At 33.9% G+C, this 56,877-nt stretch overlaps 6 protein-coding genes across 6 annotated transcripts; 4 read left to right on the forward strand and 2 right to left on the reverse strand.

Moving 5' to 3' along the window:
- Positions 1 to 6,352: 6,352 nt before the first annotated feature.
- LOC112037146 (bifunctional riboflavin kinase/FMN phosphatase) lies at positions 6,353 to 14,646 on the forward strand. The gene is made up of 7 exons (XM_065781312.1): positions 6,353 to 6,532; positions 6,645 to 6,834; positions 12,086 to 12,243; positions 12,326 to 12,403; positions 12,783 to 12,919; positions 13,910 to 14,002; positions 14,300 to 14,646. Exons 1-7 carry the CDS (start codon positions 6,451 to 6,453, stop codon positions 14,429 to 14,431), a joined length of 870 nt encoding a protein of 289 aa, XP_065637384.1. The 5' UTR covers positions 6,353 to 6,450; the 3' UTR covers positions 14,432 to 14,646.
- A 5,667-nt stretch (positions 14,647 to 20,313) lies between these two features.
- On the forward strand, positions 20,314 to 26,366 carry LOC112037141 (ubiquitin-conjugating enzyme E2 36). The gene is made up of 7 exons (XM_065780887.1): positions 20,314 to 20,403; positions 22,815 to 22,901; positions 23,207 to 23,265; positions 25,241 to 25,282; positions 25,371 to 25,444; positions 25,748 to 25,845; positions 26,106 to 26,366. Exons 2-7 carry the CDS (start codon positions 22,850 to 22,852, stop codon positions 26,141 to 26,143), a joined length of 363 nt encoding a protein of 120 aa, XP_065636959.1. The 5' UTR covers positions 20,314 to 20,403; positions 22,815 to 22,849; the 3' UTR covers positions 26,144 to 26,366.
- A 1,379-nt stretch (positions 26,367 to 27,745) lies between these two features.
- LOC112037130 (uncharacterized) lies at positions 27,746 to 29,517 on the reverse strand. The gene is made up of 3 exons (XM_024069940.2): positions 29,331 to 29,517; positions 29,194 to 29,238; positions 27,746 to 28,441 (listed from the first exon to the last, which is right to left on the reverse strand). The coding sequence occupies exons 1-3, from the start codon at positions 29,460 to 29,462 to the stop codon at positions 28,013 to 28,015; spliced, it is 606 nt and encodes a 201-aa protein (XP_023925708.1). The 5' UTR covers positions 29,463 to 29,517; the 3' UTR covers positions 27,746 to 28,012.
- Positions 29,518 to 30,570: 1,053 nt separating this feature from the next.
- On the forward strand, positions 30,571 to 31,526 carry LOC136070743 (uncharacterized). Its single transcript, XM_065781108.1, has one exon. The coding sequence runs from the start codon at positions 30,938 to 30,940 to the stop codon at positions 31,346 to 31,348; it is 411 nt and encodes a 136-aa protein (XP_065637180.1). The 5' UTR covers positions 30,571 to 30,937; the 3' UTR covers positions 31,349 to 31,526.
- Positions 31,527 to 37,872: 6,346 nt separating this feature from the next.
- LOC112037135 (uncharacterized) lies at positions 37,873 to 38,283 on the forward strand. The gene has a single exon (XM_024069944.1). The coding sequence runs from the start codon at positions 37,873 to 37,875 to the stop codon at positions 38,281 to 38,283; it is 411 nt and encodes a 136-aa protein (XP_023925712.1).
- Positions 38,284 to 49,053: 10,770 nt separating this feature from the next.
- LOC112037144 (inactive TPR repeat-containing thioredoxin TTL3) lies at positions 49,054 to 53,322 on the reverse strand. Its single transcript, XM_024069952.2, has 7 exons — positions 51,857 to 53,322; positions 51,086 to 51,281; positions 50,812 to 50,996; positions 50,396 to 50,729; positions 50,077 to 50,281; positions 49,865 to 49,971; positions 49,054 to 49,544 (listed from the first exon to the last, which is right to left on the reverse strand). Exons 1-7 carry the CDS (start codon positions 52,795 to 52,797, stop codon positions 49,392 to 49,394), a joined length of 2,121 nt encoding a protein of 706 aa, XP_023925720.1. The 5' UTR covers positions 52,798 to 53,322; the 3' UTR covers positions 49,054 to 49,391.
- Positions 53,323 to 56,877: the final 3,555 nt, after the last annotated feature.

Genomic DNA, 56,877 nt, shown 5'->3' on the forward strand with positions numbered 1-56,877 from the left:
AGATACATTGCATGATCACAGCTACCCAAGATTCTTGAAATCCCATTTTCAAAAGAATTTTCTCCAAGAACTTCCATTCCACCCTATCGTAAGCCTTTTTCATGTCTAGTTTAAGAGCCATAAAACCTTCCTTTCCTGCGCATTGTGTTTTCATGTGATGTAGGGACTTAAAGGTAATCAAAATATTATCTGTGATCAATCTATCTGCAATGAAAGCACTCTGAGCTTCTGAAATTATGGAACTAAGGATAGGTTTTATTTTATTAGCAATGACTTTACTAATGATCTTATAAAGAACATTACATAAATTAATGGGTCGAAACTCTGAGACATTTTCAAGATTATTCACTTTTGGAATCAAGGATATAAAAGTATGATTAATATATTTGAGAAGTGTACCAAAGGTCAAACAAGAAAGAACTGCTTCTGATACATTCAAACCAATGCTAGACCAAAAGTCTAATAAGAGAGGGGAGACATCCTGTTTAGACCTAGAGCCTATAGAGGTGCCATTTGTTTGACTGTTGCATCTACCTCTTCCTAGGTGTAAGGCTTCATCAACTTCACATTCATCTCTGAATTAACCACGGTTTTGACATACTCTAGAACTCTGTCCAGCTCTTGGGTGTTGGTTGAAGTAAATAATTCAGTGTAAAAATCCACAAAAATATTCGACACTACACTTTCATCATACTGCCAAACTCCATCCCAGTCTCTAATCCCTTTGATAAATTTCCTTCTTTTTCTCTGAGTTGCCACTCCATGAAAGAATTTCATATTCCAATCACCCTTGGCCACCCAATGTGCTCTAGACCATTGCCGCCACATCTAGTTCTCCTTATCAAGCAAGACGTTTAGTTCTCTTCTCAGCTATATGACATCTTCATAACTGCCTTTTTTCACTGTTGCTTCTTCCACCTTCTACAGCAATTCTTTTTTCTTGTTGATCTAACTCTTGACATTCCCAAAACTATTCCCCACAACTTCAACATTTTCTTACACTTCTTGAGTTTTTTGGCCACTTTAAACATCGGGGTTTCTTCATGCTGGATTTTCCAAGCGCGTAGCACCGTATCTCCACATCCACTATCCGACAACCACATCTCCTTGAATCGAAAAGGTTTTCTAAACCAACGTTAGGATTCACCATTTGGGTTGAGCATCAAACTAGTTGGGCGGTGATCTGATGAGTAATAGTGGAGGTGTTGAATTGTTGCCGTTGGAAATTTTGGCAACTAGTCATAGTTAGCCACTCTTCTATCCAAACGTTCCTATACTAAATGTCCATGCCTTCTGCTGTGCCATGTAAACTATGGGCCCGTAAAACCTAAATCCACAAAACCACAATAATCTAAGGCATCACGGAAAGCTTGCATTTGATTATGTGGCATTATTCTCCCACCCTTCTTCTCCTCCGTGTGTAGAAGCTCATTGAAATCGTGCATACAACACCAAGGCAGATGTTGCCCATGCAACACCAAGGCAGATGCGGCTTTGCATGTAACATATGGAGCATACACCAAGCTTCTTCCCTCTCATTCGTATCAAGTTCACCATAAAAACCCGTGAAATGCCACACCTTAGTTGAACCACCATTAACTATTGCATCAATATGGTATTTCGAGAAACTATCCACCCACATCGAGATATTTGACTTCCAAAAAAGAGCCAATCCACCACCCTTGCTTTGCCTGGGAACAGTAAACAAACCCACGTATTTAACATTACATTGTATCTTTTCCAATTGTTTCTTCTCAAACCAAGTCTCTGACAAAAAAACAATCAAGGGATCTTGTGCTTGAATAAGTTCTTCAAGCTCTTCTTTTGCACGTAGGTTCTTAAGCCCATAGTAGTTCCAAGCTAGACAACTTACTGGTCTCGGTAGGGCTGAACCTCAGCCTCCATCGTTATCTTAGAGCTTTTGACACTAGCAGATAGTTTCTTCATTAGGGCAGAGTTATCACTATCCCCCTCTTCCTCTCTGGTCATTCTTTTTTTTTCTGAGTAGGCAAGTGCTGCTCTTCTCCAATTTCCCTATCCTGAACAAATCTTTTCCATCCTCGGGTCTTATATTGTATAACTTCTAGGCTGTGGCCTATTTTATGACTACCATTATCCTTTGAATTGGGGCCCAACTCACTTGTGGATCCTGAAGGCCCTACAATTTGGGCTTGTATGGCTACTAGAATGGGTCCATTTGTAATGGACAAGTTTGCTGGATTATCAAATTTTGAAATCTCCGAATCAATTACATTAAAAATCTCCTGAAAATTCGAGTTCCTTCTAAAATAATTCTCCTTAGCTTTTGAATATCCTGAAATCACGAAAACTGATTCCGTAGGTTTATCGCTTTCCAAAAACTCCACCATTGCCCAACCTTGCCGGCCTGAGCTTTGTTACTGATTTCTGGTGCAGCAACCGGCGTCCTTTCCAACCTATGGTCCTCTGTCTCCATCTCCTCTCCATCTTCCTCTGGATCATCGTGAGCCCTATCGCAAAACGTATCTCTTCCATCCTTTCCACCCTTATTACTGAGCATTTTTTCATATTCGAGGGTTGGAGTGCACAACCATGCTCCAAACTATTGATCTTCCTCTATCAAGGTACCTTTGCTTCACACCCATAGCTCACAGTCCTTATCGCTATGCGAAAGCCGGCCACACCAATAGCAAATGCTCGGCAACCTTTCATATTTGAATCAAATCCATCCCACCTCATCATCTTCTCAACAGACTTTATGAACCCGACATAGCAGTTTCAACGTATTCATAAAATTGATGTTGTCTTGATTACCCCACTCCTTTATCCCTTTTTGGACTTCCCCAATAACATTCCCAATCTTTGCTGTTGCTTTGGGATTCATATCACACACTGGTAAGTCATGGATTTGAACCCAAAAAGAAGTTCTATCAAAAGCAAGATCTCGCACAGAAACATTTTTCTCTAGCCTTTGCATAGAAACAAGGTGTTTATCATAACTCCACGGCTCTCCTAATAAAACCCTATCTGCGTTAGACCCCTCGGAGAACAAAAATAGGACAACTTGATTTCCCATATACTTGACATCAAAACGTTTCTTCGTTTGCCAAAGGGGTTTAAATGTCCGAGCAATGGCTTCCATATTCAGCACTCTACGTGTAAAGAATTTTGCAGCAATAACCTTGCCCCCAATCGTCTCTATTGCTCTGATGTTATACTCGTTTCCCCCCTCCTTTGAAAGTGAGAGCTTTTCCCACATCACTGATAGGTTTTCCATGAAGGAAATAGAATCTCAAAACCTGAACTGGAGAAAACTCTCACTTCTTGTTGTACAACAAGGGGAGCTAAACTGGCCTAAACCCGTAGTTAGGCACAACCTTCTACTAAAGCAGCTAGGGTTTGGAGTGGCTTCCTCCTTGCGTCAGAGAAACTCCTAAGATTCGGGGTGCATTAATGGTTAGGTATTAAAAGTATCACAATTAAGAAATAATGCTTAAAGTATTTTTTTCCCCTTTTCAACATTATATACAGAGAGAGAGAGAGAGAGAGAGAGAGAGAGAAATATATTTAATGCGTGGCAATAAACATGGCAAAAAGAGGCTATCAAATTTAATTCGCCTATTTTTATTTATTTATTTGGGTTTATAATTTATAAGTTATAACCATGTTTTTTACTTTTCAATCCTCTGAACTTGCCTTTGCTTTTCAATGTATCATATGAAATTAAATACTTATTGTGGAGGGTAAAAGCCCAACTTTATATATTGGGCCTAAGGCCTTACTTGAAGACTACTGTGTGTCCGAAAAGAAGAAAGTGGTTGAGAAGGAATCCGTGTGGAAGAGGTAAACCTGGAAATAAACGAGGAATATAGTCCGAAGAAAGCACCAGTGGTCCGAAGAGTTCATTCTCCTCAGATACAAGAAGTCTCGATCAAGCAAGTATCTGGAAAGTTCGAGTGATCTTCCTAACGACTTCAATGAGAAGGATAAGCTTTAAGCATGCCTGAAGATGATAAGAACGGAGAAATATCTATAAAAAAAAAAGCTGCTACCACCGTGTTTAATGCGTTACAGCAACTTTCCTAGCCGCATTTATGTGGAGAAGACCCCTGAACAGTGTAATCTCAGCTACCACCACTCACGAAAAGCTAAAGAAGATACTTGACATGACATATACTCAAGTGGATACGTAGATGAAGAACAAGTGGACGATGGAGATGATGGAGAAAGATGCTATATAAAGGGAAGAGGCCTTTAATAATAGGGGGATCGGAAAAAAGTGAAGGAAAGAGGGAGAAAGATTTTACTGTAGCTCTAAGAACTGTTTTCACTGTTCAATCAATAATATTTCTCTTCGGACATCATTTTGTTTAGCTTTTAAGTGCATTTTTACGTTGGTTCATTCTCGGTGACTATAGTTAACAGTTGCTAAATTCACAAATAACCCAGCTCTTTCACCCACTCTTTACAAATTCATTGTTTTGGGTTTGGGTTACAAATCCTGACCCTACACTTATATAAAAACTTAAGTTATGTTTGGTAACAATTTTTTTTTTCTATTTTCAAAAACTTGTTTTTGGAAATATACAGAAAAAACAATTTTTTTGTATTTTTTAAACCAAAAACGCGTTTTGGTTAGTTGAAATAAAAAAAAAAAAAAAAAGTTTTTTGAATAAAACAACTAGAAAATACTAAATTATGTTGTTATTAAAATTTGAACTCTAATGCTAACTTATTAAATGTGATAGATTCGTTAAATTAAATGGTTGTTTTCATTGACTTTTGAAAATTAGAAATTGAAAACATCATTTGGCACGTTTTCGGTTTCCTTCACAAATTGAGTTTTGAGAGCAACTTTTGTTTTCTGTCCATTTTGAGTTGCCAAACAAGTTTTTTAGTCTTAAAAATAGAAAATTGTTTTTGGAATCAGAAAATAAGAAGAAAAAACAATTACCAAACATAAATATTGTTTTCAAAGCAACATTTTACTTGAAAATATACTGAAAGTGTTTATTCTTTTAAAAAAAATTAAATATTGAAATCATGGTATCAATGTACTATTTAAAAATTTAAAAAAAAAAAAACCATAGACAATATCTCTAAACAACTTTAGAAAAATGTTAATTTAAATAAGGACAAAACTTAGGTACAGTACCTTAGGTTCTCCTTTTAAGATTCAGCCATATGACTATTTAACTAAAAAATACACTTCCATTCTATGTGAAAAAATCCACATGACAGAATTTTAAGAAATGAATCTAAGGAACAGCACCTAAGTACTGTACATAATTCTTGCCCTTTAAATAATTAATATTAAAAATATATATTTTTAAATTTTGCCCATACTCCTTCCTCCACTGTCAAGAATCAAGATGCAGCTACATATTTAAAGTCGCATATGTGTGCAGTGTGGTCCGGCCTCCAATTCCAATAATGATGAATAGGGTATATCCTTCACCAAATAAAAAGGAATAGGGTATATCCTTTCAACATTTAAGGGACATATTCTGCCAATTCGGGCCTGCTAAATGACTCAAGAGTCTTCAGTATCAAATATCTTTATGAGAAGGGACACCATTGGTATATAATAAGCATGATCCGTTATTAGAAGAACATTTCCTAAAGGCTAAAGTTGCTGGTAATGCCTCCCACCATGTGACTATATGTCCTCTTCTTTCCCAAAAAGTATACAAATAGGAATAATACATTTTTTTTTTAAAGGATTTTTTTTTTTTTTTTGGCAGAGAAAAGGAAAAAATTATTAGGGCCCGTTAATTTTAATTATTTCTTTCATGATCTTTGTGATAGGGGAACATGTTTGATGTTGTATTGGATTCAAGGTTCAGCACAAAAGAAAAAACAAATTTTGGGCCGGTTAATGTTAGTTATTTCCATCATTTCTCTCTTTGAGATTGGGGAACATGTTAGATTAGATATTTTTTTTTTTTTTTTTTTTTTTGATAAGTAGATTAGATATTCTATTGGGTTTATGATTCAGAAGTTGATTTTTATATAATACTAATTTTTTAAGTCTCACTTCTAACAGCCATCTCTCTTTCTCTCTCTCTCTCTCGGAAAGTAAATAATGAAAACTATCAACAACTTTTGGTACTAACAACTTAATTATAACAAAATTCGAATATTTTAATTACAACTCTCATTCGCGAGTGGCTCAACTGAATTGAGATTGAATCGACCTCTCAATCTAAAACTCACATTCCAATCACAATTTGCATGAGTTTTCCTACGCTACAGAGGACCCAGGGGCCAGCACAATGGCTTTAGGCATGCCTTTCATTCCTCTTTATGGGTATTTATTCCTCCCTTCGCCTCCTTTAATGCATAAATTCTTATTAATGCTTTATATACATACCTTCCTCATTTCACTTCCCACACACATTTTGACCCTCTCTCTCTCTCTCTCTCTCTCTCTCTCTCACGTACACACAGACACACTTCTTTAGCTTAAGGATGAGTTGCTGTGAGTCTTGCAAACCAAAAACCAAAATTTTGGCTGTAATATTTGACTTGGATGGGACCATTTTGGACACAGGTCTGTAACTACAATTTCATGTTAAAAACCACACCTCTTTCAGTTCTCTCAAATAACGGGTTTCTCTGATATATATCTCTCTCTCTGTGTCGTTTGTTATTTGTATGTATAGAGAGACTTACAAAGGGATTGTTGAAAGAATACTTAGCAAAATTTGGGAAAGAAGTGGACATGGAAAGGGAAGAAAAGAAGCGAATGGGAATGATACAAAAGGAGTCAGCTGCTGCAATTGTTAAGGACTATGCCCTCCCATTGACACCTGATCAACATATCAAAGAAATCACTCCCATGTATCGCGAAAAGTAAGCCTTTTTTTTATTTTATTTTATTTTTTTTGGAGATTATTATTTTTTTATTATATATCAATCACAAAAGAATATAGCAGCCCGTAAAAACGAAAAAGTGAAAAATGTTAATTATATTCCTACCCAATTTTTTTATCCTTAGTAATTGATGAGTTATTAAGTTATAAATTATATATGTACGGTTAATAGCCTTTAAACAAAGAATCTCAGAGTTCATCCGCTCTATTTTTAAGAACGGAATTTGACTCTAAACATATTTGAAACTCAATACTCCAACCACCAATAAAAAGATGAAATTTATTTATCATGTGCAATGCACATAACTTATTTACTCAACTTGTGCATGACTTAACACATATTATCTTTCCATTAGTGGTCGGAGGTTTTAAACATGTTTTGAGTAGACCCTTGCTTATTCTAAAATCATTTTTATCTATTGTTTTATTTATCCTTAACACCGTGATGTAAGATAAGCTTCTTTTAATCTGTGTGGTTGATATAATATTTTTTTATTTCACGAGTGAAATATGCTAGATATATAGGAATTATTTTTTTCACTTAGCTATCATAAATTATACTAGGATCGAAGCTACTCCTTGACCCCGCGGGGGGTGGCAGGATTTTGGGGAAAAAAATTTCTATAGGTATAGGTATATTTAATGTTAATGTTCAATTAGCCCAAAAAAAATTAATCTCGAAGCTATGTTATGACTAGGGCCCTCACAACACCCCATATATATGTTGTTTGCTATCTCATCTTAGAAGATAAACTCAGAGATAAAGATGAGAGAGAGAAATTTCTTATTGAATGAATAAGGAAAGTGCTACTCTACTATATATACAAGGAACAGAGCACTTGGATGAAACAAAATAAAAAGCAATTAAAAACAAGCGCTTTAATTTTAACACAAACCAAGTTCTGGTACTGCACTTTTTGGATTCTCAATATCAAAACTAGCCTAAATTCTCTCTCTTAATGACCAAAATATTGCGATTTTTTATTGTAAATTTTTTTTTTAAAGTCCAAACTTTGCCCTCCAAACTTTCGGCTCTGGCTCCGTCCCTGAATTATACCTATACAATTAATGGAATTTGAACCAAGAATCTAACACTTCATCCACTCTATCTCATTTTCATCTGTCTTTTTCCATAACACTGTTGTAAGATAAGCTTTTTTTCATCAGTGTGGTTGATAACTTAACATACTATTTTTTTATTTCACGCGTGAAATATGCTATCATAATCATCCAAGTATATATCCCATCTCCTTCTCAAAAAAAAAGTATATATCCCATCTACTAAAACACAACGGCTCTGAGAGGAAATATAGTCTTGCAACATTTTTTTTTTTTTTATAAATAATAAATGTTAATAGTAAGTGTTGTTTTAATAATAAATGTTGTTTTTATCTTGCAACATTTATTATTTATATACTTTATTCATTGATTCTGTTTAGGATCTCATATTTTCGTCAATCTTCATTAATGCTTTTACTAGTATTTTATAGTCTTAAGTCTTAACCATCCATATTTGTTATCATGGGTTTTATAGTCTCCCTTGTTTGCATCTTTGTTTCTAAAATAAAATAAAAAACAAAACAAAAACCATCCTTATTTGTTCTTTGAAAGAAAATTCCGTGAACCTTTTTCTATGTGGATGAGTGCATGTCACGATAATATTACCACACAAACATGTCATGCATAGTCTCTAGAACTGAAAACTAATATAGCATAATTTTGCTTAATAGGGATAAATGTAATGTTATAGCTACAAACTATTTTATAACATTTTTATAAAATGTTGATGTGACCAATTTTTATTGGTTTTCATCTAGACCAATCATTAATATCACTTTTTCATTTACTAATAATTACTCACTACATCAACAGTTTATAAAAAAATTTGTAAAATAGTTTGTATCTCTAACATTATTCACAAAATAAAGAAAAGTAAAATATTCATAATAAATAGCTTTAAATAAGGGAATAAAATCCAATAACATAAGTCCCAGAAATAAAATAAAATAAAACATCAACTAGCAATAATTTTCATCATCCAACCGTGATGGAAATCCCACCATTAAGTGTAGCTCCTAGCAGCTCTTGAAGTACTCTATCAAGTCAAATTCAAGTTGTAGTAGCTTGATTTCGGTGTTCCAATTACAATCTGAGTTTGGTCTTCCTTTCCAACGAACTAAGAAAAGTGTTGAACTCCTTTGTCCCTAATGAAAACAAATTTGCTCATCCAAAATAACATCAATATATTCTTTACGTGCTGGTGAATAAGCTCAGATTTATAGGGTCATCATCTCATCTGTGATGAGTATTGTTGGTTCTTGCAAGCTCAGATTTATTGGCTCATTCATAGTTTCGAACTCTAGCATATGCTTGGGCTAAGGTGGTGAACTGACTTAGAATAAGCTCCCTCTTGAGCTCCCTATTAAGTCCATTCCTAAACCTACTCAAGGTTATTCTCTCATCTTCAACTACTTCGCATATCAACATGTAATCATCAAATTGGTCCATGTACTTAGTAACAGGTCTATTCCCTTGTGTTAGACTGTTCTACTCATCCAAAAGCATAGCTTTATACCAACTTGGTAGATATTCCTCTCTGAGTTTTTCCTTCATTTCTACCCAATCGATTATGGGAGATTGGTTTCTATTAGCTCTTAGTTGTTGGGAACACATCCAGAAAGTTTGAGCTCTACCAATGAGTTTCATTGTGGCAAACATGACCTTTCTTTTGTTGTTTGGAAAGTCGTACCAATCAAAAAAGTTGTCCATAGTAAATAACCAAGTAACGAGCTCCTTTGGGTCTTGGGCAAGGAAGTCGATACCGTACCGGTACCGGCCGTACCGGCAGGTACGTACCGTACCGGTTGCATACCGGTATCGAAACATTAACGTTTCGTACTGGTTTAAATACCGGCCGTACCGGCCATACCGGCCAATTTCGGGCAATACCGGCCGGTACAGAAAAAAATTTTTTTTTTTTTTAAAGTTTTGTAATTTTTGAATTTTTGTTAGGGTAGAATGATAACTTATTTGCATTAACTTATTAGTATTATTTGTTTTCTTAGTATGCAATGGTAACTTTTAAACTTTTTATTTTTTATATTGTGTGTGTGTGTGTGTGTTTTTTTTCCTTTTAATTGATACTAAAGTCTAAAATTATGAATAATTAGTTTTGAATTGAGAAAATATTTTATGGTAAACTTTTATATTTATTATAATATATACACACACACATACATATATATATATATTTAAAAATATAAAAAATAGCGGTAAACCCGAAACGGTATAGAAAATATTTTATGGTAAACTTTTATATTTATTATAATATATACACACACACATACATATATATATATATTTAAAAATATAAAAAATAGCGGTAAACCCGAAACGGTATACCGGTATTGACCGGTATCCGAAATATACCGTACCGCTGGGCAAATCGGTACAGCCTCCAGTACGGTATTGACTCCCTTGGTCTTGGCCATCAAATGTGGGTGCTTCAATATTAATATGTGCAAGTATTCTTTCATCTAGGTCTCTAGATTCCCTAGAGTCGACAACATCATGGTTCTGATGATGATGGCCTTGATTCCTATTATTATTCAAATTGCCTTTGTTTAAATCTAATCCGGCAAAATGTTCCATCACAGATTATTGGGAGCCAAAATTGGGCTTTGTAAATCTGACCAAACCAAGCACGTAGAGAAAAATATTGATGGAATATTTTCAATGGCAAATTGAGACCAATGATCCTGACCTGGGCTGGCCCAGGTCTTAAATAATTTAGTTGAGGAATAATAAATAATAAATAATAATAATAATAAAGTCGTACGAATTAGAAATTTAGAATTAGAATCAGAACAAGGAAAAGGACCAAGTGGACTAACCAGAACTGACCAGACCAGATCCTTCTTGGTGGCTTGAAGATTGAACAGTTGAAGGAAAGTGCGATTTGGTGGGTTTGTTGTGATGGGTGGAATAATTAATATTGTATTTCTGTGGAGGCAATTCAATGAGAGTATTTTCTTTGACTCAAGAATGTTAAATAGGGCGGAGTCCAATGTTCTTCTATACGAATAGGGAGAGGAAATATTACTATTTTCGTGACCTATAAAGAAACGAAAACAACTTCTATTTAAATTTCATCAAACACGGAAATAAAATCAATCTAGCCTCATGCATTTGAATTTTGAAAAAAAAAAACAACAACAACTATTGAAAAGCAAAATTTGAATTTTGTAAAGTACTAGGTCTATAACATTTTCACAACACTTTCATAACAAATACTATGTGGTAAATTATTATTTGTTTTAACTTTAACCGACTACTAAAATTATTTTTTGCTTAGTAATAACAATTTATAACAATTTTTCACTTAAAATTTATTGTAAAAATGTCATATACATAACCTTTCTCTTAAGATTATTTTCTTTTTAGAAAAGTATAAATGTAATATGTTTAAGAAGTTGTGAATTGTGATTGCTTATAATCAAATTTTGATTAGATAGTCCCATAAAAAAAAAAAATATATATATATATATATATTAGATAGATAATCCAAAAATAATAATAATAATAATAATAATAATTAGATAGAGAAAGGGGTTCAAATTATGGTTATCATCTTGTCAGAGAGATAAACATAGTCACTGTTAGGAATATTTTGTCTGTAATTTTTTGGTGAGCACATGTCGACTCGGGGAGGCATTATTATGACTTAATTTGACAAGCTGAATTGAATTCTAGTGTTACTCACAAAGCCATGAACTACTTGCTCACTTACAATTTTGGAGGAATGACCATTATAAGGCTTTTAACTGTTACTAGCTTGCAGAACAAGTTAAATCAGTAAAGGAAGAAAATGAGGAAACACTGTAATGATTCTGTCAAGGCTCTTGAAACCATATTCCAGCAGTCAATTATTCTATTGAGGTGGTTTTTGAAGCACTACCATCACAAAATCACTGTAACTAGCATGAGATGTACATTAACAATAAAATTTTGCTGGTTTCTTGTTAGACACACTAGTTGCATCATAATTTTTCATGGAGCATATGCTGACAAATTTATCACGTCTTTGTTTACCAATAAAAAAAAAGGAGGAGGAATTATAACGTTTTTTGCAGCTGCCACATTTTTTTTCTTTTTCTTTATCCCTACTATATTAATTGTTACTGTGGTTGTTATATTTGTTACATACAAAATCAATATTGATCAATACAATTCTATAGGGTTGGTGTTCAAGCAGCTAATGCAGCAAAAATGAAGGTAGTTGCTGTTCCATCCCATTGTGAAACTGATTGTTATGCCCTAGCAGATTCTGTGCTTCATTCGCTTCTCGAATTTCAACCCGAGCAATGGGGTCTTCCACCATTTGACGACTGTAAATATTTCATCTTATTTAAATTTATAGCCCTATGCACTTCATTTCCCTATTGAATGATTTGGTTTAAATAATGGTTTCAGGGTAGATAATGCATTACCTATTGAACCAATTCATGTGAGCATTGTATCTGTCAACGGCTCTGTGTGTGAAGTCATAGGTTTGTTAAATTTAACTTCTTCACCTTGATATTATTTGAATAGCAGTTTGAAAACATTAGTATCATAGACAACTTACTTTCAACTCTGGGTTTTACTTTATGTCTCAAGTTCCATACATAATTTTCTACTTCATTGAACATATCAGAGGCCAATCTGACCTTTTAATTGTCAAATATTCCATAACCAAAGTCACTGCTTTTTCCCCTATGGTTGGGAATTAAGAAACCTGAGGATTAAAAACAAGATTTAACATATTTTTCATCATTTTTCTTGTTTGACTATGAGATTCATTAATTTTCAGGCTCCTATGGTTTTCTGGTTTTGATATTGTAATAGTATGTATTCTGTCTTCTTAATAACATTGAAACATATATCCAGAGAATGGAGTATCTGCTCTTCCAGACCAAATTTTTGGAGTTTACTTTGGTTGGGCCAAAGTTGATACGCATAAAAGGTTCAAAGTTGTGGTTAGCATTGGATGGGATCAGTGTTCCTGTATTTCTAAGAGAAAATTTGTGAGTACTCAACTCTTGACCATCCTTTTAGCTTTTGCTCTCATGTCCTTGTATGTGGACAGAATTTGAAATGGGTCTATATTATTATTAAAAAATTCAATGCAAGTTTTTTTTTTCCTTGGCACTTTCAGAATAAGCCCTTTCCATTATTGAGTTTAAAGATGTGGTTAAGCTATTAGCTATGTCTTACTTTCATGTGATCTAGTTGGGGTCAACATCCTGAGTTTGAATCCTCGAGAGCATGAAGTTGGTTTCAAGATGTGTATTGGCTGTTACTACTGAGACATCAGTGAAGATGATTTTAAGCTTTTGTAGCTGAACTCACCTGATTAACTGCCTGTAATCCCCATTCCTGTTTAGACCCCCACAGGCAATGGTAATTCACTAGGCAGGTATTGTTATTGTCATGTCTAGGCTTGGTCTTCAACATATTGATCACTCCCTAGGGAAAAAATGTATTGTCATCAATTCCCATGGATAACTAATTCTCATTTGGTTTCTCAGATGTCCCATGTATGTTATACTGACATCACCAACAATGGTGAGCAATTTAATGATGGTCTCACTGTACTCTTAGAGTTGGGTGTAATACCCTTCAAATGAAGAAGTGTGAATATTTAGTAACAACTAACAAGTTGAAGTTGGTTGATGAGCCTGATAAATCCTCACACTATAGTTTTCTAGACTGACCCTCCAATTATAGTGTAGTGTAACTAGCTGCGGAGAAAAAAAATGTATAGTGAACAATTTTTTGGGCTGACCCTCAAATTATATAATTTATATTTAAAGAAAGAAATATAATCAAATGGGATGACTATTTTTTCTGATTATCTGGTTTTTCTTTACTTGAAAATAGGTGGTCTTGAGGGCCCTTCAGCAATGATTCTACTAATTTTTATGTGATCTTAAAATTTTTTCTAAAAATGCACCCAGGCTGCTTATTGTAAGTCGACACAAAATTAATCATGTAGGTTTTGGTTCTTTTTGCAGCATATTTGCATAATTGATGGAAACATTGACTGCATATCTGGCCAGCAGACCCAGCTCACACTTGTTGGCTACATCCGTGGATTGAACAGCAAGGTAAAAAATTAATGACATAGTCAGGAACAAAAATTCAAACCAACTTATAAAATATTCAAATAAAGCATAATATTTCCTTTATGTACCAGTTTGTCTGGAGGCTTCTGGTGTTATTTGCTCTAAAACCTTTAAAATGAAACAATGAGCACATCATACTTATGTGAACTGATAAAAAGCTCTGCAACCCATGAGATCTCATATATTGAGGCTGAAGAGACATTGTTACAATAGAATTTAAGTTGGTTGCTTGCTTGTACTTTGATCCTCTTATATCTGAAGATATGCAATTATGTACAGGATATTACATCAATGACTGTGGAAGTACTAGAAGAATATAAGTCCGTTGCAAATGCTTCAATGGATCTGCCTATGTTTGTCCACCATTCCTGTGAACCTCTCCTTTTGGAAGCTTGTGCTCTGGAGGACTAATTTGGCCCTGATGAGAAAGAATAATGCTGTAACCTATAATTCCTTGGATAGTACTTCAACAATTTCACACCAATAGAAATGGTGAACTGAAAATAATTTTTTCTCTTTTTGTTGACAATTTAGGGAACACGATCCCTTGCACGAACGCACATTATATGCACTTCTATATCAATCTATTCTTAATCGCAGAAAAATCCCTCTTTTCCCAGAGAAAATGTTGCAATATTTGCCTTTTCAATTCAAACCATTTGTTACCATCCCATGCAGCTGTTGAAATATCCCNGGTTCAAATTATGGTTATCATCTTCATCCTAAACGAGAGCCGGCAGTAACAGTGCGATCATCTACTAAAGTGGATGATATCAATCTCAATTCTATGTATATATTTTTTGAAGGAAATCTTAATTCTATATTGAGATAACCTTAAGTCCTAAAAATCACATCTTTAAAAATTTAATATCAATAGTTATTATTTAGTCACATAAAAAATAAAAAATAAAAATAATTATTATTTGGCACGTGATCCGAAATCTGCATCTGTGTCTAAGGTACACCAAACCAGAAACGATTAGCATTCTTCCAACCCAGAACAGGCCCTTTTTGGCACTCTCAAAAGTCAAAACCCTGACCAGGCCCTTTCTACAAACAGAATTTTATAGTATTTTTTACCAGCCTAGGTGCTAGAATGTGGAAACAATAAATTATGGTAACAAAAGAATATTTCTTGTTTGGCCATTCAATAAATTATGCCATTACAAAATTAACTAAATCATGAATGGAATGTTTCAACGATTTAATATGGTCCATTTTAATATGATGAAGTTTCAGAGTTTACTGAAGAAAGAGTTACTGATTTTGCTAATTGGCATGAAATGAGACAGTGGATGAGAGACATAATTTTGATTACAACAGTCTACCGCCAAAACTTTGTTGAGCCATTAGCTGATTTGCTTTGGATTTTAATGATTTTCCTCAGAAGAAACCTTCCATTGTGTTCATTGTTTCTTTGACGTAACAGTTTTGGTTAATGAAACTAGACTAGTTTACTTATAAATAACTAATTTAAGTACTACACCAGTATATGGCAAGATTATTCTTAGAGAACTTCAATTGCTTCCAAAACTCTCACATCTTAGCATGCAATGAAATGCTTTCGCATGCTTGAAACTGCTCTGAAGCAACACAGAGAACTTTGTTCACCCTTAAATGCTTCAACTTTTTAATGTTAGCATGGAAATAAGCTTTCTTGTACTGAACATACTTGTATTCACATCTCTGCAGCGTTTTTGTAGTCGTCTAACTCGTTAACTGCATACCTTTAGGTGGCTGCAAGCGAAACCACTTCCTGGGGCTAATCGGCTTATGAAACATCTCCATAAACATGGAGTGCCATTTGCCCTTGCTTCAAACTCTTTAAGAGAATACATAGATGTAAAGATATCTCTCCAAAAAGGTTGTCTTTCTTGACTTTCCTGGATGTTAGTTTCAATCAAGCCTTTCTTTAATCTCTGATTCATGTTCTACCGATTCACTTTATTATATTGTCAGTAGAAAAATAAATAGCCAACCTGACATTGAAATTATTGTTGTCACCAAATGATTTATCATTGCTCATAATACTTGCCGAAGTTGTTTAACAGATTTAGAATAATTTGATCTGTACAAACATAATGGACATTTCTTGTAGAGATCTTCTTGAGTTTCACCATCATCATAGGTTCCCTTTACATTTTCTGAATCAGCAATTTGTTGCACAAACGCAGAAGTGCAGGAATAGAACTTTAGTAGTTGTTCTTTAACTTCTTAAGCAGAGGTTGTAGTGTTCTATCAATTTTTTGTGCTAGATTTCTTCTGGTTAAATAAAAATTTATCAAATCTACCAATCACTGAGAAGCAATTTACATAAATTACTGCTTTCATGGAATGATGGAAATCTTTTATTTCAATTACTTTCCTTAAAGTTTAGTAATCTGGGGTGAAAGGATGTTATATTGCATTTATTTGTTAATATAGGTCACTGAACCCTACCAAATCAAACAACCAAATGAAATAATAGTTGTTTAATGTAGGGTATAAAAATCTCAGGCTAGTAGTCACTCGGTCCATTGTATTGCTTGATTTCATTGCCAAGATTTTATTCCTGCTTTGACATTTCCATCCTCTTATATTTTGTGCATGCCTGAATTAGTTGAATTATGTAATTTCATTAAAGCACTTGCTTTTTTCTGCATAAGTATCTCATATCTTGGTGGCTAATTGCATGTAATGCTAATCTTGGATACTAGAGGCCAAGTCCATGGTGAAGGTTCTGAATTGAGTCTAGCATCTACAATGGCTGTGGTTTGAAATAGGATAACAAAACATCATTGAATTATTGTAAATTTACCTATAGAACAAATTATAGTTAGCCAACATTCCAGCATGCACTAAAAACCAAAGTGAGGACGTGTCCAAAGTGTGTAATCGTAATGTTAATCTTGGATCAGAGTTCTATTGGAAAACAACTTCTTTTTGGATTATTCTTTCTTTTCCTGTTTTGTGTTTGTGTGTGTGTATTCTTTGAACAAGTGTATTATCCATTAGAGTTGCAGGACATAGCTTTCTCAGTTGTTTGTATTTCCTCTTTGTTCTCTTTTGTTGCATAGCAATTAATCTCTTAATGAATGATTGGTTTTTCACTGCACTATTTCCACATCAATTTATTCTTTTTCATCTAAATTATTTGTCTAGGTTGGAAGGAGTACTTTTCAGTGATTCTTGGAAGTGACCAGGTCAAATCGGGAAAGCCCTCTCCAGATCTGTAAGGTTTTTACATTATTTCAGAGCAAAATTAAGGCTGCATTGAATTTATATGGAAATGGAACCTTCCATACATAGAACCATTCTAGAAGGTGGTTCTGTCACCATGAGTAAAAGTTTAAAAAATAATTAGATTTTTTTTTTTTTTTGGGGCAAAATTCTGAGATGATACTCAACATGTGAAAGAAAAAATTTTGTTAAATTCAAAGAATCTCATGCATGAGAATGGAACCATTTCCACCGGATATCCAACTACCTCTGTTTTTTCTTTTTCTTTTTCTTTTTTCATGAAGAAATTCACTTCTGATCGTCATTTTATTTTTTCGCTATAATCATATGATTCCCAAATTGTTAACAGATTTGAAGAGGCTGCAAAGAGAATGGGTGTAACTGCAGCTCACAGCCTGGTGATTGAAGACTCTTTGTAAGTTAAACTAGCAATTATCTATATATAATTCAAAACAAAAATGCGGCTAAGCCTCTCTAATGAAATCACTTATTATCTGTGCCAAACTCCAGTGGAGTTTTGATTGAATAACACTTTTCCCCCTCTCCTGTGCATGTTCAGAATAATTCTGACTTCTGATTATTGCTAGAAATTTGCAATCAAAATTTATGAAAAACTTGTGATAATGTCTGAATTTAAGAGCCTTACTGCAACTGTCAGTAGAATATATATTTGTTACATAAGCTTTTCAGTGAAAGACTAAACCAGCATAAAAAAACCCCCCCCCCCCCCCCCCCCCCGGTAAAGAATAATCAACTTACATAATAACAAAGAAAAGTGAAATTGATTTAACTCAACAAATTGTTATCAATCTCTTTAATAGGAATGTTTATACATTGATCATGAGAGAATCTATCATATGCCACTGGTACTCGTAACTTCGGAGTGGAGAAGTTCTGATAGACTGCCTTATTCTAGTACCACACCTGTATTCCTGCACTGGGTACTACGTTTATTTATTATTGTGAGGTTTATGCCTGATGCTGCATAACCTGCATGCTTCTAGTGTAGTTACCCTTGATAATCTCTAAGTAGACCGGAAGCAAGAATCTACGAATAGCAATTGTATAACTTTCCTGGTATTTGGACAGATATCTTGTTACTTAGCTGTACAGGGTGTAATTCCCTGAATTGTCTAAAGTTGTGCCGGATTTAGATTGTGAAGATGTTGTATAGACACTGTTGAATATTCCCACATTGAATGTGTGTTAGGTCGATCTAGACTATATAAATTGTTAGGACATATGTGAATCATGTTAAGGACATATATTAGGCACTTTACTTATAATTGGGTAGATCTATGATGTGTTTAATACTTCAAACAACTGCTCGATAGATAGGGTATCTGTCAAAATTTATGAAAATCAGTTTTTCAGATCTGATTTCACTCTAATCCGTGAATAGATGTTTGAACTTTCTTTTCTCACAACCCTAAACATATATAAGGATTATTTTAAGGATCATCACAACGAATGCAACTCAATAAAAAAGTTTTTCACAAGCATATTGTGAACCGGAGACATATGCCCTAGTTCATCTTTCTATTCAAGAAGTTACTGCGTTTGCACACCGTAAGGTTTTGTAACTAAGGAGTTTCGTGATCTTCATCGTGTTGATGAATTGAAGAACTTTACAGCCAACATCTTTCTCAAGTTAGTGAGTAAGCCACGTATTAGAATTCACACATCAAATTGGTAATCACGTACTAGGAGCCGTGCATTGAAAGGAAAGATTGTCATTACAGAACTAGTCTAATTGGGTATTGGGGTAAGAGTTCAACTGTAGGTTGATATAAAGTAACTTTGATTCCTTTACTTGTAATCGCTTGTTGTGATAATAGTGAATCTTCGGGAATGGTGACCTTAAAATCACCCAGTAAAATTTTTGCCGCGTAAGTTTTCCCCATTCGTAAATAAATCACCGTATCAATTTATTTTCCACTGTATTTTAACTTAGTTGGTATTTTTTTGTGCTACCAAGCTTATTACATGCTAATTGAATTAATTAATAAACTTAACTAATTAATTGGTTAATTTCTCATAAGTGGTCAATACATTCTTAACTTATCATAAATGATTTACGAAAAATACTAATAATTTGAGATAGAACACAATTAGGGTCAGAGCTTTCCTTATGTCATGAGAATAGCTCATATCATTTTAGAACAATTAATAAAGTTTGAATTAATAGTCCTTTTTTTTTTTTTTTTTTGATAATTCGATAGTTAGAGGAAAGGGATTTTAACCCTGAACTTCTTCATTAGAAATATTGAGGGGTGTCAATTTAATTACAAGACCCTTGGTGGATTGATACCAATTAAGTTCAATAGAGTTACTGGAAATGTTATGAATTTATAGTCCCTTATAACAACAAAACTAGATTATGCTAGATCAGCCAACCTAACACGCTTAGCATAAAGCAAAACTAGCTCAATCTCTCATGAGTTTCATTGCCCAAAGTTCAAGTTCTGCTAATACCCACTATTTCAAACAAGCTCTTCCTAATTTCTGAAGGATTTTTTTACAAAACTTGAGTACTGTTACAAAAACCAAGGCTAGTTAAGATTCTTAAGAAGCCATCTACATTAACTTACCCAACCTAACTTTCTATTTCATTTAATTTCCATATTAAAACCTTTGTTACTTACATTCAAAAGGTAACTAAGTATTACGATCATTTGTTAAGAGTTTTGCAACTTAATTGACATTCCGTCATACACAAAGTGCTTGGGAGTTTATAGGAAAAAAAGTTCGAACTGCAACGTTAGCAGCATATTGTAACTATTATAAATATCCCAAAAAAAAAAAAGTATTATGATCATTTGAGTAGCATAAATGAAATTCTAATTTTCTTTGTCTTCATTTAACGTCCATCTTCTCTCATTAATGCGAATTATTACGCATATTCATCTCTCTCTCTCTCTCTCTCTCTCTCTCTCACATTTGCGTAGCATGAGATTCTCCTTTTCTTCATCTCCCTATGTAACGTCTATCCTCTCTCATTAATGCAAATTATTATTCATATTCAACTCTCTCTCTCTCTCTCTCTCTCTCTCTCTCTCTCTCTCTCTCTATATATACATATGTATGTGTGTATCGTCGTTGTGGTTTTGATCTTTGATTGTATCTGATTGAACAGGAAACCCAGCGGCTTCTCAGTGAACCAGGTCTCTCTCTCTCTCTCTCTCTCTCTGGTTGTAAATTTGTTTATTTGCGGGTAGATTTGTTGGTTTAATTTATGCTAGATTATGTGTTTGGAGCTGTTAAGAACCAGGAACTCTCTAATTTGAGCTGATGCCTTTGCTTTGATGGTGGTGGTAATTAGGTTTACGCTTTGATTCCATGGAATTTATGAATTTTTGTTGAATGTTTGGGTACTTTTTTGAAAATTTTTCTAAACCCGGTTTTTAGGGCCTAATATCACTTCTTATAGCGAGGATTTAAAGTTCCTGGCAAATTTTGTTATATTTCCTTTAAATTTGTGAAATTTTGGTTTATAAGAAGAACTGTGCTAGGGCTGGTTTTGTGAGTGGGGGTGATTTTCAGTTATTGACCGTAGTTTTCCAATGCATTTGACGGGAATGTTACCGGCTGTTTGGTTTGCTGAATCTTGGATTATAGGAATCATATCATACTTCTGGAAATGTAGGGTTCCTACGTTTGGTTCCAATCAGATTCCTTGGAATGTATTTGGGGTATGCCTAAAGGTTTTGTGGAGCTTTTAGCAAGTTGGATAGGATAGTTTGGCAGTTGAATAATGATGTGATTTGGAGCATGATCCCTCATTTCCTCATGAGGTTGGGGTCTTTGGCGAGAAAGGATCTCATGATCTGAAGCTTTTACTCAATATTTTATTGGGGTGGATAAATGCTTTGGGGTTGTTTTATTTCATTGCTTTGCCTGATTTGTTTGATCGATGCTCTTTTAGCCTTCAATTTTAATGTATCAATTGTACACTTCCAGTGTACATCGGTGGTGCCTTTTAGCAGCCTTTTAAAAAAAAATGAATTTTACTTTTTAAAATATGAAATTCTCGAAAATAATTAACTTAATAATGATAAACAAAAAAGTATCTCAAAATAATCTCAACTTTTATCTTGGATTTCCAAAAGAAACTCCATATATATGTAAGGTTATTCTTCTCATTTCATAAAAATCCTCATGTAATAACATAGATAAAAGAAGTGGAATTATCTGAATCTGAGATTATGACCATTACACATGCTAATCGTATTCCTAAAAGTTGAAACATTGTATTGCCATATCTGAAGGAAGGTGAGGGGAAAAAAAGTTAACAATGAACCAAATATGGAAATGTTATTACAGTCATGGAAAGTAGTAGGAATCTTGATAAGATTGCACAAATCAAATGCCCCTTGAGACTATTAAAAGAAGATATTTGTCTTATGGTAATGTTTCACTGATTTTCATGTTTTCTTTTAATATAAGTGTGATACCGATAGATGATGGTGAAAGGGGTAAAAAAGTGGTAGTTGTATGTTAATGGTAGGATTTGGGAAATCATGTTCAGGATGAAGTAGCATTTTTTCTTTGCATTTGACCCTATGCACAACTGCTGGTAAATAATTTCAACAGATATATTTCTACCCAGGTTTGGGATAGTAGACCCCAGTGGACAAGCAGCACGTTTTCTCATGGAAAGTGTCAAATGGAACTATACTCCATGGTATATTGTTTTTTATTGCGTGTTAGGCTACCCTGAATGAAGGTGGCAATTACAGGCACCTGAATTGTCATTGTCTGCATGGTATTACCTATCAGTCAGACCACCTCAGACCTGTTGTTCACAACAAAACTTGTTTTGGGTTTTCTACCTCTCTATAGTATCTTCCATTGTTCCATAGTACACCCAAACTGAACCACACTAGTGATAATATTAGTCAAGAAAGTAAAAAAAAACGAACAGCTTTTTTCACTAATTACAGAGTAGGGTAACCTAGAAATGCAAGTTTACTGTAGTTTGTGTCGGGTTACAATATCTCACTTGCCAAAAGGATCTGTGCATTATAGCAACATCAATTACTCAATTTGGAAGGCATCCAAAGTACAATATGAGTTCATAACACTGAGTTAAATTCAGCTAGAGGTATGAATTGATTGTTGGAATTTTAGTGTTCCCATGGGCTGCTATAGCTATTTAAAAAGAATAGAAGTAAAATCATATAATAATATGAAATTATCAACACAAAAAAAATATATATATATATATATAATAATATGAAATCATGAATGACACTGCCCTCTCTGACCCAACATTTAGTAGCCATTGTTAACCTTGAAGTAACTGCATCACTGTACTATGATCCTAAGTTATCATTTCCATGTGTTGGCCAATGTGGGGTAGGCAGGGGCTCAAATTTTGCAAAACTAAATATTATGTCAAGAAGCTAGAAATGATGGGCCACTTAAGCCTTCTTTAGCTATATCATGTATGGGACGGTTACATTATGAAGATTAAACCTGTTTTGCTACATTGTTGTAGATTCTTCTCATAAAATGCCAGTTCTAATCAAAGAGCTTAATTGTATTATGCATGTTTTGTGATATTTGTATACAGCTCCCGGAATAAGTGCTTCTCCTTCCGAAGACAATATGCGATACTTCAATGTTATGATTCTTGGTCCAGCTCAATCTCCTTATGAAGGTAGTTATAAAAATAGCAATGTTTTTCTTGTTGACTGCATTATAGGAGATTTTTTCCCCCTATGAATATTCTTTGTTGGCACTTTTGAATTTGGAATCCTTCGTTAGTCCTATGGATTATAATATTTTTTATTGCCTCTTTCTTTGTGAATTATCATCACACAAAGGACATCCATATAACTGATAATATCCTGCAGATTTTTTGGAACCCAATAAAAGCATTTGTTATCACTTCGTCCCTTTGATAACTTCCCTTTTCATCTACTGATATATGATTTAATTTCTTATATCTTGATTTTTATGTAGGTGGAGTGTTCAAATTAGAATTGTTTCTTCCTGAAGAATATCCAATGGCAGCTCCTAAGGTAATATGATGTTTAGGCATATTTTGATGCCATTTAATGCTATCTTTTTGAGGTTCAATGGTTGTTCATTTGATCATTATGAAGGTATTCATCCGCTATCTTGCTTGAGAGCCCAGATACAGTTATATCTGCTGTTTCAGATGGTTGCTTGTTTGAAGAGATGTGTGGCCTATGTTATTCGATAATTGTTGTAATGGTAGCTTAGACTCTTTAAGTTTTGCTTATACTTTCTTTTCCTGTCTATCTGATTGTGAATGTTTAAACAGGTCTAGGCTATGATCTGTTGGCTGTTGTACTTTTAAGTAAATATTCTTTTGGGACTTGAAGCCTAATGGTAATTTCCATGCAACTAATAGATGCAAACAAGTTGCACTTTCAAAGTCGCATGTTTGTTTTTTATCACATCCTGTTTATTTGCGTTATGCTTCTGTAGAGGTGACACCTGGTATGCCAAGAAGTTATAACCAAAACCTTTATAATTTTTTGTTGTATTAATTACATCTGTTTAGCTATAACATGAATGTTACTGAAAGCTTATACATTATGTTTGACCTCAAAAGAATGGAAAAAAAAAATGTGTGGGGAAGTTAATATATTTTACAATATTATTGGATAATTTGGCTTTTGTGGATGTTGATCAATTGGCATTTAAAATGAGAGTATTGTGAATCCAAAATCTCACTGGTTGCTGTAAATTAAAATTTTCTGAGTTGCATGCATATTTTTTTTATCTTTATATATATAAACTTTTTTTCATCTTTGTATGCATAGACTTTTTTGGACCTGTTTGAACTTATAATAGATTTCACTCAGCCCAGCATGTTAAATATATGCTTTTGCATTTTTTGGTTATTGCATAACTGTGATGAGCACTTAGAAGTTAAGTAACCAAAAAAATTAACTGGGTTTTACCTTCCATCAACACCATCTACTGGAGAAAGAAATTTACAGGACTGAAATATTTGAGGTTTGTAAGTTCATTTTAGTAAAATTCACCGATATTTGAGATCTGTGTAGCAATTATTATTAGTATCTTAGCGCAGGATATATGTTTGAAGCATTGGATACGTTCTTCAAGCATAGATAAATAATTTTACTAATAAAGTCCATGTTCAACACAATATATGTTCCATATATGAAACAATTGATGGTTTGAGCTTACACTCAACAGCGTGGAGAAAAGCTCTCCAGATTTTGTTTTTAATTGTTCAAATAAGACATGCAGAGTTATGAACATAAATCTGCTTCATTGTGTAGAATTACAGCAGTGGAAGTTACGTAGCTATATCATGTGATAAACTTTTCCATGGTACTAAACTAATGGGTACATCTGGCCTATTTTCCTGTAGAGGGACTAATTGATTTAATGCCTTGCTGAATAGGGTAAATACTAAAGCATAAGCAGGAGGGTTCCAATTAATATTGTACTTGTTTGACTTCAAAATATCTGAGATGCATGCAAAGATTCTGCTGATTTGTTACTGTTACAATATAAATATTGATCTGTGACTTGTATAAGTTATGTTGATAAGAACCATTCAAGTTATGAACTTCCAATTCTTGATTTAGGCACTCAGTTTTCTGTTCTTTTCTGTCACTCATGTAAAAGTGTTTCTGTTTTAGTCAAACAGATTTTGCGCTGCTGTGTTTCAAAATATTTTCTTTACTAGAGTGGATGAAATCAGTGTATCTTGTAATATTCCATTTTGTTTGTTTATCCATTTTTCTGGCCCATACAGAAACCAAATAATGGCTGAATTTGTGGCTGTTCTTTCTTTAACATAGCCATTAAGTTTATTTTATTAATTTTAATTTCTTTGAGGAAAGTCTTAGGTTTGAATTTCTTCTACCAGTGTGCTTCTTAACTGTAGTCCCTTTGCTGTAGTTGGGTTGTTGCTTCCCAACCTTGGGCTTTGTTTTTTTTTTTTTTTTTTTTTTTTTTTTTTTTTTTTAATTCATTCAGTTTTGGTAACAGGTTCGCTTCCTGACCAAAATATATCATCCTAATATTGATAAGGCAAGTAGTTCCTGCTCCCTTTCACTCATTTCCTTGGCCAGAAATCATTTGTTTATTATTGCTGAATACAAGGGATACTTTCATGCAGCTTGGAAGGATATGCCTCGATATTCTTAAAGACAAATGGAGTCCAGCCCTCCAAATCCGAACAGTATTGCTGAGGTGATTTGGTGCTTCAATTAAAAAGCATACATAAAGTAGTTTTCCTTCATTAGAAAGTTTGGAAAATGTCTACTTATCTCTCCCCCACACCCCCCCCCCCCCAAAAAAAAAAAAAAGAGGATTGCTGTAATACTAGGATTATGGTACTTTAAGTCTCACAAATATCTAAAGCTGGTCACTTGGAAAAAAAAGGTAGATAAAAAGAAAATTGATCATTTAAATGATGGGATCTTGGGTCGTGATATGGTATTTAAAGCAAAGCTAATTGAGTTTATTTCAATGTTGCATTATTTACTGTGTCAGCATCCAAGCTCTTTTGAGTGCTCCAAACCCTGATGATCCACTTTCCGAGAACATTGCAAAGCATTGGAAGAGCAATGAAGCTGAAGCTGTTGAAACAGGTAATATGAATAATAATTTTAGTTATTCTATTAGATTATACCAAGATGGTAGCCATGTGGCTTAGAAAAGTTCCATAGTTGATACTTTTTCATTTATCTTATACCCATATTGATTGTTTTTATGTAAAGATTAAAAATGTTTTATTTCACCCTAAAATAATTGATCTGATGTGATGAAATGATTTCAGTTGAGTTTACAAGGCATTATTGTCATGTGTATCATTACTTATTACTGGCCCTTGTTTTGTCGAATCTTGCAGCCAAGGAATGGACCCGTCTGTATGCAAGTGGAGCCTGATGAGCTTGTTGGTCAACATATCAATCTCTAAAATGTCTGTTAAACTTGATGGTTGGTTTGTCATTTGGTATTAAAAATATGAATGGAAAAATGATCTGTGACTTGATCTATGAAAGATGAATCTTCTTGAGAACATCAATTAACTGAGAGTCAATCATCAGGAATGAACAAATGATTTCTGAGTTGATCAATGAAAGATGATTCTTCTGAAGAACTTCATTTATTTGATAGTCATCTTTAATAACTTGAAAGGCTTTTTCATCTTTTGAAGAGCCTGCTTTTAAGATCTGCATGATTATATTGAAGTTTGATATCGATTTTTTGTGCACTTCAACTTTAATTTTAGATGTGTAATTTTTAAATATATTTGTGTGTTGCAAAACGTTTATGGCTGCTGCAAATTTCGTGAGTTATATTTTTTTTAGCCTCTTGAACAATTTTGCAGAAGAGTTTGATTTGAACTTGTATTTTAACTGTTATATGAATCATTTATTTTTCTGCAGCATATACTCGCTCTCCCACTTTAGGCTTGAGGGTTGGCGTTGTCCCTTACCTGATGATAATGCAGGGCATATGCTTATCTACTGTTAAAGAATTAGTGAAAGGCAGAAAAAATTGTTGAAATACTTGGCAAATCTTTAAGTAATTCAACAAGTTTCGTCCATTTGATATTTTTCCCTCACTCCTAATATCCATAATTCGTACACAAAACCTAGCCTCTCTCTTTCATTTTTTGTTTACTTACCAAGAAGAACACCTTATTTGGGGTTGAAAATGTTTTATATTCTTTAGGGACGTAATACATTTTCAACCTTAAGAGAACAAAGCTCTCATTTCTCAATCTTTCTATAAAATGACCAAAATACTATGGAGATCTCTAAAATGGTAAAAATGCTATTAAAATGACCATTATACACTGTACACCTCCAAACTAATTGAAATATACCTAAAGCCTAAAAAAAATAATCAGACTCCCCTTAAAACCCCCAAATATATATACCCCAAAATCTTCAAAATATCATCAAATGCAATTCATATGAATAATAAGACATTAGTAACAGCCTTAGTGATATGTTAAATCAATCCTTTTTCATATAATTGGACACCACTAGTGATGACCAAAAAATATGAATACAATGCATGTATAATAGATTTTTTTTTTTTTTTTTTTTTTTTTTGGAGAACGATATAATAAGATACATTGGTAATAGTCTTAGCGATATATCAAATCAATATTATTTCATATAACTTGACAACCACTAGTGACGACAAAAAATTAATGAAATTATCGTCTTTGGACAAACATAAAGTCACTATAAACTTCACACCTACTATCCCATCTATTGGATTATCCTTCAATCCTCACGTCAAATCTAAAACATTTCTGCTCCCCACCAATGAATGATTGCTGTAATTCATGACTGCGGATTTAGAAACGTAATTGACTCCTGCAAGTTAATCACAGATAGTTGGTACACGCACACTGGTTTCAAGAATAGAATGCGAATTATATGGAACAAAAAAACAATGATCGAAAAAAATCCCTTTCTCAAATATTTGTTTCTAAAGCAGAGGCTTTCGAATTTTTTTTGTTTAACTCGATTAAGTTTGTTTCGTACTTTATCACGCAAAAAGAGCTGTCACTACTGTGCATGAAATACCCTTCCTAAATACAGAAAATACTATCATAGATCTAAACCCAAATTCCCAACTAGTACGCAAGTCCTTTAACCAAAGGTGAGAATACTTGAGAGACAAAAATACCCCTATCTCTTCAACAAACCACAGATCTACCACTACACACTACACAGTACGCACCGCACCACATACTTCCCGCCAAAACGCAGGAAATAACCCGCCTCGATCCATTCAGCAGGACCCGAAAGATCCGGCAGAAACGCCACCCGAAGGGCAGCCACCGACTCCTCTCGTCGAATTCGATCTCTTCCTCTTAGGCACCAGCTTCCCAAACCCGGACCTTCCCTCCAACCCCGAGTACACTGACCCCACCACGCACGACGACGTGGATCCATCTCCGCCGAACACGTCAGCGACTCCTATCGGATCCGAAGCCTTGGGCTTAATCGGGTCGGGCGCACCACCCGAGACGACGCCGCAGTGTTTCCAGGAGTTGAGGGTTTGGATGGAGGTGACGCAGCACTCTTGCCAATTGAGGTCGCAGAGGTCCAAGATTACGTCCTCCAGCGTCACGAACGCGAAGCACGAAACGTTGTCGTTTAGTGTTGATCGCGATGGATCCACCAGATCCAGTGTGTTCACCGCGTCGGTTAGCACTTTCTGTAACGATAACTTCATTAGGATCCGTTTGGGTCTTGCTCAGGAAAAAAAAAAAAAAAAGGCATTAAACTAGAATTATGTACAAATTTTTTATTTGCCTTTTCAAATGTGAGATTTTGGCCGAGTTTCTTGAGCTGAAACTTTTTCTAGAAACGAAAATATCATAAGCCATAGTATTTATAAACTTTTTTTTTCTTTCCATTTTCTCTACAACCAAACAGATGCTAAGAACTTCATTGATGATTCAGTGCAATATAGACAGAAACGTAAAAAAAAATGTACATATGATAGAATAACACTTAAGTGACCTTTTGAAAGTACCAAAAAAAGTATTAAAATAAAATTATATACAATTTGTTGTTAGTTCTTAGTTGATTCCAGTCTGAGATTTTGGCAGAGTTCGTTGAGCTTTCAACTTTTTCTGGAAACGAAAATATCACGTCAAGTCCATAGTATTCATCAACTCTCTTTTTTGCCTTTCATTTTCTCTGGAACCAAACAGCGGCTAAGAACTTCATTGATGATTCAGAGCAGTATAGACAGAAACGTAAAACAACACTCCTATTCTTTGATTTGTTCTCTCGGCAGCCAAAAGTGGTGTTAATTAAGGCATTTCCTGATATCATTTGATTAACAATTGATTTCACATCCAATATCTCAGCAATCAAACAGAGGCTTATACTAATATGTAGCTAGTTTCAGTAATTCAGAGAGAGAGAGAGAGGGATTAGAGAGTGTGATTTCATTGTCACCTTTTGAACCTTGTGGATTTTCTTGAACCCGTGCATGTTGATAATCTGCAAAATTCAACACAAAACATTCAACGAAATTAGAAGCAAGAAATGAAATTAGAAGAAGAAGAAGAAGAGAGAGCGAAATGAGAGATGACTTGGTTGAGGAAGTTGACGGTGAGATCGATTTGCTTGTTAGAGAGAACGAAATCGATGTAATTCTCCAGTGACACCTTCTCGGTTCTCGTTTTCACTTTCGATCTCATCCCCTTTTCGCTCTGAAACTCCATTGCCAATTTCTTCTGTTTCTGTTTCTGTTTGGAGGATTTTGATATTTGATTTTGGAAAGACTCTCTATGACTACATATATACGAGTCTGTAAGTGAAAAAAGGCCGGCCAGTGAGACTCGATTCGTGAGTTTGTTGCAAAGTTCGTTAGCTGACGTGTCAGCCTTAGCCACTCGTCCTGCCACGTCAGTATCTTTACTTGGCGCCTAACTCTTTCGATCATTTGGAGCTTGGTTACCAAAGTTCAAAAGCTTATATGACCCTCTCTTGACTAATCCTAGATTATTAGGCTACTCTAATATCGATTGGAATTGTGGAATTAAATCACAATACCTTATATCGTAGTGACCAATAATGGTCTAATGCTCATTCTCCCAAGGTTCAACTAATAGCTTAGTAGACAATCTCTGTGATCTGTGGTGTTCAAACCCTCCCTCCCTCCCTCCTATTTATCTAGCCCCCCTCTAAAGAAAAGCCTTTGAAATTTCTATAATAAAGAAGTTAATATCATACCAATACCAGTTGTATTGTAATACATATTCATTATACCGATATCAATATAATTATTTGAAATGTACTTTATGAAATACTAGTATGTGTGATTTTATTGGAGATTTTTTGAATATTTTGGTTGGTATTGACGTTTTGATTAATACAATAAACAAATTATTAAAATATGTTATAAAACATTAAACTAATACATTGGATTAATATATTTAGATTAATATTTGGGTTTATAAAATATGTTTCATAAAAAATAAAAAATAAAAAAGTTGATAAAATATGTGAATTTAACATTATTTATGTTTGTATTTTAAAATATATAAATAACGGTAACCTCAAAATGGTACTTTGATATTAATTGATACAAAATCAGCTTTCTTAGTCAAATCAAAATGGTGTTTGGTACAAAATTAACTTTCAACACAAGATTGAACCCCTCTGGCCTCTATCTTGCACTTGAAAAAGCCTTACGGCCCCTTTTATCTCTCATTCTTCATTATTTAAAAAGAAAAGAAAAAAATTGTTCTCTGAATTTTCTTTTTCTCTTCTTTTCTTTGACTTTAATCAATGTCAAACATATTACTAAGTTATTGTTGGCAGATTTTAAGTTGAAAACTTTCAGGTTATTTGTATTTTTCTAATAATTTCCTTTTAGCTTTAATTTGTTTTATTGGAGATTAGACAAGATGGAAGGCCAGTTATTAGGAAAAACAGTAACGTACTTGTAACTTGCCCTTGTAACCGGCACAAAAATGTGAATAGAAGCTTGTTCAAGGAGAACAAAATTGGTGGATCAAGCCGCCCGACGACTATAACAATGAAATTAACATATATTGGTTTCCACCACTAAGTTTGTCCCTTATATTTGGTATCTCATCTACAAAGTATATAAAAAGCCAGCCGCATCATTTTCCTCTTGCAACAACATTCAAGCAAAGTTATAGGACTAAAAAAGTTACCAAAGATTTCAACAATGGCAGAAAAGGAAGGAGGCATTGTCAAGAAAGGCCACGAAGAGGGACTGAGATTGGCAACCTCTCTTCTCCAAGAATTTGAAATCCCTTTGGGACTTCTCCCTCTAGCCGATGTGATCGAAGTCGGGTATGTGAAAAACACTGGCTACATGTGGATTGTACAAAAGAAGAAGGTTGAGCATGAGTTCAAGAAGATTAGCAAGCTAGTGAGCTATGACACTGAGATCACTGGCTACCTTGAGAAGAAGAGGATCAAGAAGCTCAAAGGAGTGAAGGCTAAGGAGTTCATGCTCTGGCCACCAGTGAGTGAGGTTACAGTTGATGATCCACCAACTGGGAAGATTAACTTCAAGAGTCTTGCTGGAATCACAAAGAATTTCCCTGTTGAGGCCTTTGCTGCTGGCCAGTAATTTTGCATGGGCTTGCTGGTTTGGCATTATTTGCATAGTTAATTTGGTACTTCGTTAAGTCACTCCTTATATATATGGGCTTCTTTGGGTTTTGCTATACGAAAACAATCGTTGGCTCATTGTTTAAGTTAAGGTTAAAGTGACAATTGTTGGGGTGAAAATAAAAGTTGAAAAGTATTTTGAACCTTTGTCATGTTATAGGATTTGATTACATGTTAAATGGATTTCAATCGTTCTAATTTCTAGTGTTCTTTATCTAATTTTTTTCTTAATATTGAATTTAAGACATACACTAAAGCAGGTATTTGATGGTATGATTTGGCATGTGCATGAAAAAATTTCAGTTTATAGTTGCTTACTAAGCAAATGAGCTAAACATGTAACTAGCAACTGTCAAGCAATTTAGATGGTGCACAACCGAATAAATTGGCTAAATTACCAATCCTTTTAGGAGTACAAAATTAAAGAAAGACGTTAGGTTTATATAGATACCTGATCACTTACACAAACAAGTGCAAGATTAGTCAAAATTGCACAAGTTGGAATACTAACAATTTTCCACAGATAATTAAGGAGAGTTCCTTCAAAAAATTCAAAGTAAAGTGAAACCAAGCCCCGATTATGGTAAATACACTACAAAAATTTATCAAAATAAATCATTAAACGCTAAAATATAAGAGCAACCACATCAATGCTTGCAAAATGCAAAAAGGTGTGAATTTTACACATTTTAACCAAAAAAACACCCATATCAATGCTTGTAAATTTGTTCAAATTTACAAAAATGCTACAGTAACTGTGCATATATGCACGGTTACTGTAGCTTTGTATTTAATATTTTACTATTTTTTTTCTCTCTCCTTCACCTCACTCTCTCTTTTTCTCTCTGGTGCTTATCACTCTCACCTCTCTCTCTCTCTCTCTCTTTATCTCTAGTCCCTCACTCTCACCTCACTAATCTCCGAAGTAAGCCGCCACTGATCTCCAAAGCAAGCCATGCCACTAATCTCTAAAGCAAGCTACCGAAGCTCTGTTTGATCAATGGGTTTTGGGGTTTTGATCCTTTTTAATTCTTTGTTTGATCAGTTTTGGGATTCTTTGTTTGATCAATGGGTTTTAGGATTTTGATCTTTTTTATTCTTTGTTTGATCAATGGGTGATGGTGGTTGATGATGGTGGCTGATGATGATACTTGATGATGGTGGATTGATAATGGTGACTGGGTGGGTTGATGGTGGGTGTGGATTGATCGTTGATGGTGGCTTGGGTTGTGATGGGTCTGTGAGAGGGTTCTAGAGAGAAGTGTGAAGATGAATATTTTATTGAATTAAATGTGTAGAATAGATAAACTGACGTTGATGTTTTGCAAAAATAAGTGTGTAAAATAGAAAAAAGTATATTTTTTTTGTAAAATTTATAAAATTTTTACATCCACTAATGCAGATACCCTAATGTGGCATTTGGTATGGGGGAATCCACATTACTCCTGGCATCCAGATTTCTAGGAATGTGATTCCTTAAGAATCACATTCCTAAAAATGTAGCTATTCCCATGTTTAGTTTATTCCCAAGAATCTTAAATAAATTATTTATTTTTCTTATTCTATCCTTAGATTTGAATGTGAACTACCAAGTCATTTAAAAAAAAAGGATTAAAATTGTCAATTTATAAAAAATACAATTTCCTTTAAGTTTGGGAATCTGGATTCCCACCTGTTTTAAAGGGAATCTGCATTCCTATTGAGAGGGGTTTAAGGGGAGAATCCAAATTCCCTTGGCATCTGATTTCTTAGCATGATTTACAACCAAACATAAGAATCTTTAAACATTTCTAAGAATCCTAAAATATTACCCTGTACCAAACGCCACATAAGTTGCTTAACTGTCAGCATATCTTCTTTTCACTTTATGGAGAGAATGTGTTTCTTCTGACATGTTATATATCAGTCCTTGAAGCCCAAGTTGGCAAACATGTCTCATTTAACTTATACAGAAGACTCGAGGGCCCGGAGAGCCTATGCAGCCATAGATAGCACATGCCAAAAGTTATACGGCCATCTAGAAAGAGGGCCACAAGGCCTGCTCAAATCATATGAAATGCAATTTTACTCCCATGCCCCATGCTCATGGACAATTCAACTTTTACTTAAACTTTAAGGGGGAAAAGAGGATTAGCTCAAGCAAAATTTTGGCTATTCTAGCATAAAAATCTTTTTTTTAAGAGGATTAGTTCAAGCAAAAAAAAAAATGTCTATTTTAGCATAAAAATCTTTTTTTTTTTAATTTACATATTCACTTTTTAAAACAACTCACATCAAATTATTTATTTTTACATCTCATTTTATTAAAATATTAAATTTTCTTAATATAATTGTTTCTCTTCCTTCACACACAAAAATTAGTATCCATTCTCTTCTTTTATACTCAGGATACATAAAAAAAATAGAAAACTAAATTTAAAGTGTAAATTAACACAGTTACTCTACTGTAACAATCATATATTTTTTCATCACTTTATATTTTGTTATGTAAACTAATGAATTTTACACTTAATAGACTAAAATGTGGTCATTTTTCAATTATATAAGCACCAGTACTGCTATATAGGTGGCAAATAGGGGTTGATTTTCTTAATAACTGGCTGACTTTTCAGACATGCCCGTGGTGAAGGTGTCAACTTGGGATTCCCCCAACCACTTTCCTCTTTTTCTAAGGCTATTAACATTAATCTTTGATACGCCTTAAATGCAATCCTTTGTGGCTAAACCTAAATGTTACTTCCACCCAACTAATTTCCAATTTAAGAAATAAAGCAAAGTCAGTCAACCATAAGGCTCAAGGTAAAACATTTGTAAAAGCTTATCCAAAAGCATTTCTTTAGATTTCTTCTCTTGCTTTATTATCAACTTATACATGAGACTCTATTGCAGGCGTTTAACTTCCATGAAACGAAAAGTTTCTAGTTTTGCTGACTAGAATGCGCTCTCACATTCTAAGCTTTTCTGATTTCGATCGATGACTTAAAATAAGTTCTCATTTCTCGAGAGCCTAATAACTTCTCACAATATCTCTTACTTGATGACGGTTACATGGCCCATTCTTGCATGCCATTGAATATTTCATGATGTGTCCCTGAATGTCTCATCGTTGAATGTTCCATGGCGTCACCACCAAATGCTCCAAATCCTGCTTTGCTTAATACCTTAGGCCTTAGGGTGCCCCTATACTAATAAGCACCTTCCACGACAACCGAATACCGAGTGTTATTATTGAATGCTTTCATTACTGCTTGCAATCCAAACCACTACAAGACAAGCCTTGTGCATAATTATTTCTACTTTCTTTCACATTATAAGCATTATTTTTGTTACGTTATACTTATATATAACTATTTATTCCTAGTTTACTTTGCTTCATAAATAAAAAATCTCCTGAAACCACCACTATCCTATTTTATATATTCATCATGCAATTTTAATTTCTATGAAAAACACTATAGTAATAGCCAAAACGAGTAACTTATTGGAAAGAATTTCAAACTCAATTCTGTCAGTGTATAATTATGATAGTTAATTACACCATAATATAGTACACATTCATATATATAATACTTAATAACCTTCTATTTGGTGGATGGTGTTGTCTCACAAGATGTGAGATTTGTTTCTGTAGGAATATATTAATTAAAGAAATATTTGGGTAAGGGTGTGACTCTTACAATTGATATATCTATTTACAATAAATATGTTTCTTTTCAGGAGGTGTATGCTTGCCTATAAATAGTAAAACCTTTGGGCATTCCTTTGTGCAATGATGTTGCAAAACACAATTTCTCTTTGAAGACTCAACAACATTGTCATCCACATCAGGGACCAACAGTGACATCAGAGTATAGGTTCTTGATGCAATTTCAAGATTGTGTCAACAAATGTATGGGTCTTTAGTCGGGTCTCAACAAATGTATGGGTCTATAGTCGGGTCGGTTGATCGGTTTTAGGCCTTTCCCTTTTTTTAAGTTGTTTGGAATTTTCTTTGGTATTAGTGCATTTTTTCTATGGTTTAAACTCATACATTTTACCATGCAACTAATTTTAGACTGGCTTGATAGAGTTCATAAAAAAGGAAAATAGGCAAGAGTTACGCAATTGGCTTGATTTGCTACTCGTGATGAATAGTTCTGGTGTATTGAATATACTTGGCAGCCAAACAAGGAGTACAGACGTAGCCAGGGTTTTCAAATGGAAGCATTGATTCATATCAAGCATGTTCCGAATGGTTAGTTCTATGATCGGCATTCGGTGCAATTAGATGACGTGGTGTTTAAAGTTTAAACCATGGAACCAAGAAGAAGCCAAATGAAATCACTCTTGGTAAAACGTGTGGGATGGCAATAAAAAAGGAATGTGCATGTTCATAATACTTGACACCTGTTCCTAATATGCATCTATATCATCTTGACGTGTTTTCTTTGGCATCATGAATCAATTATGTCTTCCTCGACACATGTCCATTATGTTATGTGTGTATGCACAAGACTTGTGACTTTTGAGTTCGTGGATAAGTCATGTGAAATTGAAATACATAAATGTAACAGAAGATGTGGGTTAATAAATGTGACGAAATAAACTAATTGAATTAAGACATAAATGTAAAGCCCACTGATATGCATCATGGTCCAGCTGAGCTTGTTTCAATGGAGAGTCTCTAGTAACCTTGTTCAAGGAAAATTTTCATGATTAATACTGGCTTTGAGGAAGTAAAATATGAAAATTTCAGCGTAGGTCAACACATATATAAGTATGTATGGTTGAAGTCATTGGTATCAAATGGGTGTGGGCTAAAACTCCCTTTGCAGCAGCTACATTGCTGGGAGACCGATGTCGTTCACTCGAAAGATAGTGAATTGAAAGTCACCTGGATTATGTTGCAAAAATAGCACATAATGAGTTGTGTGGTCAGTGTAGGATGACAAAGATATGTACACAAGACTAATGCCGATTATGAATATCATAGATGAGAGTTGGCAGAGGGCAAGGACCATTGTTCATATCGTCTATAACTGACACCATTAGTTATGGTGTGATTAAGTGGGAGATGCTAGTATGTAATTATGATGGGTGATCACACCATAACATGATACACCCTTATATATAGAATAACCTTCTATTTAGTGGACGGTGTTACTTAATAAGACGTTAGATTTATTACTATATAGATAAATTAATTGAAGAGGTATTTTGGTTAGGGTGTGAGTCTTAAAATTGATATATTTGTTCATAACAGATAAGTAGGTATATGCTTGCCTATAAAATATTAATACCCATGGGCATTATTTGTGTAGTGCAAAACACAATTTCTCTTTACAGACTCAAGTCCTTACATTTGTGATTTCAAGTCTAATGACATTGTCATCCACATCAAGGACCAGCAAACTCCATTAACAACCCCAACTGTGATCTATGGTGTTCAAACCCTCCCTCCCTCCCTCCCTCCTATTTATCTAGCCCCCCTCTAAAGAAAAGCCTTTGAAATTTCTATAATAAAGAAGTTAATATCATACCAATACCAGTTGTATTGTAATACATATTCATTATACCGATATCAATATAGTTTTTTGAAATGTACTTTATGAAATACTAGTATGTGTGATTTTATTGGAGATTTTTTGAATATTTTGGTTGGTATTGACGTTTTGATTAATACAATAAACAAATTATTAAAATATGTTATAAAACATTAAACTAATACATTGGATTAATATATTTAGATTAATATTTGGGTTTATAAAATATGTTTCATAAAAAATAAAAAATAAAAAAGTTGATAAAATATGTGAATTTAACATTATTTATGTTTGTATTTTAAAATATATAAATAACGGTAACCTCAAAATGGTACTTTGATATTAATTGATACAAAATCAGCTTTCTTAGTCAAATCAAAATGGTGTTTGGTACAAAATTAACTTTCAACACAAGATTGAACCCCTCTGGCCTCTATCTTGCACTTGAAAAAGCCTTACGGCCCCTTTTATCTCTCATTCTTCATTATTTAAAAAGAAAAGAAAAAAATTGTTCTCTGAATTTTCTTTTTCTCTTCTTTTCTTTGACTTTAATCAATGTCAAACATATTACTAAGTTATTGTTGGCAGATTTTAAGTTGAAAACTTTCAGGTTATTTGTATTTTTCTAATAATTTCCTTTTAGCTTTAATTTGTTTTATTGGAGATTAGACAAGATGGAAGGCCAGTTATTAGGAAAAACAGTAACGTACTTGTAACTTGCCCTTGTAACCGGCACAAAAATGTGAATAGAAGCTTGTTCAAGGAGAACAAAATTGGTGGATCAAGCCGCCCGACGACTATAACAATGAAATTAACATATATTGGTTTCCACCACTAAGTTTGTCCCTTATATTTGGTATCTCATCTACAAAGTATATAAAAAGCCAGCCGCATCATTTTCCTCTTGCAACAACATTCAAGCAAAGTTATAGGACTAAAAAAGTTACCAAAGATTTCAACAATGGCAGAAAAGGAAGGAGGCATTGTCAAGAAAGGCCACGAAGAGGGACTGAGATTGGCAACCTCTCTTCTCCAAGAATTTGAAATCCCTTTGGGACTTCTCCCTCTAGCCGATGTGATCGAAGTCGGGTATGTGAAAAACACTGGCTACATGTGGATTGTACAAAAGAAGAAGGTTGAGCATGAGTTCAAGAAGATTAGCAAGCTAGTGAGCTATGACACTGAGATCACTGGCTACCTTGAGAAGAAGAGGATCAAGAAGCTCAAAGGAGTGAAGGCTAAGGAGTTCATGCTCTGGCCACCAGTGAGTGAGGTTACAGTTGATGATCCACCAACTGGGAAGATTAACTTCAAGAGTCTTGCTGGAATCACAAAGAATTTCCCTGTTGAGGCCTTTGCTGCTGGCCAGTAATTTTGCATGGGCTTGCTGGTTTGGCATTATTTGCATAGTTAATTTGGTACTTCGTTAAGTCACTCCTTATATATATGGGCTTCTTTGGGTTTTGCTATACGAAAACAATCGTTGGCTCATTGTTTAAGTTAAGGTTAAAGTGACAATTGTTGGGGTGAAAATAAAAGTTGAAAAGTATTTTGAACCTTTGTCATGTTATAGGATTTGATTACATGTTAAATGGATTTCAATCGTTCTAATTTCTAGTGTTCTTTATCTAATTTTTTTCTTAATATTGAATTTAAGACATACACTAAAGCAGGTATTTGATGGTATGATTTGGCATGTGCATGAAAAAATTTCAGTTTATAGTTGCTCACTAAGCAAATGAGCTAAACATGTAACTAGCAACTGTCAAGCAATTTAGATGGTGCACAACCGAATAAATTGGCTAAATTACCAATCCTTTTAGGAGTACAAAATTAAAGAAAGACGTTAGGTTTATATAGATACCTGATCACTTACACAAACAAGTGCAAGATTAGTCAAAATTGCACAAGTTGGAATACTAACAATTTTCCACAGATAATTAAGGAGAGTTCCTTCAAAAAATTCAAAGTAAAGTGAAACCAAGCCCCGATTATGGTAAATACACTACAAAAATTTATCAAAATAAATCATTAAACGCTAAAATATAAGAGCAACCACATCAATGCTTGCAAAATGCAAAAAGGTGTGAATTTTACACATTTTAACCAAAAAAACACCCATATCAATGCTTGTAAATTTGTTCAAATTTACAAAAATGCTACAGTAACTGTGCATATATGCACGGTTACTGTAGCTTTGTATTTAATATTTTACTATTTTTTTTCTCTCTCCTTCACCTCACTCTCTCTTTTTCTCTCTGGTGCTTATCACTCTCACCTCTCTCTCTCTCTCTCTCTTTATCTCTAGTCCCTCACTCTCACCTCACTAATCTCCGAAGTAAGCCGCCACTGATCTCCAAAGCAAGCCATGCCACTAATCTCTAAAGCAAGCTACCGAAGCTCTGTTTGATCAATGGGTTTTGGGGTTTTGATCCTTTTTAATTCTTTGTTTGATCAGTTTTGGGATTCTTTGTTTGATCAATGGGTTTTAGGATTTTGATCTTTTTTATTCTTTGTTTGATCAATGGGTGATGGTGGTTGATGATGGTGGCTGATGATGATACTTGATGATGGTGGATTGATAATGGTGACTGGGTGGGTTGATGGTGGGTGTGGATTGATCGTTGATGGTGGCTTGGGTTGTGATGGGTCTGTGAGAGGGTTCTAGAGAGAAGTGTGAAGATGAATATTTTATTGAATTAAATGTGTAGAATAGATAAACTGACGTTGATGTTTTGCAAAAATAAGTGTGTAAAATAGAAAAAAGTATATTTTTTTTGTAAAATTTATAAAATTTTTACATCCACTAATGCAGATACCCTAATGTGGCATTTGGTATGGGGGAATCCACATTACTCCTGGCATCCAGATTTCTAGGAATGTGATTCCTTAAGAATCACATTCCTAAAAATGTAGCTATTCCCATGTTTAGTTTATTCCCAAGAATCTTAAATAAATTATTTATTTTTCTTATTCTATCCTTAGATTTGAATGTGAACTACCAAGTCATTTAAAAAAAAAGGATTAAAATTGTCAATTTATAAAAAATACAATTTCCTTTAAGTTTGGGAATCTGGATTCCCACCTGTTTTAAAGGGAATCTGCATTCCTATTGAGAGGGGTTTAAGGGGAGAATCCAAATTCCCTTGGCATCTGATTTCCTAGCATGATTTACAACCAAACATAAGAATCTTTAAACATTTCTAAGAATCCTAAAATATTACCCTGTACCAAACGCCACATAAGTTGCTTAACTGTCAGCATATCTTCTTTTCACTTTATGGAGAGAATGTGTTTCTTCTGACATGTTATATATCAGTCCTTGAAGCCCAAGTTGGCAAACATGTCTCATTTAACTTATACAGAAGACTCGAGGGCCCGGAGAGCCTATGCAGCCATAGATAGCACATGCCAAAAGTTATACGGCCATCTAGAAAGAGGGCCACAAGGCCTGCTCAAATCATATGAAATGCAATTTTACTCCCATGCCCCATGCTCATGGACAATTCAACTTTTACTTAAACTTTAAGGGGGAAAAGAGGATTAGCTCAAGCAAAATTTTGGCTATTCTAGCATAAAAATCTTTTTTTTAAGAGGATTAGTTCAAGCAAAAAAAAAAATGTCTATTTTAGCATAAAAATCTTTTTTTTTTTAATTTACATATTCACTTTTTAAAACAACTCACATCAAATTATTTATTTTTACATCTCATTTTATTAAAATATTAAATTTTCTTAATATAATTGTTTCTCTTCCTTCACACACAAAAATTAGTATCCATTCTCTTCTTTTATACTCAGGATACATAAAAAAAATAGAAAACTAAATTTAAAGTGTAAATTAACACAGTTACTCTACTGTAACAATCATATATTTTTTCATCACTTTATATTTTGTTATGTAAACTAATGAATTTTACACTTAATAGACTAAAATGTGGTCATTTTTCAATTATATAAGCACCAGTACTGCTATATAGGTGGCAAATAGGGGTTGATTTTCTTAATAACTGGCTGACTTTTCAGACATGCCCGTGGTGAAGGTGTCAACTTGGGATTCCCCCAACCACTTTCCTCTTTTTCTAAGGCTATTAACATTAATCTTTGATACGCCTTAAATGCAATCCTTTGTGGCTAAACCTAAATGTTACTTCCACCCAACTAATTTCCAATTTAAGAAATAAAGCAAAGTCAGTCAACCATAAGGCTCAAGGTAAAACATTTGTAAAAGCTTATCCAAAAGCATTTCTTTAGATTTCTTCTCTTGCTTTATTATCAACTTATACATGAGACTCTATTGCAGGCGTTTAACTTCCATGAAACGAAAAGTTTCTAGTTTTGCTGACTAGAATGCGCTCTCACATTCTAAGCTTTTCTGATTTCGATCGATGACTTAAAATAAGTTCTCATTTCTCGAGAGCCTAATAACTTCTCACAATATCTCTTACTTGATGACGGTTACATGGCCCATTCTTGCATGCCATTGAATATTTCATGATGTGTCCCTGAATGTCTCATCGTTGAATGTTCCATGGCGTCACCACCAAATGCTCCAAATCCTGCTTTGCTTAATACCTTAGGCCTTAGGGTGCCCCTATACTAATAAGCACCTTCCACGACAACCGAATACCGAGTGTTATTATTGAATGCTTTCATTACTGCTTGCAATCCAAACCACTACAAGACAAGCCTTGTGCATAATTATTTCTACTTTCTTTCACATTATAAGCATTATTTTTGTTACGTTATACTTATATATAACTATTTATTCCTAGTTTACTTTGCTTCATAAATAAAAAATCTCCTGAAACCACCACTATCTTATTTTATATATTCATCATGCAATTTTAATTTCTATGAAAAACACTATAGTAATAGCCAAAACGAGTAACTTATTGGAAAGAATTTCAAACTCAATTCTGTCAGTGTATAATTATGATAGTTAATTACACCATAATATAGTACACATTCATATATATAATACTTAATAACCTTCTATTTGGTGGATGGTGTTGTCTCACAAGATGTGAGATTTGTTTCTGTAGGAATATATTAATTAAAGAAATATTTGGGTAAGGGTGTGACTCTTACAATTGATATATCTATTTACAATAAATATGTTTCTTTTCGGGAGGTGTATGCTTGCCTATAAATAGTAAAACCTTTGGGCATTCCTTTGTGCAATGATGTTGCAAAACACAATTTCTCTTTGAAGACTCAACAACATTGTCATCCACATCAGGGACCAACAGTGACATCAGAGTATAGGTTCTTGATGCAATTTCAAGATTGTGTCAACAAATGTATGGGTCTTTAGTCGGGTCTCAACAAATGTATGGGTCTATAGTCGGGTCGGTTGATCGGTTTTAGGCCTTTCCCTTTTTTTAAGTTGTTTGGAATTTTCTTTGGTATTAGTGCATTTTTTCTATGGTTTAAACTCATACATTTTACCATGCAACTAATTTTAGACTGGCTTGATAGAGTTCATAAAAAAGGAAAATAGGCAAGAGTTACGCAATTGGCTTGATTTGCTACTCGTGATGAATAGTTCTGGTGTATTGAATATACTTGGCAGCCAAACAAGGAGTACAGATGTAGCCAGGGTTTTCAAATGGAAGCATTGATTCATATCAAGCATGTTCCGAATGGTTAGTTCTATGATCGGCATTCGGTGCAATTAGATGACGTGGTGTTTAAAGTTTAAACCATGGAACCAAGAAGAAGCCAAATGAAATCACTCTTGGTAAAACGTGTGGGATGGCAATAAAAAAGGAATGTGCATGTTCATAATACTTGACACCTGTTCCTAATATGCATCTATATCATCTTGACGTGTTTTCTTTGGCATCATGAATCAATTATGTCTTCCTCGACACATGTCCATTATGTTATGTGTGTATGCACAAGACTTGTGACTTTTGAGTTCGTGGATAAGTCATGTGAAATTGAAATACATAAATGTAACAGAAGATGTGGGTTAATAAATGTGACGAAATAAACTAATTGAATTAAGACATAAATGTAAAGCCCACTGATATGCATCATGGTCCAGCTGAGCTTGTTTCAATGGAGAGTCTCTAGTAACCTTGTTCAAGGAAAATTTTCATGAATACTGGCTTTGAGGAAGTAAAATATGAAAATTTCAGCGTAGGTCAACACATATATAAGTATGTATGGTTGAAGTCATTGGTATCAAATGGGTGTGGGCTAAAACTCCCTTTGCAGCAGCTACATTGCTGGGAGACCGATGTCGTTCACTCGAAAGATAGTGAATTGAAAGTCACCTGGATTATGTTGCAAAAATAGCACATAATGAGTTGTGTGGTCAGTGTAGGATGACAAAGATATGTACACAAGACTAATGCCGATTATGAATATCATAGATGAGAGTTGGCAGAGGGCAAGGACCATTGTTCATATCGTCTATAACTGACACCATTAGTTATGGTGTGATTAAGTGGGAGATGCTAGTATGTAATTATGATGGGTGATCACACCATAACATGATACACCCTTATATATAGAATAACCTTCTATTTAGTGGACGGTGTTACTTAATAAGACGTTAGATTTATTACTATATAGATAAATTAATTGAAGAGGTATTTTGGTTAGGGTGTGAGTCTTAAAATTGATATATTTGTTCATAACAGATAAGTAGGTATATGCTTGCCTATAAAATATTAATACCCATGGGCATTATTTGTGTAGTGCAAAACACAATTTCTCTTTACAGACTCAAGTCCTTACATTTGTGATTTCAAGTCTAATGACATTGTCATCCACATCAAGGACCAGCAAACTCCATTAACAACCCCAAGTCCAATTGTTGACGTATCAAAGCACAACACGTGTACTAACCGAAAATTTGACCCAACAATAAGTTTTATATTTAGGAGATTTCAAATCTATAATAATTTTGGTCTCCTAATAAAAATTTTATGACGTCCACTTTATGGCTTATCTCTTTATCTTTGGGACCATGGTTGTCAAAATCCCGATCTGGATCTTACAATCCCACTTGCTCAAAACGATCTAAATCTTTTAAGAATTTTTGCGATCGTTCAAAATCAGTAGGATCGTACGATTTTGATCATCCCAGACGACCTTAATTTCTTGTAATATTCTTTAACTTAATAGAAAGCCTAGTTGGATCCAAATGAAAAATAAATTCTCAATAGACCAAGTTTTTCCACTCTAATGTAGAAAGAGTGTTAGTTGGACCCAAATAAAAAATATTTCAATAGAGTGTCACATTTTGAGGTTTTTGACCTCTTTAATGATGCTTATAAATAGATGTAGTGATATGTGGTAATTATATCAATTAATATATAATTTATATGATTATTTAACATAACAATGTGTATTTTTTGTTTTTTTCTCAAATAATGTAGGATCTTATGATCCACGATTCGATCCTACGATTCACGATCCCACCTACCTCCCCCGATCTTACGTAGGATCCTAATTTTGACAACCTTGTTTGGGACAAAATACTAATGAGTTTTTTTTTTTTTTTTCTTTAAAAAAAATGTTAGATAGAATTCAAAGTTACATGTATTTTATTGACAAGTGACGACATATAACTTTATTAATATGGTTAACTAGAATGTCTAATGCAATGCACGGTACAATATAAATTTATTTTAAAGTGTTTTATAAGAAACTATATTTTTTCTTGTGAAATTATCTTTATGACCATGCAAAATACTCATTCTTAATATTGTTGCCTTTGCCATGGCTCCCAACTATGAATTATCTTCCTCCTTGGATAGAAAATTGTCAATAACATATGCTAAATCTCCCTTTAAGATGATATATGTTCCACCTATTTCAATTGCAAAACTAATAGCCTGAACAATTGCTGCTAGTTCTGACTCTTCAGAATCCGAATTTCTCTCCCTTTGCAACTCAATGTTGTAATGAGCAACTCATTATCATTCAAATCAAAACTCATGCTCCCACTTTATTCTTTAAAAATCACTCCATTAAAGTTTATATTGAAGGACAACTCTTAAGGAGGTTGTTCTTTATGCTTGATTGAACAAATGTACAAAGGCAAATAATCTTATTACTCAATCTATTGAATTTATTCTTACAATTCTACATTGAACTTAGTTCTCGAAGGACAACTCTTAAGGAGGTTTCTATTTATGCCTAGTTGGATAAATATGTAGAGACAAATAATCATATTACCAAATCCATTGAATTCGACTCTTGAAATTCTAAGTTAAACTTAGTTCTTGTGTACAAAAGAGAAAACTGAAAAATTATCCATTAAATCAATCTAAAGCATTTAGAGAGTAATAAAGACATATTAAATATTTGAGTTGTTTAACTAATTTTAAACATCAACCCATTGTTTTGAATTCAGTCATAAAAAGTTAATGTAGAAAAGCTAAATGTAAAAGTAAAACTACTTTAAGAAAGAGTTATATGACAAAACCCCATATTCTCTTACATGAAATCTCCGTTTTTAATAAAAAAAATTTGTATATGTCTGTTTTTAATAAAAAAAATGTGTATATATCCGATGTATAAGACCTATATGTGAGATTCATATGTCAATCTCACCGGCTAGTATATTAATGATTGATTTATTATACTTATAACTATTTTTGTAATTTACTCACTGTCTTAAATTTGAATTAACATAATATTAAGAAAATAAAAAATCTTTACAGAAGCTTTTAATTAAAAATCAGTACCAAAAAAAAAAAAAAGAGAGAGACTTTTTTTTTGATGAAAAAAAAAAGAAAAAAGAAAAAAGAAAAAAAGAGAGACTTAAGCTATAATGGAGCCGCAAGGATGATGAATGGTGGTCAGGTTTTGCTGCGAAGCGCCATGATATAATGCACTCATGCACCACATTAAACTGTTGAGAAAAGGGTCAGATTCTTCAACTTTATGACAATTTCAATTGCGTTCTTCAAGGAGAATCATTCAGAACGGTCATCTACTGTCAGCCAGCCAGCCAGACTGCCCTTTGTGTACTCTCTAATCAATGCAAACCAACTCAGCAGTCAGCAGCTACATACTCCAACACCATAAAACCTACTAGTACATACCGTACCATCATTTCCAAATTTTACATTTTTTTGTTTTTTTTGTTTTTTAACCTTGGATCTTTAACAACATTAGAGTAGGAGGGGCCAGAAATAGTTGGGGCCGTTTTGGTCACACCAAGGCAAAGTTCTTGGTTAACCAGGGTGGCAGGACCAATGGGCCCAAAGGCAACTTGGTTTCTTTTCTTTTTTTTTTTAACTAAAAAGTCTATTCACTAGGTAGTACACCAACCCAATAGGTTCTTTTACATATTTCAATACAAGAAGTGTCTTATTTATCTTATCCAAAACCAAAGTATTAGTTCGGACCCCGACGTCCTTAAATGAAAGGTACCCTAGTTTCTGTCTGTTTCATTCTTTATAACCTTTCCAGCTGGCCAAAACTGTTTAAATCTAATTTTTTAAAAAGGTATTTAAAAAATGTCCTTGAGGTATGACTAATAACAAGTATTGAGAGACTTCTTAAAAATATCCAAATTACTTCCGAGGTACAAAGGACATTTAACATTGTATTTCCATAAACCTTTAGGTATTCTGTATTATTATATTTCCCTACTCCTTTAGGTATTCTGTATTCTTCCAACCGTTTATTTTGATTGCATAAGTCCAACCGATATTATATGCATAAGGAGTATCTTGATAACCAATAATAGATAAATAACAGCTAAATATGGAGAGAAAAACATATTTAGGACCTTGAGGAAAAAATATATATAAATCAAAGAAAGTGAAATATTAGCGAGCCCTGTAAGATGTTTAATAAGAATGAGTTATTGTGAGATTCAGCTAATAAAAAATTGGCATGAATTGATAAGTAGTTGAAAATACGATTGAAGTGATAAATAAAACTCAAAATGTTAACTCTACTAGCTTTATACCCTATAAAGCAAAAAAATTAACATAAAACAATTTCTTAATGGGCACCTTACAATGTCCGTTAACATAACCCATAAAAGAATTTTGGTTATAAAAGAATTTTCAAACATTGTTAAGTAGTGTTTATGCTAATGAAGCAATTTGGATACTTTAGTAATAAAGTTATAAAGTACTTGCCAATACCCTTTTTTTTTTTTTTGATGGATGCCAACACCCAAATTGATACTTTAGTAATTAAGTTATAAAGTACTTGCCAATACCCAAATCTAGGGCTAGCTTTTTCTATTTTGAGTAATGTTAGGGATATGCTCATTTCCACGCAAGAAGTGTCTTATTTATCTTATCCAAAACCAAAGTATTAGTTCGGACCCCGACGTCCTTAAATGAAAGGTACCCTAGTTTCTGTCTGTTTCATTCTTTATAACCTTTCCAGCTGGCCAAAACTGTTTAAATCTAATTTTTAAAAAAGGTATTAAAAAAATGTCCTTGAGGTATGACTAATAACAAGTATTGAGAGACTTCTTAAAAATATCCAAATTACTTCCGAGGTACAAAGGACATTTAACATTGTATTTCCTTAAACCTTTAGGTATTCTGTATTATTGTATTTCCCTACTCCTTTAGGTATTCCGTATTCTTCCAACCGTTTATTTTGATTGCATAAGTCCAACCGATATTATATGCATAAGGAGTATCTTGATAACCAATAATAGATAAATAACAGCTAAATATGGAGAGAAAAACATATTTAGGGCCTTGAGGAAAAAATATATATAAATCAAAGAAAGTGAAATATTAGCGAGCCCTGTAAGATGTTTAATAAGAATGAGTTATTGTGAGGTTCAGCTAATAAAAAATTGGCATGAATTGATAAGTAGTTGAAAATACGATTGAAGTGATAAATGAAACTCAAAATGTTAACTCTACTAGCTTTATATCCTATAAAGCAAAAAATTTAACATAAAACAATTTCTTAATGGGCACCTTACAATGTCCGTTAACATAACCCATAAAAGAATTTTGGTTATAAAAGAATTTTCAAACATTGTTAAGTAGTGTTTATGCTAATGAAGCAATTTGGATACTTTAGTAATAAAGTTATAAAGTACTTGCCGATACCCAATTTTTTACTTATTTTTTGATGGATGCCAACACCCAAATTGATACTTTAGTAATTAAGTTATAAAGTACTTGCCAATACCCAAATCTAGGGCTAGCTTTTTCTATTTTGAGTAATGTTAGGGATATGCTCATTTCCACGCTCAAATCCACACCACAAGCAAGCAAGGTGTGAATTTAGGTGTGATCCTAACACCACTCTTCTATTTCACCTGAAGGAGGGAATTTGTTGAAAGTGCAGGACCATTTCCAACTTGTCTAGATGTACACTAGTGAGTTGTGGCCATAGGCTGTCTCCAAGTGAATTGGCTATCTTTATTTTTTAGAGCAAAAAAAGGTAACTAGGTAAGTAGTGACTTGGGTATCTAGGCCTAAGCAGTTTTACAAAAGAAACATCCTCAAAAGTAGCTGAAATAGAAAAAGGTGAAGCCAGCTTTAGAAAAGCAGTTACTTAAGACACCACCCATACTTACGACACACTCGAGGACCCGCAGGGGCAGGGGGAGCAAGCGTTGTAAATGCACTGGGGGCTAGTGTGTTTCATAAATAAACTGGTCGAAATTGCATTCGTATAACCAATAATTCAGCCAAAAAGAAAAACGAATAATTCCCACTCTGCAACTTTATCAATGGGGGAAAAAAAATAGAAAATTTTGAATTATTGACCCTTGATTTTTCTTACATCTCTTTAGAATGGCATTCAAGCCCTGACTCCAGCTAAAAAAAGAAAAACAAACAAAACCCTTTTTTGAGTTAGAGATGCTAGTAAAAGCTAATATTAATTTTTGAAGAGAATAAAAAATTTCCATTTAAACACCATGAAAGAAAAGTTGCTTGTTTGTACTAAAACAAATATTCCAGCAATTATCAAGGTTGATGCTTTTCTAAGGCAGAGGGAAAGCCACCCCCTTGTTGTGTAGCGCATTGTATTTCTTTGGATCAAAAATAGATAAACATGATCCAGCCTCTCATTGCTTTCACTACAAGGATAATATCATATTATTATATGTACACAATGTCAGTACCAGCCAACTCTCTTTCTCTCTCTCTCTCTCTCTCGAAGCTTTAGCTAAGCAGACAATATAATTAAATTGTACACTTTTTCAGCTTTATTCCTCCAAAAATGGAACATGGGACACAAGAATAAGGCTGAGATATGCCAAAAAATTACAAGGACAGCTATTGGATTTGGAATTAAAATGTGGAAGGAAGAATAAATCAGAGAGAAATGAAATGGAAAGACCATATAATTCCGCAAATGTGAACTAAGAAGCTATTTCTCTAAGGGATTCACTGCCTTAGACCTCTATGAAACAATTATGTAGCTGATTATGTAACAAGTAACCTCCTAGTATGAATTGGGTGAAGACAGTGAATACATGGACAATTACCATCGAATGCTGTATGGTTGGGCGTTTGTTCTAAAGACTAAAGTTCCTCACTGAGTCTTCCAATAATTGATGGCTTGGGCGGATTAGCTCCATCACTTTCTCTCCATTCCTGTAAATCTTAAATGTCGGAACTGTTCTTATGCTCTCAGCTTTTGCTACTGCTAAGAGCTCCCCCACATCGACCTTTAATCAAACAACAAAAAATTGTTTATATGTCAAATTTGACAACAGATTGTACTATGCTTTTTATAGCACAGAATAAGATCATTCAGTATATTTTGCAAGCATAACACCAGTCGTCACAAACTAAATCAATAAAGAATGCAAAGAGTTGGATTTCTTATTTAAAGGATTATAAAAGGGAAAGAAATTTAACATGACCTCTGAAGACCCATGCAATGAAACCATATAAAGAGAACATAGGCTCATTTCAACCACCATGTAGAATGCCATGGAATGATACAAATCACATAAGGCAAGCAAAGGACCAGCGTGTTGCCTACCTTAAAAAAATTAACAGATGGATATCGAACGCACAGCATATTGATGAATGGGGATATTTCTTCACATTGTTCATTTGATGCCACTTTGAAATGAATGACTGAAACACCTGAAATTGAAATTTTCATTCAGATAGGACAATTGAGGATATTATGGAGTGGAGCAGGAAAGAAAGACAAGCATCACAAACCAATAATAAAGGCACTAAACTCACCAGGAGACAATGTAGCAGATTTAAACTTATTTAGACTAGAAACTTCTTCTACTTCACCACAAAAGGTCATACTATGAACTTCCAGTCCACGAGATTTCTTTAATGCAATTTGTGCACGGTGTAGAGATTCAGCAACCTCATTGTCTCCAGGAAGTTCCCTCCTCAAGACCTCATAATCTCGCGTAGCCTCTGCCCACCGTTCAAGCTATAACATCACACAAGAAATGATGCCAACTATAAGAGTATAATAAACCAACAAACTGAAAAATCAAAGAGCAAAAGCAACACTATGAACATAAGCAATTGCATACCAACTCACCTTTGCATTTGAGACAGCCCTCCTTAGAAGGGCCTTGGTGTAATTCGGTTGGATTTTAAGGGCCTGATTGCAGTCCTCAACAGATTTTTCCCATAGTCCAAGCTTAGACCAACAAACTGCTCTGTTACAATAGAGAACAGAATTGCAACTATCATATTTGAGGCCTTCTCCATAAGCCAAGCATGCTTCAGAAAATCTTCCAGAGCTAAAAAGATCATTTCCCCGGGAACGAGCTCTTGCCACCATTTTCACATTATTTAACACCCTTGCAACTTCAACATTACTACCATCAATCATACCAGCCTTCTCAGCTGCCACAACTGCATTATCAATCCTGCAAGGAATCAACTAACTGTTCTCACTCATCCCAAAAGCCATTACTACTTTGTATATGAATTTTATCTGTTAGAGCATACCTTCCCAATGCCATCTCCACCTGAGCTCGGACATAGAGAAGATAAACTTCAGCAAGCATTCCAAAGACCTTGGTTTGCGAGCAGCAAGGAGGATAATTTTCCAGCTTGGGAATGTTTGAAAGGATAGACTCTGCTTCTTCAACTTGATGGAGCTTCAAAAGGGCTTCTGCCTTACAAGCAATAAGCTGTAGAAACCATTCTAATAAGTTAGCATTTTGATACTTTTCTCCACATTAATTAGAAAGTTCTAGAGATTTCATGCGTAGGGTTCTACCTGAGGAGAGTAATCTGCCCCAATTTCCATGGCTGCATCAGATTCCCGTATTGCACTCTTCCAATCGCCAATCTTCCGGGCATCTGTGCATTGGTTCAGATGCTTCACCAATGACTTTAGCTTCTGCAACTCGGATTGATCAGGCTGTTGCCCAGGGAAAAAGAGGTGGCGTTGGGCATATTCAACCTGCCCAAAACTGTAAAAAGAAAAAAAAAAAAAAAAAATTCCAGATTAATATGACAAATGATCCATGAATCGTATTAATCTTGCAGGCTTGCAGCCAATAGCAAACTCAACAATTACTGATTAGTCTTTAATTAGTTGAATGCCTCAAGACAAAAGGTCAATGATTCAAAAATCTAAATTCACCAAACGTGAAGACAGAAAAATTAGAAACCCAACAATCTTAACTACTTCGAGAATTGAACAAAGAACTCTCTCAAATAATAGCAATTATAACAACTACTCAAACAGCAATCCACCATTCTAATTAGGTACCATGAAAAACGGAATACAATGCAACAATGGCATTGCAGAAGCAAGACCAATACACCAATGCAAAAGAATATAAAGAGTCAGCAAAAGCAAGCTAACAACGAGAGAACCCAAATAAACAAAAATAGATCCTAGATGCACCAAAACCAATAAGAAACACAAGGTATAGATCAAAACAAACAAACAAACAAAAAAAAAACACCAATCACATTTATCCAAGCAAAGCCCCCCAAAGACAAAAGCAAGAAATTTCCAAGACAGAAAAACAACACTCACCGGAGATAAAGAGATGCCAACCTCTGGTGTGGCCTTCCATAACTAGGCTCCAACCTCACAGCCTCCTCACACTCCTTCACTGCCTCCCCCAACCTCCCCAACGCCGTCAATGCCGCCGCCCGATTACTCCGAAATGCAGCATTATCCGGCGCCAAGGAAATAGCCCGATCATACAACGACAAGGCCTCCACAAAATGGCCTCTTTTATACAAATCATTCCCAGCCTTTTTCACTTCTTCAGGATCAGTACTAACGAGTTTTCGCCTGACCATCATAGCTTCTCCGACAAAATGTATATTCCCAGTCACATTAGCATCTACGAAACTCCCAGTGCCAGCACCACCCAATTTAGCACCACCACCACCACCACCGCCTCTTACTATGCTTCCGTGGCCATAGTTACCAGTCCCAGAACCAGCTTTTAAGATTCTCCCAGCCCCAGTTGCGTTTCTAGGAGGAGGGACCGCTTTTAAGATTTTCCCAGATGGGCAAATGTTACCGCTTGGCAATACTGTCCCATTCGGGGAAGCTGAAGTTGCTCCATTTCCACCCGAATAGATCAAAGGGGGTTCGGCTGAGACAGATCTCCGATGGCCCGGTTTAGAATTACTGGATCGGTGAGGGTCTTGGGCAATTGGGCTGGTTTCGGACAAGCCCGAGAGCTCTCCGGAGTGGTTGTTTGATTTGGTTTCGGATCTGCTTGCCAACTGGGTGTTGTTGCTGTTCTTGGCCGAAGCTGAGCCGGAAGAGCTGGAGCTTGAGCTTGGAGTGAGTGCACCATTGGCCACCGAGCCACGAGTTCTCAAGGGGGAGACTGGCGAGGCCAGATCGAGCTCGCGGAAATCGGGCTTGTTCTCGTCGCAACTCAGTGAGTCGTGGAGCCGAGTGGTTAAGGAGTCAAAGCTGGAAATTTCTTGTATGGGTTTTGCAGAATGCGACATGTCGTACAACCAGTTTGCGAAGAAATGTTTGTGGATTGTAATTGGTGGGTGGGAGAGGTCGGTTGGTTTAGCAATTGTTTGTGTTAAGAATACAAAGAATGAGTTATGTAATAGCAGAGAGAGCGAGAGGAAGACATAGAAAGAGAGAAAGAGCGATGGGGATCTCGTGATTTCAGAGGAGGAAGCAAAGAATGAATGTGAGTGATACAAAGTTGTGTTCAGAGAGAGAGAGACAGAGAGAGACTTTAATGGGTATTTGATTTTTTATTTCCTCTGAAAATTTTATCTTTTCATAATTTGCTTCTTTGTTGTTGCTACTTCACGAGCTGGATCTAACTCTTCGTTCTCTCCCTATTTCTTTTCTTTTTATTTTTTCTTCCGCAAAAATTCCTTTTTTGTCCTATATTTTGGGTAAATTCTCAATTTGGTCTTTACTTTTTTTGAGTTCCTATTTTGATCTTTAAACTTTAAAAAGTATGAAAATTGCTTACGTGATGTATAGTGCGCACATGTATCACATTAGATATGAACATAACTAATGAAATAATAAATAAATATTTAAAAATAACAAAAAATTTTAATTTATAAAATAATTAAAAAAAATAGTGTTCTCAATTAATTTAATATATATATATATATATTCTTAGTTTTTTTTTTTAAAATTGTTGTAACAACAATTAATTTAATATATATATATATATATTCTTAGTTTTTTTTTTTTAAATTGTTGTAACATTCCCAAATTTTCTTGAACTTGACAACCAAACACAATATCACAAAAATCAAATCTACCGATCTTTAATTTTGGTAGACACAAAAATTACCCTAATATTGTACTTAATCAAAAACCCTTTTAATCCCTAAAAACCCAAATCAAAACACCTTCAAGCTCTCTCTCTCTCTCTCTCTCTAAACTTATGGCCAAAAGCCCAGATAAGTAGTGATTGGGTGGTCTAATCAATCCAGATCTAAAAGAGAGAGAAGCATAGAGGAGATTCAAGTTAGAGGAAGGTCGATTGGACTAGGTTTTCTTTGGGTTTCATGGTGGATTTGGACAATCGGGTTGTAATGAATATGGATTTGATGATTTTGGCTGAAATTTATGGAAGCATAAAGGCCTTTGCCCTAATTGATGCTCTCTCTCTTTTTCAAGTCTAGAGTAGTTTAGACAATGTCATATGCAAATCAAGTTGATCTACTCCGTTGTGGTTGACCAAAAACACAACAAACAAAGAAAATAGTGAGTACCACACAATCCAATGGGTGTTTTGTTGTTGATTGTATTTCTTTTGGTTTCTATATAATAGATGTTTTGTTGTTGATTAGATTGGGTTTTGATTGACTAGGTTTAAAAATATGTTGGCATGAATCTTCATTATATGAAATTCTATGTATTTGGTTGAATCTATATTATTAGAAATGGCGTATTAGGATAACAATTTTTAGTTGAATGTATAATTGATTTTTTTGGAAGAATGTATACAAATTTTGGAATAGACATTCTTTGAGCTATGATGTTCTTTGTTCTTCCTGTTAGTATTTTTATTTTAGTTTTTCATTTTTTTTCTTGTTAGCATGTTTATGTTCTAGGTTTGTGTTCTTGTGTTTTTATGTTTATGTGCTAATGTGGATGCTAACGTGACATTTTTTATAATTATTTTATTGGTCACGTAGGTATTGTGTGCCATATAGGTACTTTTCATTAGTGAGATGACAGTATAAACTAAATTGAAAATGATTTTTAAAATTTAAAGACCAAAATATGAGCTCAAAAAAGTGGGGACAAAAGTGAAACTTGACCTAAAATATAGGGACCCAAAAGATATTTTCGCCTTTTTTCTTATCATGTCTTTACGACTATCTCTTTATATATATATATATTATATAAACAGAGTTAGATGACTAAATCGAATGAAATCAAAGTTAAAAGATTGAAATGAATAATGGTAAAACTTAAATGTGGTGGATTTGCATTTACCTACTTTTTAATTTAAGGAAACTTTTTGTTTGATTCCAATATATATATATATATATATATGAATGTGGTAATATAATGTAAATAACACAAGGAAACTTAGCTATTTTATTTATTTATTTTTTTTTATAATGGGTTCCGTTAACTCAACTGGTAAAGTCTCTGATGGCTGTATAAGAGATCTGGGGTTCAATCTCCGCCTACATCAAAAACTGATTGGTGTCTTAGTCTAATGATAAAGAGCTATCATCAGGAGCGGACGCTATAGGTTGAAACTTCTATAAAAAAAAACTTAGTGTATATATAAAGTTAAAAGATTGAAATAAATAATGGTAAAACTTAAAGGGTGGATTTTGCATTTTAGGCTGCTTTTTAATTTAAGGAACTTATTGTTTGATTCTATATATATATATATATATGAATGTGGTAATATAATTGTAAATAACACTAGAGAACTTAGTTTTATTATTATTTTTTTTATAGTGGGCTCTAATTAGCTCAACTGGTAAAGTCTCTGATGGTATATAAGAGATCTGGAGTTCAATCCCCACTTACACGAAAAACTAATTGGTGTCTTGGTCTGATGATAAAGAGCTATCATCAAGAGCGAACGCCATAAGTTGAAACTCTCTTTAAAAAAAAAAAAAAAACTTAGTTATAATNATGAAATTCTTTTCTTCTGGAACTTCCCTTGAACCCTACAAATATGCAACTCCTTCCATAATTCCTCGCACAAAGAATCTAAATAAGCAACAAATAAGACAAAGACAAAGCTTTGAGCATTTTTCATTTAGTATCACTTTCCATAATAATTGATCAATGAGATTGAAATGGTGGGTGGTGAAGAAAACATCAAGGAGACAGTGATTAATGGCGAAGCTCTCAACTTTTGGGAAAATTTTGTTAAATAGCATAATTTTTGGAAAATTTTGTCAAATAACATTTGACTAAAGTTATTTAGTTATGTAGCATCTGTTTGGAATTCAAGTTTGTCAAACTCAAATTCCAAGCATTATGTTAGATCAAATTGCCATATGCTTGGAACTCAAGTTTTCCTTAAATTAAATTGCCATAATCTTTTAAATTTATGGTTCCTTTTTTTTTTAATTTCAAAAAATAATAAAATAAAAAATTAATTTATTAAATATTTAAAAAAAGATCAAAATGTCGTCGTTTTGGGGGGCTAACGGCAGAGGTCTAACAGAAGTATAATGGAGGACTAAATTGAACACTTTTGAAATTTAGAATATTGAATTGAATGATAGCAAAGTTAAAGGAGCCAAATGAATAATAGTGAAACTTAGAGAATAATTTTTGCATTTTAACCTAAAAAGTATTTTATTTTCATCCCTATCTTTATTTCTATTTTGGAAAGCTTTTGTGAAATAAAATTACAAAAATCTATTACTAACCTACAAAATCAATTTAAAAATGTTTAACAGTTAATTAACACCTGTTAAATATTATTTTGACTTTAAAATTTATGTAGTCATCAAATTTGTGCTTATGAATTGTTTTACTAACGGTTCGGGTGTTTAAATTATATCCTTTTTTTTTTTTTTTTAACAATTGCAAATGTCAATCTTCTAAAAAAAAATGTAAAGGTCAAACTATTTTCATTACAACCCAATTTTTCCGTATTTAGAATAAAATTTTGATTGTCTTCTATTAAAAAGTTAAACTGACAGCTCAACTTATCAAACCTTTTTCCACAAAAAAGAAAACTTATTATGAAAATATTGTGACATTTTGTTGTAAGTTCTAAATTTTAATGCATTTTGCTTCTTGGGAGGGAGCAAAAATCTTGAAACAAAATAGAAAAATTCAATAGTTTATATTCTTACCATGTCTTTACGACTATCTCTTTATATATATATATATATAAACTAAGTTTTTTTTTTTTTTTTTTAAAGAGAGTTTCAACTTATGGCGTTCGCTCTTGATGATAGCTCTTTATCATCAGACCAAGACACCAATTAGTTTTTCGTGTAAGTGGGGATTGAACTCCAGATCTCTTATATAACCATCAGAGACTTTACCAGTTGAGCTAATTAGAGCCCACTATAAAAAAATAATAATAAAAAACTAAGTTCTCTAGTGTTATT

This window comes from Quercus suber, unplaced genomic scaffold (genome assembly GCF_002906115.3).
Source record: "Quercus suber isolate HL8 unplaced genomic scaffold, Cork oak 2.0 scaffold_14, whole genome shotgun sequence".
Classification (NCBI taxonomy): Eukaryota; Viridiplantae; Streptophyta; class Magnoliopsida; order Fagales; family Fagaceae; genus Quercus; species Quercus suber.

What these genes read in the sequence shown, in the direction of transcription:
- LOC136070743 (XM_065781108.1), top strand. Translation starts at nt 30,938, where the DNA reads ATGGCAGAAAAGGAAGGAGGCATTGTCAAGAAAGGCCACGAAGAGGGA.
- LOC112037135 (XM_024069944.1), top strand. Translation starts at nt 37,873, where the DNA reads ATGGCAGAAAAGGAAGGAGGCATTGTCAAGAAAGGCCACGAAGAGGGA.
- LOC112037130 (XM_024069940.2), bottom strand. Translation starts at nt 29,462, where the DNA reads ATGGAGTTTCAGAGCGAAAAGGGGATGAGATCGAAAGTGAAAACGAGA. An exon ending in CCGTCAACTTCCTCAACCAA is followed by an intron (nt 29,239 to 29,330) that starts GTCATCTCTCAT and finishes TGAATTTTGCAG; the next exon opens with ATTATCAACATGCACGGGTT. An exon ending in AAATCCACAAGGTTCAAAAG is followed by an intron (nt 28,442 to 29,193) that starts GTGACAATGAAA and finishes TTATCGTTACAG; the next exon opens with AAAGTGCTAACCGACGCGGT.
- LOC112037146 (XM_065781312.1), top strand. Translation starts at nt 6,451, where the DNA reads ATGAGTTGCTGTGAGTCTTGCAAACCAAAAACCAAAATTTTGGCTGTA. An exon ending in CTCTGTGTGTGAAGTCATAG is followed by an intron (nt 12,404 to 12,782) that starts GTTTGTTAAATT and finishes ACATATATCCAG; the next exon opens with AGAATGGAGTATCTGCTCTT. An exon ending in GTATTTCTAAGAGAAAATTT is followed by an intron (nt 12,920 to 13,909) that starts GTGAGTACTCAA and finishes TTCTTTTTGCAG; the next exon opens with CATATTTGCATAATTGATGG.
- LOC112037144 (XM_024069952.2), bottom strand. Translation starts at nt 52,797, where the DNA reads ATGTCGCATTCTGCAAAACCCATACAAGAAATTTCCAGCTTTGACTCC. An exon ending in GGGCAGATTACTCTCCTCAG is followed by an intron (nt 50,997 to 51,085) that starts GTAGAACCCTAC and finishes TGGTTTCTACAG; the next exon opens with CTTATTGCTTGTAAGGCAGA. An exon ending in GGGCTGTCTCAAATGCAAAG is followed by an intron (nt 50,282 to 50,395) that starts GTGAGTTGGTAT and finishes GTGATGTTATAG; the next exon opens with CTTGAACGGTGGGCAGAGGC.
- LOC112037141 (XM_065780887.1), top strand. Translation starts at nt 22,850, where the DNA reads ATGCGATACTTCAATGTTATGATTCTTGGTCCAGCTCAATCTCCTTAT. An exon ending in AGCTCAATCTCCTTATGAAG is followed by an intron (nt 22,902 to 23,206) that starts GTAGTTATAAAA and finishes ATTTTTATGTAG; the next exon opens with GTGGAGTGTTCAAATTAGAA. An exon ending in ATCATCCTAATATTGATAAG is followed by an intron (nt 25,283 to 25,370) that starts GCAAGTAGTTCC and finishes ACTTTCATGCAG; the next exon opens with CTTGGAAGGATATGCCTCGA.